We start from the raw sequence: 53,909 nt of genomic DNA, 5'->3' as shown, positions 1-53,909 counted from the left end.
CTCAATAATTTCCTTACTTTGCTTCAGCTTTTTCTCTATAAAACTCTCTCCCCAGCTCCTAACTACTTCTGGTTTGGCACTACCCAATTTGCATTGATTTTTGCTCAGATAAACTCAGAATTTTTAATATGGCTCAATTTATCTTTTTAATAGCAGATGGAAGAAACCCAGTCCATTCTAGTTTTAAATATGTTTCCTACCTCCATTCTACAGGATGACTCAGTCATCATATTTTCGTTTGAAAAACATGTAAACCTGAGACCACTCCAGTATGTTCTGCATATGTTTGTAGACACCTTTGGGATAAAGACTATACAATGTAGATCAAAGGTAAAGTCAATCACTCAGAGGAAGGACTACAAGACAGTTTCTAAAAAATGCCACTTTTTTTTTTTCTTCAACCTCTAGAACTGACTGGAGTTAAGAACTGTTTGTATGAGTCTTCCTGTTACCCTACTTGGTCTTTCCAGGCTGCCATGGCTAGGAGGCAGTTTGGTAAGCAGGCTCACGTAGGATTTAAGATTGGCTAGTTCTGGGCTCAAGTTTGCATTCTTCTACATACTTTTGTTTGGCCAAATAAGTTAACCTGTTTCAGTGTCTTCATCTTTAAAAATGGGGATTATAAGAATACCTTCCTCACAAGGTTATTATGCAGATTCAGTGAGATAATGTATGCAATTAAATTTTAGCATTTAAGAGTATAAGGTCCTGGGGTTGTCTAAGTGGTGAAGAAAATGACCCAAACTGGACTATAGTTCTGATTCTTCTTTTATAACCCTTATCTCCACTAATACATCTTTTAGATGCTTGTCAAGAACAGGTATTATTTCCTTCTCTGAGCTAGGTATAATTTTGGTTCTTTTAAAATAAGTAATGAGAAGAAAATTTCAGAGCAGCAATAATGGTAGAACATGTTACATAGGGATTAAATAAGTAAATGCGTGGAAAGTGTAAAATAAACTAATAGTAACAAAATAAATCTCTGCCTATTTCTAGATAATAGAAGCAGCCAGAACTCTTCTCTCTTTTGAACGAATTAAGTATCCAGTCATGTCCCAAGAGCTTGACCACAAATTGTGGGGAAAATTTCATGTCCTACTCCTCTTCCCTCAAAAAAAACAAAGCATGGTAAAACTGCCACCAGTAATAACTGCAAGAACAGCACCCCCAGCGGTGCCTTCGGCTCAGGTCATGATCCCTAGGGTCCTGGGATCAAGCCCTGCATGGGGCTTCCTGCTCAGCGGGGAGCCTGCTTCTCCCTCTCCCTCTGCTACTCCCCCTGCTTGTGTGCACTCTCTCTCTCTCTCTCTCTGTCAAATAAATAAAATCTTAAAAAAAAAAAAAACACCACCACCACCAGTAATACTAACACTAACTTCCATCTTTTGAGCACTCACTGCAGTGTGCCAGATACTACACGTGCTTTACTTGCTAAACTTGCACAGTCACTCTCTGAGCTATGTATTATGATCTGCATGTACCCTCAGAGATTAAGACACAGAGTAGAAAGAGGTTAATTTGGCCAATAGCTTCTAAATGGCAGAGTTTAGATTAGAATAGAGAGCCTGATTCCAGTGTTCCTAAAGAGAAATCAAAATCTGCATAGTTGGGATGCCCACAAACCAAATTAACTAGATGCATAGAAGCTGATAGACTTATTTTAAAATGTAAATCCAATCATGTTATTCTTTTGAATCACTTGAGATGCCAGTTAAAAGGGCAGATTACCAGGCCTATATCAAGGCCCTGAATCTGATCTCTAGGATTAAGACTAAGAATCTGAATTTTCAATAAATTTTCCTTAGGAATTTATGCACAATACAAGATTTGACTTTGGAAACTCCAGATCAAGAGGATCAAGTTCAAACTTTATTTTGGCACAAAAACCAGTATCTTGAGCAGTGTCTACTGCAAAACAGATGTTCAATAAATACTTGTGGAGGAAAAAAAAAAAAAAAACCAAGGAGTCAGGAAGGGGAAGGGGGGGAGTAAGGTAGGTCTTGCTGCTTAAATTTTAGATAAAATTAAGGCTTAAGACAGAAATAAGGAGAATAGACTAGATATCCTACAGAAATTCTGCACATATTAATTCCATTCCACTTTCTGCTTTGTTTTTCTTTCCCCAAAAGGTTACATAGCCCTTGAAAAACGAATGCATTGATTAACTGTCAATTTAACTATTTCACTTTTTATTTTTATATTTTAAAAGATTTTATTTATTTATTTGAAAGAAAGAGTGAGAGAGAAAGAACACAAGCAGGCAGGAGGGGTAGAGGGAGAAGCAGACTTCCGTGGAGCAGGGAGCCTGATGCCAGATTGGATCCCAGGACCCTGGGATCATGACCTGAGCCACCCAGGTGTCTGTTAACTATTTCACTTTTTAATGCCTTTCATTCTTTCTCTCTTTTTATTATACCTTTCTCTGTTTACATTGGCATGTGAACTGGTTGTTCTGGTCAATCAGTCTGGATGGAAGCATTAATTTACTTGCACTGAGGTCCTTCATAGCCATGCACAGCCACACATGAACAAAAGTAGTGGCTGCACATTCCAGTTAGCCCACAGCAGTTTTTAGATGTTTCTGAAAATTTGGCCTGAACGCTGCTTCAGAAAGACTGACACAATTTAAATCCAAACTTACCCAAGTAAAAAGTCTCCTAATGATGGTTTTGAAGAGCAGTTTTAGACTCACCGTAAAATTGTAAGGAGGGTACAGAGATTTCCCATGTACCCCCTGCCCCTACACATGCAGAGCCTTCCTCATCAGCATCCCCCACCAGAGTGGTACATTTGTTACAACTGATGAACTATGTTGACATTATCACACAGAGTCCATAGTTAAGATTAGGGTTCACTTTTGGTATCGTACATTCTATGGGTTTGGACAAATGTATTTATCATTATAGTATCATATGGAGTGGTTTCACTGCCTTAAAAATCCCGTGCCTTACCCATTCATCCTTCTCCCGCCTCTAACCCTTGGCAACCATGGACATCCAGATGGCTACCAGACCCATGAAAAGATGCTCAACATCACTCATCATCAGGGAAAAGCAAATCAAAACTACAATGAGCTAACACCTCACACCTGTCAGAATGGCTAAAATTAACCACACAGGAAACAACAGATGTTGGCAAGGATGTGGAGAAAGGGGAAGCCTCTTACACTATTGGTGGGGATGCAAATTGGTGCAACCACTCTGGAAGACAGTATGGAGGTTCCTCAAAAAGTTAACAATACAACTACCCTATGATCCAGCAATTATACTACTACATATTTATCCAAAGGATACAAAAACACTGATTCGAAGGGATGCATGCCCCCCGATGTTTATAGCAGCATTATCTACAATAGCTAAATTATGTAAAGAGCCCAAATGTCCATTGGCCAATGAATGGATAAAGAAGAGATGGTATATACATATTATGGAATATTACTCAGCCATAAAAAAGAATGAAATCTTGCCATTTGCAATGATGTGCTTCATCTATTCATCCTTCTCCCACCTGTAACCCCTGGCAACCATGGATCTTTTTACTGTCTTCATAGTTTTGCCTTTTCCAGATGTCTTCTTTGGAAAAATGTCTATTCATGTCTTCTGCCCATTTTTTAACCAGATTACTTGTTTTTTTGAGTGTTGAGTTTTAGTTCTTTGTAGATTTTGGATACCAACCCTTTCTCAGATACATCGTTTGCAAATCTCCCATTCCCAAAGTTGCCTTTTAGTTTTGTTGATTGTATCCTTCATTGTGCAGAAGATTTTTATCTTGATGAAGTCCCTATGGTTCATTTTTGCTTCTTTCCCTTGCCTCAGGAGATATATCTAGAAAGAAGTTGCTATGGCTGATGTCAAAGAGGTTACTGTCTATGGTCTCCTCCAGGATTTTGATGGTTTCCTTTCTCATATTTAGGTCTTTCATCCATTCTGAATTTATTTTTGTGTATAGTATAAGAAAGTGGTCCAATTTCATTCTTCTGCATGTGGCTGTCCAGTTTTCCCAACACCATTTGTTGAAGAGACTGTCTTTTTTCCCATTGGAAATTCCCTCCTGTTTTGTTGAAGATTAATTGACCATATAGTTATGGGTCCATTTCTGGGTTTTCTATTCTGTTCCTTTGATCTATGTGTCTGTTTTTGTGCCAGTACCATACTGTCTTGATGACCACAGTTTTGTAATATAACATGAAGTCCAGAATCATAATATCTCCAGCTTTGCTTTTCTTTTTCAGCATTGCTTTGGCTATTCAGGGTCTTTTGTGGTTCCATACAAATTTTAGGATCGTTTGTTCTAGCTCTGTGCAAAATGCTGGTGGTATTTTGATAGGGATTTCACTAAATATGTAGATTGCTTTGAGTAGTATAGATACTTCAACAATATTTGTTCTTCCAATCTATGAACATGGAATGTTTTTCCATTTCTTGTGTCTTCTTCAACTTCTTTCATCAGTGTTCTATAGTTTTCAGAGTACAGATTTTGACCTCTTTTTTAGGTTTATTCCTAGGTATCTTATTATTTTTGGTGCAATTGTAAATGGGATCAATTCCTTGATTTCTCTTTCTGCTGTTTCATTATTGGTATATAGAAATGCAACAGGGTGCCTGGGTGGCTCAGTCAGCTAAACGTCTGCCTTTGGCTCAGGTCATGATCTCAGGATCCTGGGATTGAGCCCCGCATTGGGGGGGGGGCTTCCTGCTCAGCAGGGAGTCTGCCTCTCCCTCTCCCTCCATGATCTCTCTCGCTCTCACTCAAATAACAAAAATAAAATCTTAAAACAAAAGAAATGCAACAGATTTCTGTACATTGATTTTGTATCCTGAGACTGCTGAATTCATGCATCAGTTCCAGCAATATTTTGGTGGAGCCTTTTGGATTTTCTTTTGGATTTTCTCCATTGAGTGTCAAATTGTCTGCAAAAAGTGGACTTCTTTTTTGCCAATTTGGATGCCTTTTATTTCCTTTTGTTGTCTGGTTGCTGAGGCAAGGACTTCCAGTTCTAGGTTAAGTAACAGTGGTGAGAGTGGACATCTCTGTCATGTTCTTGACCTTAGGGGAAATGTTCTCAGGTTTTCCTCATTGAGGATGATGGATCTTTTGTATATGGACTCTATGATGTCGAGGTATTTTCCCTCTATCCCAACTTTGTTGAGGGATTTTATCAAGGATGGATGCTGTATTTTGTCAAATGCTTTTTCTGCATCTATTGAGAGGATCATATGGTTCTTACCTTTTATTAATGTGACGTATCACGCTGATTGATTTGCAAATATTGAAACACCTCTTAAGCCCAGGAATAAATCCCACTTGATTGTGCTGAATGATTCTTTTAATGTACTGTTGGATTTGATTTGCTAGCATCTTGTTGAGAACTTTTACATCCAGGTTCATTGGGGATATTGGCCTGTAATTCTCTTTTTTAGTGGGTTCGTTGGTTTTGGAATCAAGGTAATGCTGGGAGTTTGGAAGTTTTCCTTCCATTTCTATTTTTGAGAAGAATAGTTTGAGAAGAATAAGTATTAACTATTTTTTTTAAGATTTTATTTATGTATGTATGTATGTATGTATGTATTTCAGAGGGAGAGAGAGAGCTTGTGAGCAGGGGGAGGAGCAGAGGGGGAAGGAAAGAATCTCAAGCAGACACCCCACTGAGCATGGAGCCCAACGAAGGGCTTGATCTCACAACCCTGAGATCATGACCTGAGCCAAAATCAAGAGCTGGAGGTTTAACCAACTGAGCTATACAGACTTCCCAGTATTAACTCTTTTTAAATGCTTGGTAGAATTCCCCTGTGAAGCCATCTGGCCCTGGACTTTTATTTCTTGGGAGATTTTTTTTTTTATTACTGATTAAATTTCTTTGCTGGTGATTGGTCTGTTCAAGTTTTCTATTTCTTTCCGTTTCAGTTTTGGTAGTTTATATGTTTCTAGGAATTTATCCATTTCTTTCAGATTGCCCAGTTTGTTGGCATATAATTTTTCATAGTATTCTCTTATAATTGTTTGCATTTCTGCAGTGTTTTTTGTGATCTCTCTTTTCATTCATGATTTATTTGGATCCTTTCTCTTTTCTTCTGGATAAGTCTGGCTAGGGGCTTATCAATTTTATTAATTTCTTCAAAGAACCAGCTCCTGGTTTCATTGATCTGTTCTACTGGGTTTTCTTTGGTTGTTGTTGTTGTTTCTATATCATTTATTTCTGTTCTGATCTCTATTATTTCCCTTCTTCGGCTGGCTTTAGGCTTCATTTGCTGCTCTTTTTCTAGCTCCTTTACGTGTAAGATTAGGTTGCATATTTGAGACTTTTCTTGCTTCTTGCGGTAGGCCTGTATTGCCATATACTTCACTCTTATGACTGCTTTTGCTCCATTCCAAAGGTTTTGGACCATCATGTTTTCATCTGATCTGCTGCTTGGTCCACTTTATGGCCAAAAAATTATTAGCTTTAAATATTCATTTGTTACTTATAGCTTCAGCCACACAGAGAAAATGATTCCCAGTCTGACTCCTGAATTCCAAGTTCTGGGGGAAGTGACTTGGAACTTATTCCTATTCCTACATCACTCACCTTAGTTGTAGTCAGAAGATAACTATAACATTATAGAAAAATAACTAACAATAGCTGTGTATCTGAGAGGCAGTTAAGGGCAATAGAGTGCTGGAGAAGTCATAATGACCTACAAGAGCCAATTGTTAGATTTTCAGAAATTCTGGAAGCTGGTTATTTAAACACAGGGATTATTAAAAATTAAATTTATGTAAAGTGATAGTTAAGTATATTATATTAAAAACAAAAGTAACAAATTTCAAAACTGATTGCTTCCTAATTTTTTCAACTAAAATTTAACATGTATGTTCTTGAGTTTATCTGCATTTATATCTATTACATCTGCAGAGTGGAAATAATATATATGTTACTGCATACTTCTCAACTCTGCATCCAGTAATGTGATGTCACATTCGTAGCTTGAAATAGGTCATGGTAGGAGTATTTACACCAGAGAAATTGGCAAACACTACAAAGAAGGTTTGTTTTTTTTTTCCTTCTGGAGAGCTGGTTGTTAAATATTTACCAGCTCATCATTGGTTAAAGGAGTCAAAATACCCTTTACTATTTCTTACTTCTACTGTACTAGAAGGTAAATTTCCTTCAAACTGGCTATAGCACAGTTGATTCTAATACAATAGTTTCTTCCATGATTTTTGATATTCTAAACAAGTTATAAGAAAACTGAGTATGTACCCCAGTTAGCATGATTTGAATTTGCTTATAAAGCTTCAAACACACCCACATCCAAATGTATTCTTTATGGTAGAATTTGTTCTTCAAATGATTGACTTACAACATTTTTCTAATCTTATCATCAGTGGCAGTAAAGGATAGAGGTTAAGGGCAGAGATCCTGGAATCAGAAAAGGCAGGTTCAGACTAGTTCTGCAATACACTAGCCATGAGCTTCTCTCTAGCAATCTGTAAAATAAAGGTTAAATGAGAGTGCACATGAAGCACTTTTTATAGTGCTTGACACCTAATCATTACTCAGTAAATTTTGAATTGTAATCTTAGGACATTATTGTTCATGTATCAACTGCCTTCATCTCTAGTTTCCCTAACTCTCCCAACACATGTGTACATGTATAAAACTCTCACCCATGTACTACCCATAGCCTCGGTATGTTGGACCTGTACTCAATTTAGATTTTCAAGTTAGAATCTCACTTATTGAAAAAAAGAGCACTTTTTAATTCATTTTCATATTTGCTTTCAACAAATAATGGTTGAACAACTTCTTGTTTAGTACTATGGGAGGGTAAACCTGTAGACAGCATAAGAATTATACATTTCTAATTTTTCAAAGGATTTTAAAAATTGTTTACCATTTATTTTCATAAACACTTTATAGAGAACTATACCATTCTGGCACTCAAATTATATGCATCCCAATTTTGGTTCAAAAAATAAGATGGTGGTTTTAAGACTAAATTACTGCTCCCTGAGAGGTGACAGTGCATTTGGAGAGCCAGGTGTACAAGTAGCCACGAGGAAGGCATCAAGTGTTATGGGACTACAGAGCAGGCAGTGGTCACTTGAGGCAAACTGGGTGACAGCTCAAAAAAAAATAATACTAAATAATTTTCATGGTATACATACTTAAAGAACACTGATTAAAATTAAATAAAAGTAGAAAGAATATGTCACAGTTAGAAAGCATGTTGGATTCCTGATACAGAGCACGGAGATACCCAATACACAGCCTTTTAGGCAAGTGCCACAAAAAATAAACAACTGGAACATAATTTAGGATACAAAAAATAGCTCCGATTGTTTCACAGGTTTTACTGACTTAATTACATTTCTAGCAAATACCTCTCAGAAGTGGGAATTACTTGTTTCCTTCTAGAATCAATCCATCATTATGGGGAGTTAGGGTTAAATTTGTTTCTTTACTTTGACTACTCTTTATGCCACAAACAGCACTTTAGTCTTCTGTTTTTGACCCTGTGGATTTTTTTTTTTTTTTAATTCACAGCCTCTGGCTTATCTATCTGTTTCTGCCTACTTTGCTGTTTTCTTTTAATTGAGGTATAATTGACATTATAACACTGTATTAGTTTTTTTTTTTTAAAGATTTTATTTATTTGACAGAGAGAGACACAGCAAGAGAGGGAACACAAGCAGGGGGAGTGGGAGAGGGAGAAGCAGGCCTCCCGCGGGGCAGGGAGCCCGATGCGGGGCTCGATTCCAGGACCCTGGGATCATGACCTGAGCCTAAGGCAGACGCTTAACGACTGAGCCACCCAGGCGCCCCAACACTGTATTAGTTTTAGGTATACAACATATGATTTGATATATCGATATATTATGAAATGATTACCACAATAAATTTAGTTAACATCCATTATCACACATAGTTACAATTTTTTTCCTTGTGATAAGAACTTTTAAGCTTTACTCTCTCAGTAATTTTTAAAAATGCAATACAATATTATTAAATATAGTCACCCGATGTATATTACATCCCCAGGATTTATCTTCCGACTGGAAGTTTGTACCTTTTAACCACCTATCCTTATTTTGCCCACCCTCCCACTCCTTGCCTTTGGCTACCATCAATCTGTTCTCTATATTTATAAATTCAGCTTTAAATTTTTAAATTTTTTATTTATTTTTTATTTTTTTAAGTAGGCCCCATTTCCAGTGTGGAGCCCAACACAGGGCTTGAATTCATGACCCTGAGATCAAGACCTGAACTGAGATCAAGAGTCAGATGCTTAACTTAATGAGCCCCCCAAGTGCCTGTGGTTTCTTTAGGTTCCATATATAAATGATATCATATAGTATTTGTCTTTCTCTCTCTGACTTATTTTATTTTAATTAGCATAATGTCCCAAAAGTCCAACCATGTTGTTGTAAACAGCAGGATTTTCTTTTTTACAACTGAATAATATTCCACTGTGTGTGTGTGCGCATGTGTGCACACACATACAAACACACACACACACCCCATATTTTCTTTATCCATTCATTGATCCATGGACACTTGGGATGTTTTTCTACCTTGGCTATTATGAATAATGCTGCAATGAACATGGAGGTGCAGATATCTTTTCAGAATAATGTTTTTTCATTTTCTTCAGATAGACACCTAGAAGTGGAATTGCTGGATCATATGGTAATATTAATTTAATTTTTTGAGGAACCTTCATACTGTTTTCCATGGTGGCTGCACCAGTTTGCATTCCCACCAACAGTGCACAGGGGTTCCCTTCTCTCCACATCTACCCAATACTTGTTATTTCTTTCTTTTGGTAATAGCCATTCTAACAGGTGTGAGGTGATACCTCATTGTAGTTTTGACTTCCTTTCCTAATGATCAGTGATGCTGAACACATTTTCATGTACCTGTTGGCTACTTTTACATCTTCTTTTGGAAAAATGTCTGTTCAGTTCCTCTGCCTATTTTTAATTGGACTGGGTTTTCTTTCTTTGTTTCTTTCTTTGTTTCTTTCTTTGTTTCTTTGTTTCTTTCTTTTTCTTTCTTTCTTTCTTTCTTTCTTTCTTTCTTTCTTTCTTTCTCTCTCTCTCTCTCTCTCTCTCTCTCCCTCCCTCCCTTCTTTCCTTCCCTCCTTCCTTCCTTTTCTGCTCTTGAGTTGTATGGGCTTTTTAAAAAATATTTTTTGAACATTAACTCCTTATCAGATATATGATTTCCCCATTCCATAGGTTACCTTTTCATTTTGTTGATAGTTTCCTTTACCGTATAGAAGCTTTTTTTAGTTTGATGTAGTCCCACTTGTTTTTTTGCTGCCAAATCCAAAAAGTCAATGAATGAATGAATGAATGAATGAATGAATGAATGTCAAGGAGTCTACCCCTATGTTTTCTTCTAGGAGTTTTATGGTTCAGATCTTACATTCGAGTCTTCAATCCATTTTGAGTTGATTTTTGTGTACGGTGTAAGATAGGTGCCCAGTTTCATTCTTTGGCATGTGGATATCCAGTTTCCCTAGCACCATATATTAAAGACAGTCTCCTTTCCCTTTTTGTTGTTGGTGTTGTTTTGTTTTGTTTTTGTTTCTTTTTTTAAGAGTAACAAATGTTTATTCAGAAATGGGTAAGTAACACAAAGTCTCCTTCCTTATTGCCTAACTCTCCTTTTGAGCAAAAGAGACACATATGGGGAATGTAGGAGAGTGAGAGATAGAGAGGGACACAAGAGAGACCACATTCTCTTCTGTTTCCCATGATGACATCCTATTGAGCAGAGGAGAAAAACAGGCTTCAGCCCTCAATGTATCATATGGCTATCCAGAGGACAATGTCCAGATGGCCAGGCAGCTGCAGCTGGGCTCAATGAAACTCTGTAATAACCAGAGCAGCCTGGCATGAGAATAGGGTGGGGAGGGGAGGGTAAACCATGCAGGCAATGTGTTCACTGTCCCCCCTTGAAACAGGATCCAAGCAGTGATCCAACTGCCCCCAACACCTGAGAGACCAGGTCCAACTGTTTTGTGGGTGTTCTCTTTGGCCAAGAGGGGGAAAGGGTAGGAGGAATGTCTTCCAGCTGCTGAACAGAACTAAATTTGTACCCATTCAAAGAGGAAGAAGGGAACAAAAGGGGCTTTTTTTTTTTTTTTTTTTTTAAATAACTAAAAGGTAGAGCATCATCAGGCACATTCCTTGGATTTTTGAGACCTGGGCAACTCAGAGCTGGAGGACTGAGCTGGGATGAAACCCTGGGTCTTTTCTGCTTCACAGAATTAATTCTAGATTTTTCTTCTTTGCTGGGCTAGCCCAAACAGGTCATGAGAGGCTCTTAGTACAAGTCCCTTTGACTTTTAGGCTTGTGTCTTTCACAGCACTTGCTACTGGTTTTGTAGAGCTCCCTGAATCCTGCTACCCAACTTGCTCCAGGTCTGCCAGCCTGGATTCCCATTAGAGCACCAACAAACAAGCAGGAGACTGAGAATGACACTGGAGCAAGGACACTGGTATTCAGGGGCTGTCCTTGGGTTCTATAGGCTCTATCTCCAAATACACTCATTGAAGCATTTGGGCTTCAACATAGGAATTTGGGTGAACACAGTTCTATCCATAGCACTACACTAGGCTAGAATGAGCAAATTAAGGGTGGGATTACCAGAATCCAGATAGGATAGCTGTATAGTGTTGACTGCTAGGAATTGGGCCATGGATAGAGGGACAGAGCCAACCTCTGGTAACCCTACAGAGAGGGAATCACGAAAATCAACAGTTAACACTCACTTTCCTCCTACTTTCAGATCTGCTTATGCCTCCCATTTTTTGAACTCAACCAAAGCCATGGAAGGGAACCAATTGGGCAGTCCACATGGATCAGCTTTCAAAAGTACAGAGCAGGGTGGAGAGTATGAAAAATGTGTCAAGGCAGCCAGAGATATATAGCACATTCATATACCAAGATGCTATCAAGAGAAGGAAAAGAGGGGGAAAAAATTAAAAAAAAAAAAACAACCCTAAAAGACTAAGCATTTACTTAAAAGAAACTTACCTACTCAGTAAAATAAAGATAACAATAATGCCTCATGGGCTTGTTAGATGGATTAAATGAGATAAAATATAGCCAGTATTCAGAGCATTCAGATGGATTAAGTGAGGTAAAATATAGCCAGCATTCAGAGTACTTGCACAGAGTTAGTACTCAGTAAATGCCAGCTACTGATATCATTGAGAAGTAAGTAGAACAACTTTGGAAGCCCAGAATTCTTTAAATATCCTAGGAGTAGATAACTATTTTTTAAGCTATGCAAAACTCTGGGTTTTTTTTAATACTTATATTTTGAAAATCTGTTTCTTATTTTGAGAAATAAACCAATATAATTTTTGTTAAAGTAGGCAAGGCTGCCTTCTGTGGTACACACAAAAACTAAAGGAAACTTGATGTTGGTATCTTGATGCAGAAGAAAAGGTTCAGGTACCTGGTTTCAAATCAGAAGATTAATACATTTCCAAATGTAAGGATACCTGGTAATATTTAAATAGTATTCTTATTTTTATTGACTTTTTTAATTTAAAAACTTACTTGTTGTTATAATAAATATTTAACTCACAAGCTGAGTGTGCAGTTTAAATGAGGTAATATATGTGAAAGAGAAGTTCTAAGTAAATGTGCCAGTCAAATGTTATTTTAAGATTAAGTAATATGCTAAATTGTGCAAGCAGGAACTCAGTGCTATACCAAGTACTCTGCTACATTACATTCAGTAGTTCAGCAATATTTACTGTGGTATAGTTAATGTGCTCCTTCCTCATTCTTTGGCAGTTCTGGAAAAGTTTCAAGCAATTTGTTACCAGAAAGGACCTAGTCTTACTAGGAACCAGACATGAATTCAGTCAGATTCCAGAAGGTGGTGCAGAATACATATTTAAATATGTTTAATGATTCCTATCAAGGTATTTTTAAATCTTTATAAACCTACTTCAGATGGGTTCAGGACATTCCTTCTCCAACCTCTTGATTGTGTTATTTTATAAAACGATCTCATCCTTAGGAGGCATGAGTGAAGATTATTTTCAGTTACTGCTTAGCTCTGATAGGATAATCATGGGTTAGGGAAAATGGCATTTTGATATCACCTCAATTTTTTTTTTGGCTGTTTCTCTTGCTCTTTCTTTAAAATTATTAAAGAAAATCTCGAATATATTTTTAAGAAAGTAGAGAGGAGAGTCTGTCTGTCCATGTAGGCATTACCCATTTTGAACACATAAGCAGGCGTGTTTCATAGCTAACCCCCACTATAACCCCGGCTCTTATCTAGTTTATTTTGAAGAAAACCTAGATACCATTTCATTTCATTTGCAAATATTTTAGTATGTGCCATGAAATTATAAGAATTCTTTTTTAAACATAACTTACAACTAAAAAAAGTCAACAGCAAGTTTTTTAAAATCATCATTCACTCAGTTTTTGAAGTTTGTTGATATGTATGAGTATGTGTTTGTGTGTGTACTCGTGTATTCAAAACAGTATCTAAATAAGGTCCAAGGTACTAGCTTCATAGAGCTGCTGTAACAAAGTACAGCAGCTGACTTAAAGCAATGGAAATTTATTCTCATTGTTCTGGAGGCTAGAAGTCTGAAATCAAGGGGTGGACAGGGTCATGCTCCTTTTGAAATCTGTAGGGAAGAATCTTTCTTTGGCTCTCTTAGCTTCTGGTTTTTGCCTATTATCCTTGAAGTTCCTTGGCTACATCAACAACCCCCGTCTTTGTTGTCACAACTTTCCTTTTGTGCCTCTATCACTATGTCTCTTTTCCTCTCATAAGAACATCAAGTCATATTGGGTTAAGGGCACACCCTACTTCACTATTACCTCATCTTAATGAATTACGTATGAAACAACCCTATATCCAAATAAGATTACATTCTGAGGTACTTCGGGTTAGGTCTTCAACATATTATTTTGGGGGACACAATTCAACCTATAACATCCACAGCTTATATTTTTTTACATTTCTCATGCGTTACTTTAATGTATAGATTACTTACTCCTGTAAAGTTTCCTATTGCCTGAATTTTGCTAATGGTATTTGTATGGATTGCTTAAAGTATTCACTGTGCTTTTCCTATTCCCTAGAGGGATTTTTCAGCATGAGCACTATTGGCATTTGGGTAGGACAGTTCTTTGTTAGTGGATAGGGGTGTGTGTGTGTGTTGGGGGGGTAGTTTTACAGGTTTGTGTGCCTTATAGGATGTTTAACAGCATCCCTAGCCTCTACCCACTATGAGGTACTAGTTCTTCTGTTGGGCCAACTATAAATTTCTCCAAAAATTGCCAAATGTTCCCTGGGCGCAGAATTAGCCCTGGTTGATAACCACTGACAAATGTTTTCCTGGGTTTAGTGTTTTGGTAAGATTATTTCATAGATAATGTTATGATTTCCATCAAGAGGCACATAAAATCTGATTGTCTTTCAGCCTTTAATAATCATTGCCTTGATCTGTATTTCATTAATAGCTGTAAAATGGCAATGTCCTAGTTTTATCATTGCTTCACCCTGGCCATGTATTAGCTGGAATACTTCCATAGAGAAACTTTCCTTCATTGACTATTTGCTTGGTAACCCTGAGATACAGTTCTAATTGGAAACACAAGATCAATGATGATTTCTGTTTACCAGTTTCAAAATAACTTGTTCCCTAGAATCATCCAAAGAGGACTGAGGCTTTTTTATTTTTTGAATTATTATGGAATTTGTGAATTGAAACATAATCCAATGCAGTTTTATCTTTACAGATGCTCAAAATGTCTCATATTTGGCTAGTGGGAGCCACTTTAGTTAGCAACTCTTCTGAGTCATTTTGACAGGATCCTAGCATTCTTTTATCATAGCTTTCTGGTATGACAAGATGTCCTAGGTTCAAATTGTATCTTAGCCTTCCCTATATCAATATTCTTTAAGATTTGGGACTGAGTCTCCTTTACTCCTCACTCTATATAACCTTTCCAGGAAAAGATTCCAACTACCTTCCTCCCACACCTCCCAGAATCCATACTCTAGATACATAGACACTTCAGTCAGTAATATCGGCCAGGGTAAGGCACCTGAGAGGGATGATGGAGGCCACGTCTCATCGAAAAATGTTTGATTAAAAGCATTACATTTCAACAAAAGCACACAAACACTGTGTTGGTTCAAGATCAGCAGGCACCAATTTGCAACCTGTTGTTATATAACCTAGCCTTGGCTTGATTTAATGCTGAATATTGTGAAAAATATGTTTCAGAGACTGTAGATTTTATTGTCTTCCTCTGAGGAGTGCTGATCACTTTGCACTTGTGTATACTTGGTTTTACATTTTACAGGCATGAATCTTTACAGAGCCCAAGGTGTTTTCCATTCCTGCCTTCCAGTGGGCTCAACCTCAAATTTCTGTCTTTTCTCAAATCTTGTACTGCTTTTGTTTTAGTCTAGGTCCTGAATAGGCCCTTACTTCTAAGATATGGCCTCTCCATCAAACACTATTTCAGTCAGTTGTCCTCTCGTTATCTAGGCTCCATCTCATTGGCGCTCTCCTTACATCCTTGACCATACCATGGCCTCTTTCTCCCTCAGAGCCTTTGTATGTGCTGTTCTCTTTCTGGAAGACTCTTACCTCCACCTTTTATTAGGTATCAGTCTCAACTTCACCTCCTCAACAAGGCCTTTATTAGTTTTTCCACATAAAAAGCTGCCCTCCCCAACTCTGCTTCACCATAATAGCCTCTTACTTGTTTCTTTCATAGAATTCATCATGATTTTTGTTTACTTACGCCTTGTCTCCCTAACTAGAATGTAGAGTTGAACTCTTTGAAGAAACTAGATCATATACTAAATGAATTTTTTAATCCGAGCCTATAATAATATTTGGACTGAATAAGAATTTAACAAATACTATCTGATTGAATTAATAAATGAGTAGAACATTATATAATGCTTTTCTTGATTCGGTCTTTTCGTACCTAACCATTGAGTATCAATCTGAATTGAACCATGGGCAGCTTTGCCACCTAGGGCCATTTTTTTTTTCCCCTGAAAAATATCCTTCTACCCACCATCTTTGCCCTTTCTCCCTTTCACCTAGACTAATAAGTCTTTTTAGTTCTCAAGTAGGCTTAATTTTCCCTTCTCCAGAAAGCTTTTCTTGACTCTATTCTGTGCTCCTCCACCCCGAGTCTGAGTATTGTGCCCCTGAAAGTTCCAATTACATTCTAAGTTTACTTGAGGCATTATTTTCAATTGGGTGAGGGCCAGAGGTAAATTGCATGGACTTGAGTCATGTTACTACTACTCGTGACATTGGGCACTTTAATTTCATATTACTTCACTTTCCTTTTATGTAAAATAAAGCTAGTAATATAATCTAATTGGGCTTTTGGAAGATGAAATCAGATTGTATAGGTCAAATCCTCAGAACAGTACCTGGCACACAGTAAAAACACAATTTTCAGCTGTTACCATTACACACGAATTTTCTGTTAACTTGTTTCTTCCATATATTATACTGGAAAATTCCTTAAAGGCAGAAATACTGTTCTGTTTACTCTTCATTCCTAAGCATCTGATACATAGCTGGGTTTTATATTACCTGTTTTTCCTTCCTCTTTTTCCTGCAGGCCCTCCTTAAACTCTTTCCACAGATTTTAGCTTGGTCTCAATTTGTTACAATGGCCAGCACACTCTATACTATTTGTCTTTCTTTGAACATGCTGTTAGTTTGTTTTTATATAACAATGTTACTTTTTCTTCCCTTCAAAATTTCCTTCCCTTTTAAACTCCGTTATGGAACAGTGAAGCAAAATGACATTTTCATTCCTTTGTTGGACAATGAACTTTCTTAAAGTTTCCTTGCAGATTTTACCATATTATGTAGTTAGGTAATTTTTGGTCACTTCTGTAGTTTCAATTTCTCAATAGTCTGTTTAAATCAACTATGTACCCCAGCACCTCGATAAATGTTTAAATCAAATTTGCTATTATATGAATTACAAAGCTACACTAAAACCCAATAGAACTAATTTCTCCAATTAACAACAAAACTAGTAGACTTTTGTGACGAGCGGGGTGCATCCAGCGCTGCCTTTGGCTAAGCCTAGGGCACCAACTAAGAAAGTGTATCCGGCAACCAAAGTGGCGGCTGCAAAGGGACCGGCCCATACTTATTCTAAATCTCTGGTTTCCAGAATTGGATCAGGAGTTCCGCGGAACAACCGGAAGCATTTTTGCGCTAAGTAAGGTCCGTCAGCAGGCTTTTCAGGTGAGAAAACGGCGACACCTGGGTATACGGACCGCTGCGCACAGCCCAATAAACTACAACTTCGGCGACCCAATCACTGAGAAAGAGACTCAAGCCGGGAACATCCGGGCTGCGGGAGACGGAGCGACGTGCAAACGTTATCACGTTTCCCGCTTCCCCGCCCCTCTCCGCACTGTGACGCTCCCAGGGAGGAACGAAGCGTAAACAGCGCAGGGCATTTTGGGAGCGGGATTGTTTCGCGCAGGAAGCAGGCTCCATTTTAGCGCCGCCCGCCGTCGCCATCTGTTTCCCTTCCCTCCCCCTTACCCCCTCCCGTACCCAAACCCCAACGAGAAGGCTGGGCCTAGGGCGCCAGAGGTTGGAGTGAAAGGAGAAAAGGGAGAAAGGGAAGAAGCGGGAAGAAAAAGGGTGAGTCGAGAACGGTGAGCGGTAGAGGCCAAGGTGCGAAGCGCGCAGCCCAGCGGCCGGACTGACGGACGTGCCCGTTCTACGGCTGCCGCGGCTGCGGCGCCCGCGCGAGTCGCGTCGAAGCGGCGGCGGCGGCGGCAGCAGCAGCGGAAACAGGAGGGGAGCAATGGCGGCCGACAGCCGGGAGGAGAAAGGTTAGTGCGGAGAAAGGTAACGGGTGGAGGCGACGCTCTGTAGTGGGTCGATGGAGCCGTGGTCGTCGTTGCGGAGTGGGGGTTGGGGAGGTTAGCTTGTCCCGCGCGGAGCCGATCCTTCCCACCTGAGACACTTGGACTCACTGGAAGAAACCAGGCCTGCCCTTGTGTCCTCGATCTCCGTTTGACCTAGCACTTCATCTCGCCTAGGGTTGGTTTTCGTGTGTGTGTTTTTGTTTTTTTAATCCTATTTGCCTCTTTACTTTCCGTTTAGCAGTTCTGGGCGCGGTTTAGAGGGCCTCTGCTGAGTGGCAGGCCCTTAGGTTTATTTCCTGGTAGGATTATGCGGATGTAATGCGTATTTTCGGAACGACTCTTTCTTTCAGGCAAAATTTCGAAAATCCTTAATGCCACGATCGAAACGATGGCAGTCTAGTAAGTGACCATATTTAAGAAGTTGTACAGGTGGATTAGTGGTCTTGAGAAATATCTACAAGTAATTTATGGCCCTTCTGTTAAATAGGCAGAGTGGCAAAATTGTCCATTTAGTACCTCGAATACTTACTTTTGGAAAACATGATGTTTGAAGAGATATTTACATGATTTAGGGTTGGCAAAAATAATCCTGGCCACTATTCTGATAGAAACACATTGTGCTAGCACCCAAAGGGTACAACCGGGAGCAAACGGATGTAATTTATAGAGAGCTGGGGGAATAAGATTACAGTGAAATACGGGAAGAACTGATGTTGGCAGAATGGAATGTCATGTCTTTTGAAATACCGACCTCCCAGGCCCTGCAGATCTTAATATCCTGGATCAATACCCTTCTGGAGAGTAATCTAGATTAGATGCTGCCTTTAGGGTTTTTTTCTAACTTTAAGGATTACCGTGATAGTTTTGGAAAGGTTATAGTTGATAAAAATATGGCACAGCTGCTGCCCTGTATCTCATAGATCTACTTTTTTGTGTGGCTAATTAACTTGGGGGTGGGATTTGTTAAACGGATTCTAAGGTCAAGTTGCATTAGGCCTATGATCTCTTTAATTTTTCTCCTTAAAAGAGAGAAGAGTCTTCATGCTTCAGTAAACTGCGCTAGGATAGGGACAAGCTTGGGAAGTGGTGTGTTTGGGAATATGTTTAAGATATTGCTGCTATGTTAAAGCAATTCAGCGATTAGGTTGTAGTAGTTTAATTTACCTTCCTTAAATCTTAAACCCACCTCACCCCGCATTTTGAGAAGTGTGAAAGGGATGTGAACTTCACGTTGCATGGTGTTGGTGACAAAAAGAAACTGCTTTTAAATTAGTAAAGTCAGTTATTAATATAGATGATTTTAATCAAAAATTAATTCAGTCAACATTTGATTGTATCAGAGTGTAATCTGTGAGCTGTGTGTATGGGAGTGGGTGGTGGTTGTGGTGGGGGAGGTAAACCAAATACAAAATGAGTAAAAGTCCAGTACTTCCCAAGAATTCATTGTTAAAATGAACATAGTTGTTAAGTCAGTAATAGACATAGTAACGTACACTGGAAGAAAAGTAGGTTATGTTTTAAAAATTGTTTTAGAAATGGATGTAGTGATGAAAGTGCAGTCCAAATACATAAACTTTATAACTATTCCTAGGGACTTTATAATGCCACCTATTAGCAATACTTAGGATAAGTCCAACTTTTGCAAGATCTCACATTTGTATAGTTTTAAAAAATTAACTTAATTTCTGTAGTTGAACTTATATCTATTTTAAAACCTCTGATGTAAGTGCTTATTTTTATAGTTTAGATCAAAGATTGTCTCTAGTTTACTGGGAAAGCTGGCGAATACAAACCTACTGGAATTGCTTATAGTGTAATGAGAAGATTTCTAGAATAATTCATTTTGCAAATAAGGAAACTGAGGTCCAAGGTGTCTCACTTACTTGATCATTGTCACTCAGCTAGAATAATAACCAGAATTAGAATACCTAATTCCCTCTTCCTTCTCATACTTCAACAAGGAAAAGTGGGAAGTACTTATTACTTATCTTATATGAAACATTTTGAAATTTTAAAGTTAAGCCCTATAAGAATCTTAGACTTGTCACAGGCCTTAAATGATTTCATGAATGATATAGAATCTTGTTAAGAAATGAGTTTAAATTGCAGAAATCTGCTGTTAGTCACAGAACAGTTAAAAGAGTTGGTTATAGAGTCCTTGGATTTTTGGGCTTTGCACATTAACTGTATAATAAGCAAACATTAACTTCTGTAATGCTTCTATAATACCCATACTTAAAAGCTGAAGTCTATGTAAATTGCCAACTCCCTCTCATTCCTATGGTGATGATATGTCCAAAAAGTGGATTTGAAAGATACTGCACTGTTGGTGGTGTTAACTTAGTTTTTCTATATGAGGAATACATATCTTTTCTATTTTAAACACCTTGTATTCATTTTATTTCTTAAGCTTTTATGAAGTCCTCTCCGAAAAACAGTGTGAAAGTTTAATATATCCAAAATGAGGGTAATGAGTTAACCACTTTCATAAGTAATATGTTTTCTGCATTTCCAGACTGAAAGCTCCATCAGGGCCAGGAGTGTGTCTCTTGTTCACCAGGTTCTTGGTGAGCAGTTAGTCATGACTCAGAGCCTTGAATAAATGACTTCAAGGTTGGGACTCATTGGTAACTCACTAGGAGACATTTGCTATTGCTGTCAAAGCTAAGGGTTTTCTCAGTTTAAATTGTATGTGTACACACACAATCATATAGGCAGGTACATATAAATATGTTAACACAGTTATATATACATAAACACGTATTATATGTACATAGTATAGCCCTCACTATAGTAAGTCCTTAGAAAAAGGTTGACTTCCTTGGTCCACTTTAATTAGGACTTTAGAAAGCATAGAGTATGTATTTGATATTCCAGTGTATTTATTTTACCCATAATAGAAATAGGATAAAAAATTTAAAATGCTCTCCTTAGACTTCAAATTGTATACTTATTGGAGAGCAGCAAATTTGTGTGGGATGGGATATTCAGGTCTCTACGCTTCATTTAGTGGAATGACAGTTTTGAATGACAAACAGTAACTGAGACTGGTCTAATGTAAAATGTAGCAGAAGGGGAGGTTCCAGGAATTCTTGCTTCTTGTCAAAGTCCATTAAGACTATATTAAATGAATTAAAAGATAGAATGTACTTTGGTGTTCTGTGTTGTAAAACAGAATGTGTAGTATATTTAACTGCCCGATTTTCTTTGTTTAAATATTCTAGGTCTTAGTTTGTCACTGGACCCTCAGTACTTTGTATCTCCTGACCCAGAACTTTTTGGGTCCTAAACAATGGACTGTGTTGCAGAGAAAGGTTAATTTTCTACACTGATACCTGGGAGTGGCCTTCCTGGGCCAGGAGTTTCAAGATTAAAGCATAATTCTGGTGTGGTACAAAGAGTATTAAATTTGGATTCATAGTTGGGAGATTTTAGTGAAGTCACTTCAATTCTGTAGGCTTCATTCTGGAATTCTTGAACCTGGTGGTTCAAGTACTTTGAAAGCTAGTTAGATTTCCATTTTCCCATGATTATCTAAAACAAACAAAAATCCCCCAGTAGAACAATAAAAACCAGCCTTGTTACTCCTAACATCTTGACAGTTTTTGAACAGACTCTAAAGACAGTGATTCTTTTTATTTTCTTGTTTTGCTTCCTGTACCCCTGGATCTGTACCTTTATTTCAAAACTCAGTTGCTAATAGTTTGGGATAAATAAGATTTTGGCTAGCTTGCATCAGTGATGATAGTGACGTCCATCTACATCATGTATTGTGAAAACAAAATATTCACAGATTGCACTTCCACAGAGTAGTCAAGCTGGCAACAACCTGCATTTTTGTTCTGTTCTTGAGGCAGTGTTTAATAAGTCAATTCCAAATGAAAATCTGAATTTGGGAATCAATTTTGAAACTTTGGAAGATTGGACAACATGGTGCTTGAATTTTGTTAAGGCAGTTAATCCACTAGAGGTGTGTAGGATTGTCCTCCTTACCATTTCTACTCTTGCACAGAGTATCATGCATACCAAATTTATTTGCAGTTATTTAACATTGTTATTCAGGAGTTACAGGCTTACATGCATACTAGGGTCAGACAGATAAAGTACTTGTTTAATAGTTAATAGCTATTAGGTTAAAAAAAAGTAAAAGAGCAAGCATGGTCTGTGTGCAGGCAGTATTTGTAAATACACATGTTTACCAGCCATAAACCCAGATTGTCTCTTGCAAAACCATGACATACATTACCTTTTCTGTCTCAGGACTGCTCCTTTTGGTTGCTTTCAGGTGAGAATCTGGTTCCTTAATGACCAACTAGTCCTTTTAAAAAATGCAAGGTGTGCATTTTTGTATTAAATCCTTGGAGTTTTAATAACTTTTGGATGAATTTGAATTTTAGCTGTAAATAGAAACACTGTTTAATGAATAATTTTGTGTTTCATTTGAGCTAATTCATTGTGACAAAATTCATTTTGTTGTGGCATCTTAAACAGTTTTTTGAGTCTTCAAAATTTTCAAAAAATACTGTATTTTTTTTTTTTTTAAGATTTTGAGAGAGAGAGAGAGATCATGAACAGGGGACAGAGGAGAGTAAGAGAAGCAGACTCCCCGCTGAGCAGGGAGCCTGATGTAGGACTTGATCCCAGGACCCTGGGATCATGACCTGAGCTGCAGGCAGACACTTAACCGACTTACTGAGCCACCCAGGTGCCCCAATATTGGATCCGTTGTAAAGACTTATCCAAAAACTATGTGAAGTTCTCTATCTTATAGAAGTATTACACTAGAGTTATTTTTGTAGTACATGAATTCTATGTTCATAGAATTCTTCTTAATCTGGCATTTGTTAACCTTTGTTTTACTGTTTAACATTGTTAGGTTGGGGTGCTGCTGTCAAGCTGCTATGAAGGAATTGAATACTTAAAATATACAGAATAATAATAAATAATAAAATATACATTGTATATTTTTAGGACAAAGAGTGATTTAAAACCCTTAAAAATTAAGTTTATTTAAAAAATAAAATAAAAATTAAATTTATTAAGGTGTTTTAAAGAAGATCACTCTAGAAAACTAGTGGGTGTTATTTTATCTCTTAAAGACAATTATTTTTTTTTTCCCAAAAGGGATATGCCAATGATGTTTAGTCTTCAGCAGCAGTAGCTTCTGAGAATATTAAAATAATATATTTTATTTTATATAAATAAATAAATTATAAATAAATTATAAATAAAGAAAGTAAATAATATTTACTTTATAATTCGTTCTGGGTTGGAAAAGTGGATTGAAATATGTACAAAGTGTACTTTTTCTAGCCAATGAAAGAAGTGGTCAGAGAAAGAGCTTAACTCAGCTTTATAACCAGTACTGTAAACTTTCTCATTTTAAAACCGTATTTTGGTTTTTAAAAATACACCTTACGTTTGTAATTAAAATCCTTAAGTTTAAACAAAACTAAGTAGATGGTGATAGCTTTGAAAACACCAAGTATTTGACACTTCTCCATCAATTAGGTAGAGTCTGTGTCTCCTCTCTTTGAACCTGAGTAGACTTTTGTGATTGCCTCTGAATTAAATACTGAACCGAGCTTCTGCCTGGCCTTTTCTCTTTTGGGATGTACGTATTTAGAGCCCTAAACCACCATGTAAAAAGTCTGCCTAACCTGAAGCTGCCATGGTAGAGCGTGACCACAGAAAGAAATGCCCTAGAAGCCTCAGCTGTTTTGAGTCTTTCTGGTGTAGATGTCAGGCAGACGTGAATGAACAAGCTTTCAGGTGATTCTAGCCCTACCCACCATCTGACGGCAGCCACATGAGAGACCTTAGTTGAGCCCCAGAACCTTAAGCAATAATAATAAATGATTGTATTCTTTTAGCCACTGAGTTTTGGGATGGTATGTTATATAGCAATAGATAATTAGAACATGTATATATTTGTTTATTAAAAAAAAGTATTTTTGTGTTCTGGACCAGATTTTGTGTATAATGTATCCTGGTCATTAACACAAGGTTTGTGGCAGGCAGGGTTTATTAGAATTTGATAGTGATAAAGGAAAGGTTAAAAACTCAAGAGATTCAAATAACTGCACTCCTGTTCCTTTCTCCAAACACTGATCTTTTTATTCTAAATGCCTCTTATCAGAAGTGAAGAAACTGGAGCTCAGACTGAGACCTTCCTGAAGATAACTTAGCTCTTAAATGATAACCTGGATTTTCTTCCAAATCCAGATCTTCTGTATATTATATTACAGTAAATATATAAGGGGTTTCAGTAATGGAGAAAAGTAATTTAAAATGTCACTTATATTAAGGGTTGGAAAAACCCACAAGGGTTTGTCACATGTTCTTTACATCCACCCCCCCCCCCCCAAACACAACCTTTAAGAGGCAGAAGCCATTCTTATCTTGCTGGTCAAATAAACCATAGGCTGAATTTATTCTGCAGGCCTTCATTTGTCAGTATGTGATAAAAACACAGGTATTGATGTCATGAAATATAATATGGATAAAAATGTAGACCATCAAGTGAGGACGTAGTGTTTGATCTTAAATGTCAGACTGCTATAATGTCAGTTATATAGAGCTTTCTGGTGCATTAATTTGAAATTAATCTAGTGCTAGTGCACATGACTTTTTAATAATTTGCATTTTTGTTGTTTCCTTGTACTTTGTTTAAAGGTTTTTCTAATGTTCCCCATCTAATTTAACTCTAGATTTAGAAAACCTGAACTGTAGGCTTGTACCCTTCTGTTTCTAGACACATGAATTTGGTCACCTTGTACTTTTGAGCTCCTGTTTCTTTATCTGTGAAGTAATAGATGATAAAACATAGTTTAGGTGTTTCATGTATGTATATATATGATATGCATGAAAGTGGTAAAATGTTTAAAAAAAGTAAGCGTTGGTTAATATTTATTGTCTTAAAAATTTATGGCTGCTTTTTAAAACTACAGCCAGTCTCTGCATTTGACGAATACAATTATTTGTTAAGGCTTTTTTTAAACGATAACCTTTTTTTTTCAATAGGGAAACCAGGATTTAAAACCTGCACAAATCCTTCATTCTGTGTTAGATTTAGCACATATAAAGTGTGTAATTTCATGTAAATGTTCAGGATTTTGGATTGATATTTCTAATATAGAGCTAGTGATTTCATGAAAAGATTTGTGTAGCACTATGTTTACTTAATTGCCTATTTCATTCTGATAGTTTTTTTTTGGTTGTTTTTGGTTCAGAAATGTAGTTGATTCTTGTGAAGATCTGTTGGATACACTTTTTTTTTTTAAGATTTTATTTATTTGACAGAGACACAGTGAGAGAGGGAACACAAGCAGGGGGAATGGGAGAGGGAGAAGCAGGCTTCCCGCTGGGCAGGGAGCCCGATGTGGGGCTCGAACCCAGGACCCTGGGATCATGACCTGAGCCGAAGACAGACGCTTAACGACTGAGCCACCCAGGTGCCCCTGTTGGATACACCTTTTTACTGACTAGAGAGCTATAAGTAAAAATAAAAACAATCCATATAGTATATATATTCATTTTAGAAAAACAGTAAAGTGCGCTGTTAACCACCTAAAGAAATCAATTGTTATGCCATTCCAGCATATGTAGTTTTTGATTTTTTTTTTCTAAGATTTGTTTATTTATTTGAGACAGAGATAGTGTGCATGCTTTGTGGGGGAGGAGGAGAGGGAGAGAATCTTCAAGCACACTCCCCGCTTAGCTCAGAGCCCAACACAGGGCTCAGTTCCATGACCCATGAGATCATGACCTGAGCTGAAACCAAGTGGGACTCTCAAAGGACTGAGCCACTCAGGTGCCCCTAGATGTTTAAGCCGCAACTGTCTAACTCCAGACACTGAGGAAGATGGGTTCTTAAATAGCAATTTTCTGTATCCTATCTGATCTTTCTTATACCTACATTAAGTATTTTAGTTTTCTTCAGTCACTGATTTCTGTCACCCTTTGGAGATATTTTAGTTTCATTTATCTTGTTTATAGACCTCAGGTCAGGTTAATTACTACCCTTGCTGTAATTTTTAATGGGCTTTGCTTTTTGGTTGGAGCCATAAATAAAATTGTCCTATCTCATCAGTGTTCATGACTTTATATTTCTCTTTACCACACTTTAAATTTGGAAAGATATTTTTGGCACCAGAATACTTAGTATTCAAAGCATTTATCATTAGCTTTAGTGTATTATTTAAAAAAATCTATTTTTAAAAATTTTTTAGAAAAGATTTTATTTATCTGAGAGAGAGTGAGCAAGAGAACGTGAGCAGGGGCATAGGGAGAAGGGAGAAGCAGACTCCCTGCTGAACAGAGAGCCCAACATGGGGCTGTATTCCAGGACCCTGGAATCATGACCTGAGCCAAAGGCAGATGCCCAACTGACTGAGCCACACAGGCGCTCGTATTAAAAGAAATCAGCTTTTAAAGTAGTAAATATTTGCGTGTATTTCTAGGGTTTATTTTGTCCTGTTGGAAATGTCGAGGGTAGGGATGCAGTGAGAAAACTGAATTACATAAGGTTTTCACGATCATTCAGTATGTCAATTATAGTCAACAGTTCTTGCCTGAACAAGTTAACGTTTCCTAGTTTATACCAGTAGTCTGAAATGTTTTTGATTGTGTAGCACAGAAGTACTTTTTTTTCTTTTAATGTTATTTTTGACATTTTTTGGACAGAATAGCTATAAGAATAGTACAAAAAATTTTTTACCTTTCAACCACAGTCCACAAATGTTAACTTTTTACCACATTGTTTTTCTTGAGGACATATGCATGTGCAGGCACACTTTTTTTCCTGAACCATTTGTCAATTGCAGACATACTTCTTTGTCCTTAAATACTTAAGTATGTATATCTTAAGAATTAGGACTTTTACTTAACGATAGTACTATCAAAATTCAGGAAATTAACAGTGATATTTAATCTACAGACCTTTTTATAATTTTACTAGCTTCCCAGTTGTATGCCTTATTCAGTTATCATGTCTTTTTATTCTCCTTTAATCTGGAGTGATTTCTTACTGTTTGTAGTTCATGACCCTTCATTTTGGTTTATTTGATGTTTTCTCACATACAGGTTCAGAGTTTGAATTTTGCATAAGAGAATCACAGAATTGTTGTGCATCATTGCCAGGGAGTCTTTGATATTGATTTGACTCACTGTGGTTAAGTTGGAATCTGTCATGTTTCTCCACTGTAAAATTTTTTTTTCTTGGTAATCAGTATCTTGAGGAGTACGCAATCCTTGTTAAGTGTGTGTTTATGTTAACACACATGTATTTCTGTACCTTTATTTTGTGCACATTTTAAAGCAGTTAGAAAAATTAGAAATTAGAAAATGAGCTACAGATACAGAAATTCTTAACATTTTCTTTTTGCACTCCAGGATATCCTTTCATACCCTATGGGGTGGGTATATACTACTCCTGGCTTTGTAGACCAGAGGTCTGTGTCATGTTCTTTACTTTGTATGGTTTTATAGAATTAGTCTTGTGTCTTGATCCTGAAATAAAATGTCTTTGAGGGTTATGTTTTCATATTTATGTAGACCCAATATAGTAGTCCAAGATAAATGCTTAATGGTAATGATTTTTCCCTATTTTTAATTTTCTGGCTTTCAGATGGAGAACTAAATGTTCTAGATGATATTTTGACTGAAGTACCAGAACAGGATGATGAACTGTATAATCCAGAGAGTGAACAAGATAAAAACGAGAAAAAGGGTATGTAATATTTTTAATTTTCTAAAAAATAATTTTAGAGATTTATTAAGAAAGTGACTTTCCTTTTGTTCTTATTCCTTGAGTCCATTAACACCAAAAGTACGATCATAACAAACTGTGGTACCCAATTCTATGTGATTAAAAGTGATCTATTTTTTTTTCAGATGTGTGAAATGTCTCATACATGAATTTATTCCAAAATTTGCAGGCTTTGTTTTTTTATGATTAACATTTCAGAAGATATTTTAAAGAAATGAGCCTTTTTTTTCTCTTTGATACATATTATTTGTTAATCTTTGCTGAAACAAATAGAATGCCTAAAATACATTTATATGCTTTATTTAAATTGTATTTTTAAGGATCAAAAAGAAAAAGTGACCGAATGGAATCTACTGACATCAAGCGACAAAAGCCTTCTGTTCATTCAAGACAGTTGATTTCTAAGCCACTGAGCTCATCTGCTAGCAATAACAAAAGAATAGTTAGTACTAAAGGAAAGTCAGTTGCAGAGTATAAAAATGAGGAATATCAAAGATCTGAAAGAAGCAAGCGTCTAGAAGCTGATCGGAAGATTCGTTTGTCAAGCAGTGCTTCTAGAGAACCTTATAAGAGTCAACCTGAAAAAACTTGTCTCCGAAAAAGGGACCCTGAAAGGAGGACCAAATCCCCTACGCCAGATGGTTCTGAGGTAGTAAATGTTATTGCAGATGTAAAACAAAGCAATTCTTTTTGAGGCTTTAGAACTATTTATTCACTCTGACCTTGTCTGTTATATGACTGCTGATTCCCTTTTTCTTTAAACATCAGAGAATTGGGCTTGAAGTGGATAGACGTGCAAGCAGATCCAGCCAATCTTCTAAGGAAGAAGTGAACTCTGAAGAATATGGCTCTGACCATGAGACTGGCAGCAGTGGTTCTTCTGATGAGCAAGGCAACAATACTGAGAATGAGGAGGAAGGGGTGGAAGATGTGGAGGAAGATGAAGAGGTAGAAGAAGATGCAGAGGAAGATGAAGAAGTGGATGAAGATGGAGAAGAGGAGGAGGAGGAAGAGGAGGAAGAGGAGGAAGAGGAGGAGGAAGAGGAGGAGGAGGAGGAAGAAGAATATGAACAGGATGAGAGAGACCAGAAGGAAGAGGGAAATGATTATGATACTCGAAGTGAAGCTAGCGACTCTGATTCTGAATCCGTTTCTTTCACAGATGGATCTGTCAGATCTGGTTCAGGCACAGATGGATCAGGTACTACTTTTTGTATTTATAAGTTTGTTTTTTTTTTAAAAAAACAACTGGGGTGATTTTATTTCTGAACATGTTTAAATTGAATTATAAAATATTTTGAGTTGAGGATGTTAATAAGGTTGTCTTGTGTTGTTTTTTTTATAATTATGTACTTTTGAGTAATAGTAAATGTGTTTCCCAGATTCAAATTGATTGTGTTCTAAATGAATACAAGTCTGATTATTTCTCTATATGGAAATGTATTTCAGGTCATAGTTATAAATTCTTAGGTTTTCATACGAGTCAACAGCTTATTTAAACACTGATGTCTGATGTAATTGAAGTATATTGATATGGAACCTGTCTAGTTACTACAGTAATTCCATGTTAAATGCCTCTAGATTTCTATCATATGGTAATAGAAATCTTAACTTTTTTTTGGGAGTACACAGTGTTTTTTCAATTCTGTACTTGTGGGTTGACTGACTTGGGCGGGATCTCCCAAAGGCTGGGTGTAAAAGTACAAGAGGTGGAAAATAAGAGTTAAGATTTTTGTGGGGAGATTGGTTAAGAGCTGTCTTGGTCATTCCTTCAATACTACATGTCCTACCACTTTATCCCTATCTGATCTACGAGATGTAAATATAGGAATGGTAGGCAGTTGCAGTCACTAGGCTAAGGGTGGGGGGACCCTCTTTTGAGGGGAAATTCAGAGCGTACAACAAGGAGAGAGGTCAGGGTACTTAAGAGATCCCTTGCCATTTTATGATGGTTATGCATACTGTCATGGCTGTCTTATGTCCGGATGCAGCCAGATCTGCTGTGTATTCTAAATGAACTAAAAGTTGGAATAGTAAGAAAAATTCTATTGTTTTGTTATATAGGATCGTTACAATTTCATTATTATAAAATTTTATCATTTTATAGTACATTGTTGGTATATCATTTTAAAAGTACATTGTTAGTAAATCATATTCTTAAAATTGTATAGGTGATAAAGCAAATGGCCAGCTATTTTCTGTTTTTTAGAGATTGGTAACTGAAGTGCTTTCAACCTTTTGTTCACTGGAGTTCTAGGTTTGGGAGTTTAGAGAGGATTTTAAAGGGGGATAAAGAGTTAAATTGAGTAGATGAGTAGTTGAGTTTGATATAAAACTTGGTGGAATATTTTTTAAGATTTTATTTGAGAGAGAGAGAAATCAAGAGAAAGCACAAGCAAGGGGTGGGGGCAGAGGGAGAGGGAGAAGCAGACTCGCTCTGAACAGGGAGCCTGATGTGGGGCTCAGTCCCAGGACTCTGGGATCCTGACCCAATCCGAAGGCAGAGGCTTAACCAACTGAGCTACCCAGGCACCCCAAACTTTGTGGAATCTTGAATTGTACTTTCCCATTGTACTTTTTGCAAACTGATGGGATTATGTATCTTTTATAATTTAGTAATGGATAGAGAACAAAAAGTGCATTGACAATATGAATGAATGTTCACTTACTGTGATGAATGTGTGAAATATCCATGGGGTAGGGGATATTTTATTTTAGGAATCTTTTTGGTATCTATGTTAGGAACAATATTTATTTGTCCTATTTAAGTCAAACAAGGGAGACTTATTTAAATGGATAGTACTTAAAATAATCTGCATTTTTAACAAGCTCCTAGATGATGCTGTAGCAAGGTACTTGATAATACTTCATATCTTTGTGGGTAAGACATTTCAGATTAAATGGTAGTCAGTAGTCTCATGAACCTTGATATCAGCTGTTTATTGAAGAATTTATTGTTTTTTTAAGAGATACCTGGAATTCTTACTTTGCTTATTAAAAGAAACTGGATTTTCCTTGGCAGATCCTTTATGTGGAACATGTTTTAGAGACTGTTTAGTGTGCAGGAAGTTATTATTTTTAATCATGGAGTAGTTTTCCATAAAAATGTTTGAAAGAAAAATGGGAGTGGATTTGGAACTCCTGAATTAGGAGATGTCTTTTTTTTTTTTTAAAGATTTGTTTAGAGAGAGAGTGCGCAAGTGCGTGAGGGTTGTGGGGGTAGAGGGAGAGTCTCCAGCGGACTCCCTGCTGAGTGTGGAGCTCGATGTGTAGGGCTAGATCTCATGACCCTGAGATCATGACCTGAGCTGCAGTCAGGAGTTGGACGCCTAACCAAATGAGCCACCCAGTCGCTCCAGGAGATGTCTATTTTTAAACAGAAGGGATCACAGTTCAGTTTCTGTGTTACGAATTTTCTAGCTTCTAGTTTATCTTTTTTTTTTTTTTTCCAGAATTTTCAGTAACTTATTTGTAAAAGTGGCACTTTGGTGGTCATTAAAAGTTTATATGTTAGATGACTTTTCATTGTTCTTTCAACCTGAGACTAATCGTTGGGAGAGGAGATCATAAACTTAAGAGCAGTGGGAGTTGTTTGTTTAAAAAAAAAAAGATGAAAAATCCTTGGAGATTTCTAATGGTATTTATTTTAAAAGTTGAGGAAGTTTTCTCTTAAAAAAAAAAAAACGGGCAGGATCTTAACTTTGCTTTTTTTTTCCTGTATCATGTTAGTGAGAGATCCTTTTAGTACTTTATAAAATACTGTTTTTAATTATCAACAAAAGGTGTATTATTAGTGTTCAGTTTGTAATGCTTAGACTCCTACATGTTCAGAGAGAAAAAATGATAAACGTGCTAGAATTTTATGTATAATTTATAAATAAAATAAATTTAACAAGGTTTCATTTTTAATCTCTATGAATGTCATATTCATTGATTTACTGAATTGGGTTTCTGTTCAGTGCTAGGCACTATATAGGAATGTGTAGTCAGTGAACAAAACAGATGTATGAGAAAGATTTAGGATTTTACAAAACCTCCTGTTTCTCATCTGTTTGGGTGAGGTTTTTCAGTCATTTAATACTAAAAGGCTTCAGTCTATTCACTTGAAGTCTTACAGTTGGCCCTGAGGGAAAGGATTCTTGAATCTTTTGAAAGTTCGTGGGTGCCTGGGTGGCTAGTTGGTTAAGTGTCTTCCTTCAGCTCAGGTCATGATCTCAGGGTCCTGGGATTGAGGCCTGTGTGCCGAGCAGGGAGTCTGCTTCTTCCTCTTCCTCTGTGATCTCTCTTGCTCTTGCTCTCTCAAAGAAAGAAAATCTTAAAAACAACAACAACAACAACAACCTTTTTAAAGTTCAGGTATCATTCAAAGCAAGTGAGCCTGGAAATAAATGCTTTTCTGTAAATAAATATATAGCTGGTTATTTGAGATATCATCCCCATGGTTGCTTGCTTTAAATGGGCTTGGCTTTGTAATTGTGCCAATATGTGTTTCCCTGCTCTTTCAGCCCTGTGTTAGGAAAATCATTGTCACTTATAAGCTTCTTGTTACATCTATTTGGAGAGACAGCAGTACATAATAAAGGGAAAGATGCTTAAATAAAGGAACTTTAGAATGTCCTTGGAATTTACCATCTTCAAACTAGTTAGACCTGGAATCCCCATTCAGGAATAGTAATAAAATATCTTTTCTATTTGCTCAATAAGAAGAGAACTCAGGGCTTGCACTTTCAAGTTAGAGGACTTGGATTTGATACGAAGTTCTGCCATCCAGGAACTGTGGGACATTGGCCAAGTTGCCTAACCTCTCCTCTTTTCTGTAAAAGAGAATAACAGCTTTAAGTATTTCATGAGCTTGTTATGAGGATTAGGGAGATAATTTAGCTAAATCTTTTTAAATAGGTAACTGTTTATAGTCATATAATGGAAAAATATGCAGGACCATTTTTTTTTTTTTTTAGCCTTCTGCTATCTTTATAAAAGTAAATGTGTGCATTTTCTTTCCGTATTTATTCCTCCTTCTAGCTGATAAGTAAAGGAACTTATAATGGTATAATTAAAATACCAATAAACAGAGACAGGAGAGCCTAATACATAATTTTAGGTGTTTGTTTATATGCTTATAAAGTTCCAAATTAAGCTTGAAATTGTTCTTAAGTAACAGGTAATGCAAAACCTCTTCTGTCCACTGAAGAGTCTCAGCTTTTTAGTAGAAATACATAGGCTGTTGATAACATTTTAGGAATTTTAAATTGAATTTGAAAACAACAGCAGTAATCCAAGAGGGAAATGGTCATGAAGAATGGAATTGAAGACACAAAAGTAAGCAGGGGCAACCAGAAGAGGAATCACTAACTTGCTGTAGTGTATTATTATTACTATTTTTTACAGTTGAAAAGCTTTGGGTTCTGGGGTTTGTCAGACATCTGAGAATCAGAGTTGGAATTGTAATGAAGAATGATAGTATACTTTCTAGAGAGTGGACTTACTAGAACCAGTGGTACCTGGTACATAGAAAGAAACAGTATATTTGACTGAAATAAAAGTTGTGTTTGCTTTGCAGATTTTTCCCCCTCTTTGAAAATTTTATTTAAGACTACCTTTATGTAGAGGATAAGTAGTTCTCAGTTATATGGTCATGTGTTTTTATTTATTTATTTATTTTTTTTTTTGGTCATGTGTTTTTAATTTGAAGTTGGTGGGAGAAGCAATATGTTTCTGTTTTTTGAACAGTGCCTTTGAAATGGAACACCTTCTGAGGAAATTGAGGGGTTAGGGGAGAGATTAGCAATGACTAATACTTAAGGATTGTGCAAAAACCAGGCACATGATATATTCTTGTTCGAGTACCTGTACCTATATTGTAATGTTTTTAAAAATCTTGTTTGAATTCTTTTTAGATGAGAAAAAGAAGGAAAGGAAGAGAGCTAGAGGCATCTCTCCAATTGTTTTTGATAGAAGTGGAAGCTCTGCATCAGAGTCATATGCAGGTATCCTCATTTTACTTTTATTTGTGATCATATCTGACTGATTCTAATGTAATTTGCTGTAGAAAGTGTGGAGGCTGTAGTTTAGTGTGAACTTGTTGATGTTCATTAGTATTGATTTTTGGCATGTTCAGTGTAATAATTCTAGAGGAAACTGAGCTTTTTCTTATTATTTTAATCCTGTTCTGTTACTGCTTAAGTGGAATTTCACTTTTTTTTTCTTGGAAGATGATGATTCAGTGACTAGTTTTCTGAGTGGGAAACTGTTCAAATATACATATTTTTTAAAAAATCCAAACAACCCAAAAAACAAAAACACTCGTACACATTGAGAAGTATTTTTTTTTTGTGTGTGTGGGTGCGCCAGGAAGAATAATTTGTCTTGAATGAGAACTTTATGTGACAAGACTGTAGAAATTTTGTCTTATCTCTATTAAAGCTCAATCTGAACAAATGTACTTTGGCTAAATACAGGTTCAGAAAAGAAGCATGAGAAATTATCATCTTCCGTTCGTGCTGTCCGAAAAGGTATCATTTAAATTTGAAATTGTTTTCATTGCATGCTGCATAAAGTCATTATTTTGCCTTATTGTTCTCCATTAATGGTTGGTTTTAATGTAGTAATGTTCTGATATATTACATTAAAGAATTAATGTAGTCTTACAAAGAGCTCCACATTTATTTCTTAACTGCATATCTTTTAGAACAATAGCAAACATCTTAGGATATTCTATAGTTTTGGACACAGTGGATGGTGTGTGTGTGTATATATATATACACACACACACATATATATTTAATAGCATAATGGTATATTTAAATGAATAATCTGATAAAAGAAATCTATAAAATTTATAGCTATTTTCATACTTAAATATGAATCTGATATATCGGAACATCACTAGATTAGGTTTAACTTCTTGCAGAATGCTGGTGTCTTTTCTTAGCTTTGCTCTATTATATGTTGTGGCTTAGCTTTCCAGATCGAATGGGTGATGATGAATTTTAAAAGTTTAGCTGGGTTGTGGAGGGCTAATTTCAGTACAGCTTACACCTCTGTGATAATGGCCTCTGGTTAATTGGTTTGGATTTTTTTTTTTTTTTTTCAGATCAAACCAGTAAACTCAAATATGTCCTACAGGATGCAAGATTTTTTCTCATAAAGAGTAACAACCATGAGAATGTGTCTCTTGCCAAAGCTAAGGTATTAGCATCAGTTCTGTTGAAACTATCCCAGTCTTGAAAATTTTAAATGGGAAGGTGGACTTGAGTATCTTAGTAGTATGCTGTGATTTTCATTAAAGCTTTAAAGATCCGTAGCCCAGTTGCCGTTGAGGGTCTGCTTTGTGGCTGGTTAAGCAACCTAGTAGTAATTTGAGTTAGAGTCTTCTAAAGGTGATTTTAGAAGTCAAAATATTTGATATTGAAGAATATGTATGTTTTATACTTTGTACCATAGGAGATTATTTTTTTTGTCTGTATTCAGTTGCTAACTTCCTGTACTACCACTTCTTTAAATGTTTCTGTAATTAACCGTTTTTTTGTTTTATATTGATGATGGTTTTACACCTTGAGATCTTCTTGAGAAGAAATCATTCTTTTATGGAGAATTTCTTTTATTTTTAGAAGTAACATCACTTGAATTTAGAAGAAAAGGGAAAGAGTTAACTTAAAGGCCCACCCCAACGCTTTACAAAAATGATATGTCCAGTTGCTGTAGGATGTTGTAAGATACTAATTTTATGTTTGTTTTTGCTGCAAAAATACATCTGTCACACCATTATAAAATTTTTCTTTTCTTGGCTTAAAATGAGTCATTACAGCTTCTACTGATTTTTAGAAAGTTAATTTTTCTAACCATATTTTTGTCAGTGTTAATATCTTAATATTTCTCACAATAATAATTACCCATCAGACTTTATAAATGCAAGCTATATACCAAATAACTACATAGTAGAAGTTTATTCTGTTCCTCCGCTAGAGTGAATTTTAGGCAGAAGTAACTAAGCACTTAGTATGAATGAGATCTAGTTTGTATGAGCAGATTGAACTGAATTAGAGCCTCTGCCTTACTTTACCATACTATTCTAATCTTTTCACGAACAAGTAATAGATTAAAATTCTTTAGAGATTAATAACTTTGTCTGGCTCTGTGTACAACACAGGTCTCTAGTCACACTAATAATGCATAAACATTTGAACTTAAATAGAAAAAATGAGAAATGCTGGGAACTGGAGAAAATCTTCACTGATGGATTTACTAATACAGTATTTTTTAATTATTTTGGTTAGGCAGTTTTTTAAGGAGAAAAATGTACTTACTGTGATTCACCTGTAAACAACATGTTTTTACCACAGTAAATGGTTGTGATATTAAAATAATTGTAGGTGATTGTTTCTATTATGTAGAATTCTAGGCCATAAGATTTGACATCCCCTCACCCCAAGGTGTTTTCTAGTTGCTTTAATGATTTCTTTTAAGGTTCGGAATTTTCTCCGTATTTTTCCTGAGTTTTTAATAAATTAGTACATTATTTTGACACTTGTTAAATAAGACCTTTCTTTATTATAGCTGACTTGAATTTAAAGTACAACAGTATCAGCTTTGGTCTTTTGCAAATATAATTGCAAAGATGAAAGATTTGCATTAATTTCTGTCTGTGATCCTTTTATCATTTGTGTAGGGTGTTTGGTCCACGCTGCCTGTAAATGAGAAGAAATTAAATGCTGCATTCAGATCTGCAAGGAGTGTTATACTAATATTTTCTGTCAGAGAAAGTGGAAAATTTCAAGGTAAGAATAAAAATAATTTGGATATATAAAAACATCATTTATATTAGCATCTATATTTTATATTGTGATTTGATTCCCTTAGGATTTGCAAGACTTTCTTCAGAATCACATCATGGAGGATCTCCTATACATTGGGTGCTGCCGGCAGGAATGAATGCTAAAATGTTGGGAGGAGTTTTTAAAATTGACTGGATTTGCAGGTAAATTTTACATTAGTGGAGATAATAAAATTTGCCCTTGTTTTGAATGGGCTACCAGTTGGGAGTAATGTTAAAACTCCACAGTTGTTTAGTTTTAATTTATTCTTTCTGATTATCTTCTCTTTTTGTTTGTTTCATTCCTAGGCTGATTTGGATGCAAAAAAATTTAGCAGTGTTAAAGTAAACATATATCAGTATGTTTTGCTTGTCTTGTTCACTGTCTTCATAAATACATGACGTAAAGGGCAAAGGTTTATTTAGTCGAGAGCTTTATTTCATTTGTTCTCTGTATTAGTTATACAGTAGTAAGTTTGTCATGAATTAGACAATTGCTTGAAACGTTACCTGGTTAGATCTGTATTATTTTAGTGAATTATGTCATTTAGTAACTGGAATAGGAAATTAGTAGTCACTCTTTAACTTGGTTAACAATGTGGAAGTGACTAATTTAGTTGTGAACAACTATTTTTTTTTTTTAAATATTTATTTATTTGACAGAACGCAAGAGAGGGCACACAAGCAGGGGGAGTGGGAGAGGGAGAAGCAGACCTCCCGCCGAGCAGGGAGCCTGATGAGGGGCTCGATCCCAGCACTCTGGGATCCTGAGCTGAAGGCAGACACTCAGCAACTGAGCCACCCAGGCACCCCAACAGCTATTACTTTAAGAAAGTTAGCAAATCATGTTTAGTTGGCATTATGATGTTTTGAAACTGATGTGATCAAGATTTAAATTTGTTTATTAGAAAAATAGACTCATTTTGAGCACCGAGTTATTAGCACTATTTTTGTGTTCTTACTGAATGTGCAACGTTAAAAAATGATTAAAGAAGTAAATTTAGGTGATACAGACTTTATTTAACACTTCATGAAATGGTCAGTGTCCTGTGGAGAACTGCAGAATGGGGCAGAAGGCAGAAAGCTTTTACAGGATAAAGAATAAAGAACAAGGAAGAGACAAAATAGAAAATGGTTGGATAGGGCTAAGTTGTCAGCCTTGTTTGGGATGAAAAAGCCCATACTGGGGTGGCTTGGTGTTTGGGGATTGGCTGATTGGATATACTGCATTTCTGGTCGAGCCAAGCACATACAGGGATACAAAAGTTAAATCTAAGCTTCAGTTTGCTGGCATGGCTCCTTGGGCATGAGCAGTTACATCCTGGACCTAGAAAGTTATTTTAACATAAAAAGCTAATTATTTGAGTGAACTTTATAATGACATGCACACATCTATTGCCTATAAAATTAATTTCAGTAAAAAATTACCTGAAACAGAACATATGTAGTTTTTGTAAGTTAAAGTTAGCTTGGGTGTTAGATTTTGATGGAGATGTAGAATGAAAAATATTATTCATGTTCTGGAAGGCAAACTAGCAGAAGGAAGAGCATGGAAACACAAACCATTGGGCTGAGGAGGTGGGAGGGTGGGGGGGGTATGTGAGTGGGATAGGGAGCCACCTTTTTTTATGAAGCAGATGATAAAACAAAAGACAAAGATGAACAATAATATGGGCCAGCCTAAGGAGTTTAAACTTTTATTTAGGGGACAGTGAAAGACTATGAAGATACATGGGCAACTATATAGTTAAAAATAGTGCATTAGGTTGATTGGTGATACTGTTGCAAAAAGCTGTCTGCATGAAAATACATCATTATTCCTCACACCATCATTGCTTTCTATAGGGAAGAATTAGAAGCAAACTAAATTCTTCCATATAGGAAATTGGTTAAATTATGGTTTGTCACTTAAATGCAGTATGCAGAATTATCCATGTAACAACATGGAAAAACATAACAAATAAAAAAATTACATAATTATAATGTGGGAATGCAGTGTTAAGACTGTAGGTGATATTCCCCTACTCCATTGCACCCAGGGTTTTAAAATATAAATTTACGGCTGTTCAGAAATTAAGGTTGTAATAACTTACACTTAAATTACAATCAAATTAAAATTATAAAATTTAAAAATCTGGTGGCACTTTATAGGGAAAACAAGGTGCTTACTATTTTTTAGCAGAGATAGACTGACTGACTTATTTGGATGACTATAACTGTAAAGGCCCAAGAAGTTTGTTAGTCTATGGTTTTATGATTAGAAACATTGGTGTTACTGGAAAATATTTGGAGATGATGTTGTCCTAGGATTAGGAGACAAAATAATTGCCCAGTTTCAGACTTGTTGCTGCAAATTTTGTTTTGAATGTTACTTGTTCTATTAATCTTCATTTCCAAATTCTTGATAAGGAAATTTATTTCAGAAGGTGAGCTTAATTTGTTCATATATTACTGCTTTCCTATTCCTTTTCATTGACTTACTGGCTATTTTATTAACTTGTTTAAAATGCATACACCAACAGAAGAGGTACAAACCCAAAAGTTGATCCTACTAACATTTTGTACAAAATTTTGGGTAGTAAAGTTTCTTTAAGTTTAGGTTTATCTGGAAAGAATATCCTTTTTTTTTTTTAAAGATTGATTTATTTGAGAGAGAGAGCACACGCACAAGTGGGAGGGGGATGGGGGGGAGAGACTCTCAAGGAGATTCTGCGCTGAGCATAGAGGCCGACAAGGGGCTTGATTTCACTACTCTGAGGTCATGACTTGAGCCGAAAGCAAGAGTTGGGTGCTTAACTGACTGTTGTGCCATCCTGTGCTCCGAACGAATTTTTTTTTTTTTTTTTTAAAGATTATTTATTTGAGAGAGGGAGCACACACACATAAGCAGGGGGCGGGGGAGAGGGAGAAGCAGACTCCCTGCTGAGCAGGGAGCCCAGACACCAGACTTGATCCCAGGACCCTGAGCCAAAGTCAGATGCTTAACTGCCTAGGCGCCCTCTGAAAAAATATTCTTAAATAAAATTATAACTTTAATTTTTTTATATATAACTTTAATTTTGAAAATACTCATCACTTACATTCAAGAGTAGTTTTATAATACTTAAGAGTTCTGAGGGGCTTGTAATATTTATTACATTGGTATTTTCCTTGGGGTAAATCTCTTGTACTCTTAAATTTTCATTATAAAATGAGAATTATATTTGACTCAGAGTTAAAAGTATCAAACTTTATAAACAACTAAGGCTTTAATTGCTGTAACTGCTATTAGTATTTTTCTTTTCAGATACAATAGTTATGATAGACTTGTTTAAGCACCCTTTGGATTTAATAATCATTAGATAAAAGTATCTTTGGGTGTGGTGTCTAGATTACTTGCATCAGTAGTATCTGATTGTTAAAATGTAGAATCTTGAGACACACCCCAAACTGACGAATTTCTGATGGCTCAGGTATTTTGTTAGACACACTGAAGTTCACGACCACATGGTGCATGTTAGCAGATAGGAGAGGAGCCACAAAAAGTGACTTAAGTTGTCACTGGGAGTTAGTTTAAAATAAGGCTATATTCTATGAAATGTCATTCATCCAGAATGAAATAAACTGATGGTATTTTATGGTCACCCCTTTAATGTCCATTCTAGATAACCCATTTTCTCTTTTCTTCTAGAATTTTTTCATTACTCCTTTTACCTTTTAAGAATCTAACACTATCCAGTACATAAGAACCTTTGTACAGTTGTATGTTCTTTTGTTAAATTTGCCCCCACTTAACCAGGCTCCTTAAATGAGTGAGTTACTTTCATGTTCTCTAGAGTACTCACAGTAAAGCTAGGGCTTCATCATTACATATGTCTGTTCAAAAGGTAATTTTTAGGATGCTTATTCTCTAGTTGTGATGACCATAGTCCTGCAGTTTCTCTTAACGTATTCTGAGTCCTGTTTTGCCTAGGGCCTCAGAATTCTTGGTTGATATCTTGGTAGAGCTTAATTTGTCAACACAGAAAAATACCTCTAGAATCCAGCTAGTTAGAACCACTGCCACCAAAGAAGATTAACCCCAACTGACTCAACCAGCTCAACGTATGGTTTTATTTTGGACCTTCAGTATTCCATTGCTAATATTTAAATAACAGTGATAACTTTGCAGTAATAATCTGTAATTTTCCTATATTTTGGTGGATTGTAGGTTATTCCTTTCCTGTAACTGTTTTTTAACTGGCAGTTAAGAGGGATAATCTAAGGAAGTATTAAAGTACGAAGAATTGTTAACTAGAGATTTCCCTCTAGATACTCTATAGACTTTGGTATAGGCTTGTTAGTATAGTCTTTTTTTCTTTTAACTTCTGATAGCCTGAAAAGTTTAAAAAAAAAAAAGCGTGTGTATATATTTTGTATACGTGTATGTATACATTCTTGAACCACTCTTGATTTGTGAAGTAAGATCAATATTACACTAAGAATTCAAGCTTTTTAAAAAGTAATACCTAGTAGGCATTTCCATTCCTCATAGGCCACTTCCCCTGTATGTTTACATCACCATCACCACAGAGCATGCCACCTGTTACTTTGACTTTAGATATACATTTCTTTTTTTCCAAGGTTTAAGGAAGTTAAAAATTTGAGCATTCTATATTCATCTTTAAGAAAATTCGTGTAAGATTAGAATAAATGGTTATGTCGCTTATCCACTGGATCAAGTTACTTGTTTGTGTTTTTCTTCTCCATTATACCTTTGCACAAGCTCTCTCATTGCTTCAAATGTGACTCTTCCTTAACTCCTAACATTTGGCTTTTCTTGGGTCACTTTTCTTTGAGCATATGGGATATGCTACTTCCAGGAAGCATTTTTTGATTATTTTCTTTCTCTAAAATAGATATGGCCATCCATATTAAAAACAACAAAACTTGTCTATTTGTGGTACCCATTCTTTTACCAAAATAATTGTGTGTGCTCATTTGTTCTTTTTTGATAGCTGTGGAAGAAAATTTATGTCTTTGGGCTGAGCAGTTTCATGTATCGTAGATAACAGTGAATAGTTCCTTAAAGCATTTATTTAGTTTGGCATTACTTTATGCACACATAGGTAAAACCTTATCAAATGCTGTTAATTTCATTATTCCTTGACAATTAACATGTTATGTTTACATTCAGCATTGTGCTAGGTTGATAAAGAATATAAAAATATAGGATATCTTTTTTATGTTGGTGAGACCAAATTGCCCAGTAGCTCAGAGTTTAGAGCCAGGGTTTAAGTTATATAGGTACTGCACTATAATGTAAGTGAAGGGCATAATTAATGTGTGAGATAGATGAATTTCTAAGTTAAATACTCATATTGTCAAGAGCCATTCCATGGGTGGTAGGGAATATTGCCTTATTGAAAGGGGGAGAACTGGGGCGCCTGGGTGGCTCAGTCAGTTAAGCGTCTGCCTTCGGCACAGGTCATGGTCCCAGGGTCGTTTGCTCAAGCCTGAGTCAGGCTCCCTGCTTATCCCACTGTTCCCCCCACCCCCCATGCTCGAACTGTCTCTCTCTCTCTCAAATAAAAGATTTATTTAGAAAAAGGGGGCAGTGACATTTGAATCTGGGAGAGCAGCCCTGAACCAAGGATAGAGAACACTTACTCTAATTTGGTATCAACTGTCCGATTAAAGTTCAGCTCTTTTGATTAGTTAATAAACACAATTTTTTGAGTACACAGAGCAAGAGATGCCTAAACATTTTATATATCGTTTTGCACACTATTTAGAACAGGTATGAAGTGTAGGTAGTGATACCCTTGTTTATAAGCTGAAGAAACTCGGGCTCAGAGAGAGGTTAAGAGAGAGCTGGGATTTAAACCCAAACTGTCTTGGTTTCTAAGCTCATGTTCTTAAGCATTATATTATTTAGCTTTTTTTTTGAGAACACTGGAGAATGTGGAAAGAACACATGTCTAAAGGGGCTCCTTCCCTGGGGAATAAATGCTACTAGTCTAAGTGATTCTTTAAATTTTAGTCACATTTAAATCAAGCTTAATTGCTGAAGCATAGTTTAAGGTCCCTAAAGGATTCTGCAAAAGAATATAATTGACATTACTTTGTATTTAGGCGTGAATTACCCTTCACTAAGTCAGCTCATCTCACCAATCCTTGGAATGAACATAAACCAGTAAAGATTGGACGTGATGGACAGGTTTGTTGTTTTAATTGATTATTTAAAATACACACATTTAATCAGTCCTTTTAGATATTTTTATCGAAGGGCATTTCTAAACCATTTTTGAAAGAATTCATGTGATAGATTAAGGGAAAATACTCTTATTTGGAATTCATGATTACTGTGATTTTGACCGTTTAGTAAGACCTCCATAAATGTTGAAAAACAGGCATCTTTATATGGTGTTTTCATTAATACAATTGAAAGAAGACTTTCTGAAGAGAAATTCTGGTCCTGATTTTAAATGGTTTTTCATTGTATTATTATTGCACTTTGTATAATTTTCGAAGTGCCATTATAACATTTTCATTCAAGTTTTCTGAATAGAAGGAAGCTGTATGAAAAGTATATGTACCCAGGTTTTCAAGTCTGCAAATGAAATCAAAAGTGTGGTGGTTTAAAATAAACCCAAATCTTTGACCCCCATAGTTTCTACACATAACTTTGAACCACAGGTGGTGTGCTTTGATTGCTCATAAATGAAACTGTTGGTAGTTGAAAATAAAAACTCATTTTAAAAAGTCCATACATCAGTATCTCTTTGTAGTTAATCTAATATATTTTAGTGTATGTTGCAGTTCCTGGTTATCATAAAGCTGTTGGCACACACTAACCTGTTTTTCCTCCGCTGAGTTAAGGTAGATACCCTGTTCTGGTATTTTTATATTTTGCACAAAGAAATATTCCTTTGTTTGTAGAGGACCATTGTCACAGTTTTAAGCAACTGCATTGGTGTGTTAAACTTTGGAGATTCTACACTTTCAGTTTTTACCCTTTATATAAGGATAAAAAATATCAAGGAAGTTTTTGGAATCCCATATGATCATCAGCCTTGAGAAGGAAGTCTCCAAGTCAGTTTTTGTTCTTGTACTTCAGGAAAATACAACAAGTCTATTGAAAGTTTCTCCTGTTTTCATCTTGTAAATTGCTACTTTCCTATTCTAGGAAATTGAACTTGAATGTGGAACCCAGCTTTGTCTTCTATTTCCCCCTGATGAAAGTATTGACTTGTATCAGGTCATTCATAAAATGCGTCACAAGAGAAGAATGCATTCTCAGCCCCGATCAAGAGGACGTCCATCCCGTCGAGAACCAGTCCGGGATGTGGGAAGGTTAGAAACGTTCTTTGGACTGATAATAGGCACATGTATCAGAATAACATGATGGAGGAATGTGATTCGTCAAAAGTTTGTCCTGCGGTAAAGAAGAAAGAGAAAATCCTCAAATCAAGCTGCATGGACTAGTTTGTGGCTTCATTGAGGATTTCACATGGTCACCTTGGTCTCAGTCATTTTTCAAGAGGAAAATGGGGATCTTTCCTTATGCAGAAAAAAAGTATTTGCTAAAGAGTGATAACCAGTTTAAATTAGATAATATTCTGATTATACAATGTATACAATTTGAAATGAGGTAGGCCTTTGTTGCTAAGAACAGGCTAGAAAGGAGGAAGAGGAGGAAGTCTTTATTTGCAAAAATTGTTAATATTTTGTAAAAAGCCTTTTCTTTCAGGTGTGTCTCTGGATAAGCCTTATCAGATATGGGACTTTTATAAAGGATCACTAATGGTTTTTCTGAAGATGACGCCTCATTTAGAGGATAAAATATTTTAAGTTATTTTGATATTCAAGAGGAGCATTATTGGGACTGTTTCAAATTTTACCACCGTGATGTGTTAACCCCATTGCCAAATATTCTCTAACATGTACCCAGTGAATTCACACATCTTGCTGAGCTTCTGAAAACAATAGGTTCTTTCCAAAGGGGATCAAGTGGCCCTGGGAGACCCGGCAACAAACCGAAAAGAAGGGCTGTTGCTGTGTCTATTTACAACTTTTCCAGATGCTGGCAGTACCTGTGGACTTAAAGTGTTTTTTTAGAGGATCGCCATGGTTATTGATCACTACTTTATGAACTAAGCAGCATTTTCCAGGAAAAGGGGGTTTAACTTGTTACAGAATTGGAGAAGTCTTTGCAAAGGACTGATTTAAGCCCTTCTACCCAACACCTTTCCCTGTGTAGATTTGCATACAGCTAAACCTAAAATATTCTGCTAAAGACTGTTGGATGTATGGTTGATGGGATGAAACCTTTGGTTAAGTTTCCTTTTGATGGAAACATCCTGTGGTAGGTACAGATAATCCAACAAGAGTCCCCATTTCTTTGAGCTTAAAAAGGACACTGTCGAGTAGGTAGGAGGAAACCTGGCAGAGCCCCCTTATTTTTGGCCTTAAAGGACTGAACACCAAGATGTCTTTTGAAGTTTTAAGCTAAGAGGTTTCCAGTGCAATACAATATATACAAGTGAAGTTTTTACCTCAGTTTTGCAATGGACTGCAAACTATACTTATTACACCACTACACCTTCTCTCAAGCCTGCCAGGGCCTCCATATATGTATGTGGCTTACAGCTTAAAGTCAGTAGTTGGACTACTATATGAACTGTTACTATCATGTTTTATACCGGTCGTAAATGCACTCCCCAAACTACAAGAAAGCGGTATGTTTATTTTTTAAACCAGCTTTTCATTTTCTTAGTCTTATTTATTGTAGATGCAACTGTTTTTATTTTGTTGGGGGGCTTGGGGTTATTGCACTTTGCAGTTTGAGTGAACTTGTGTTGGAAAAGTTAATGAAAGCAGTTGATAAAGAAATAGCTGGAAAACTAGTGATGCCAGGTTATTATAGAATTTTTATTTGACATAAAAGGTAAAAAGATACTTATTACCAAAAAAACTTGGAATTTTTGTTTTTGTGTAGTTCTTTATCAAATGCTAAATAAAATGAAGTGTACTTATGATGTATTACATTAACCATTGAGATTTATGGGAGACCGTAAAGAGCAGCCCTCTGTAGACAGTAAAATTTCACCTTCTAAACAATATATTTTGAAATTGTTTTATGAACTCTGTTAAAACTGCCCCGTTACGTTCTAGTTTTATTTTAAGGCATTGTCTCTAGAAAAAAATTCCCTTAACTCTAAATGTTATTAACTATAGAAATTAGTTTTTCAAAGTATCAAGAGTTTCAAAACTTTCCTGTAAAGTCACTTAGTACGTATCAAATTTTCTGTATGATCATGTGAAAAGCATAATTTTGTGCAAAGCAAAAAGAAATAAGACATTCTTAATTTTGTTTAGACTTCTAATAACTTTGAATATATAGATTTTAGAGTTAATGTATTGTGTGTAATGATGATAGTTATTTTTTATTTCCTTGCTTTTTCACCTGAATGGAGACTTTATTTGGGAAAGTGTTTTGTTAAACCTGATATTTACATTAGTTTGAGGGCCGCTCATTTACTTTTGTTTAAAATACTAAAATTTGATTTACGTATTTTGAGCAGACTACTCTTTCCAAGTTTTTCGTCATAGTATGAGGATTTTAGAGAATATCTATTTCCAGCAATACATTCAAGGATTGATTTATAATAATTAGAGGGATTAAAATTTAGAAATTTTAAGATTTGTTCACCAGAAATTAGGATGTTATTTTAAAGGAAATAATGGGCTATTCTTTGTACTTACTTCTGTCAGAAACTCTTGCATTGCTGTTTGTTCTACCAGCAGTTTTTGGTTTAATTTCTAATGTGTCTAATTTGTGTAGGCGTCGACCAGAAGATTATGATATTCATAACAGCAGAAAGAAACCAAGGATTGACTATGCCCCTGAGTTTCACCAGAGACCAGGTTAATATTTTATAATCCTGCAGATATTTGACTTAAAATTATGAAACAACAACAACAACAACAACAACACAGAAACATTATTATAATCCTATAGTTCTAAAAGTGAGAAAACTTTAGGATGTGACTCCTTAAACCATAGGAAATTATCAGTAGTTGTCACTTAAATTCTTCTACTTTGTGAAGGCTATTTTAGTGTGACTCATTATCATAATCTGTTAATTACCCGATGTTGCTAATTTATAATTATTTCACCCTGGAAACTGCACAAATGTTTTGAGATTAAAAAGTGGTTAGGGAAAGCAGTGATCTTACACTTTATTATGTTTTTTATTTCCTGTTATACTTAATATCTTATGTGGTATATAACTTTGATTAGACACTGAAGTTACACGATATTTTCTAAATAAAAATCTTTAACATCATGTTTTTAGAGAGAAATGAGAAATACTTGGTTTTAATCTCCATAGCATCTTTTCAGCTAGTCTTTCCCTTAACAATTAAAAAAGGCAAACTATTTAAGAGAAGATACTTATTTAAAACAGTAATACTTATAAAAATTAGGCAATTTGAAAATTGGTGTTAGTGAGCATTACAGCATTTTTACATAACAAGTGGCTTGATAAACCTCATTCTTTTCCAAAATGGGATATTCCAGAGAGTGAAATTAGTTTTTCCTCAGTAACATGGCCACACAAATGTTTTTACATTTTAATTTGCTAAGTCCCTACTAAAGAAGGGGAGAAAGAATATTTCTTTTTTCACCATGGTTCTTTCACTTAAAATGTATAATCTTCATTTTTGTGACCTTTACAGTTTTTTTTCTCCCTCTTAAGTTTGCATTTTTTAAAACTATCCGGTTGACTTAGCAAAGCTTGTGTATACCTAAGATGGAAGGTAAACATTTGTTTTAAGGAAGTCCTGTTACCAGTGTCCTCAAGATAATTCCTCTGCCCTTACTTTCCTTATGGTGCAGAATGAAGAAATTTTCTATCTAGCGAGAATTGGGGTGTGGATTTTAGAAGATTCATATGAAAACCTCTCTAGCAGTTTATAATTCTGTGATATCAGTAAGTTATTTAGTTACTTCCTAGATTATCATGTAATCTGAGAAGAAAATCTGAAAATGGAGTAATACAATAATAGCATCACTTAATAGCATCACTATATTTCATGGGAAGAATTGAAATGAGTGGTAAGGAAGATTTAATTATAATGCCATAATAAAAAAATATAAATTTGATTTACTAAAATGCTTGATGTTTGAACAGGGTATTTAAAGGATCCACGATACCAGGAAGTAGACAGGTAAGTTGGGTTCACTCTTGCTTAGCTTTAAATTACATTCTTGGAACTAGCTTATGAATTACCTGAATTTAGTTTCACAAATCTTATTCCCAACAGACGATTTTCAGGAGTTCGCCGAGATGTGTTTTTAAATGGGGTAAGTATTTTATTTTATATATTTAATGTTCATAAAACCAGGATCTGATTTACTTTATAGTTTGGGTTTGATTTTTATTATTGACATTAATATTTTTCATTTTAGTCCTACAATGATTATGTGAGGGAATTTCATAACATGGGACCACCACCACCTTGGCAAGGAATGGTTTGTATTCTTTTTTTGCAAATTATTTAATTTTATTCGCAGTTCCATATATTTTGAATGCTTATTTGGAATGTGATTGTTGCAGTTACCCATTAAGAGACTTAAAATATAAATCTAAGTAGTTGGGGGGCTATTTTTAAAACTAAAGACTAATGAATAATTTGATTTGTGTTAATGCAAGTTTAAGTGTTATGGTTTATTACTGTAGTGGCTAGTATTGTAAACTGCCTGGGTTCAAATGCGTTCCCTTCTCAACTCTGTGACCTTGGACAAGTTTCTTAGTTTTCCTTATCTGTAAAACTCAATGGGCATTTGTTCATTCTTTGGCTCATCAAATTAATATTTAGTACCCATTCTGTGCAAGGCACTCCGCTTTACGCTGGGTTGGTGAATGAAATGGACGTTGTGTCTGTCTTTGTATGGTTTGAAATTTAATGAATATCAATGTTGACCTAATGGGAGTGTGGAGAAGATAATTTACAAAATATATGTAAAGTTTAGCATAGTGCTTGATCCCAATACTCAGTAAATTCTTTCTAAAATAAGGTTAGGGCGGGGCGCCTGGGTGGCTCAGTTGGTTAAGCGACTGCCTTCGGCTCAGGTCATGATCCTGGAGTCCCGGGATCGAGTCCCACATCGGGCTCCCTGCTCAGCAGGAAGTCTGCTTCTCCCTCTGACCCTTTCCCCTCTCATGCTCTCTCTCTATCTCATTCTCTCTAATAAATAAATAAAATCTTTAAAAAAAAAATAAAATAAAATAAGGTTAGGGGCCCCTGGGTGGTACAGTCGGTTAGGCATCTGATTCTTTTTTTCTGCTCAGGTCATGGGATCGAGCCACACATCAGGCTCCATGCTCCAGCATGGAGTTTGCTTGAGATTCTCTCCCCTTCTCCCCCTCCTGCTTGTGCTCTCTATCTCTAAAATAAATAAATAAAATCTTTTAAAAAATTAAGGTAATTAAATCCTGTGTATAATTTTTTTTCTTGTGCATGATTTTTAGTTTTTTTTTCTTTCTGTAAGAAAACTGAATATTCTTAGAGTATCTTTTAAGGTATTGAGGATAGCCGAAGCATTAATTCCTGAGAAATAAAAAACTTGGAAGTTTAAGTAGTTCTTATTATCTTTTTTTTTTTTTTTTTTAAATGCTGCCTGTAATGTGGCCTCTTCATCTGACTTATTTCACTTAAGGTACTGTATACAGATAGATGAATTATAAGATTGCTTTCCTTTAGACTCTGTGAAATTTTTAAAAAGTCAGAATATTATCTTGGCGCTAACTAGGAAAGTAATCTTTAATTTGCCCTTAACTCATTTTATAATGGCATTTAAAAATTCAGTAGGTCCTGGAGGTCTTTTTATTTTTTAAGGGTAGATGTTTGCATAGTGGTTAATGATTGATCCTAGAGCCAGGATGCCTGATGCTATGTCCCAGATCCACCTTTTTACTAGCAGTGATTTTAAGCAAGTTACTTAACCAGTTGGTGGCTCAGTTTCCTCTTTTGTATACTAGGAATACCAGTACCTATTTCATTGGGTTGCTGTGAGAAATAAGATGTGTAAAGTGCTTAGGACAGTGCCTCGTTCATTGTAAGCACTGTGTAATGGTTTGTTGTGTTCTGTTAGTATTTAAAATCTTAAAGGATATATAATTACTTAATTACGCACATATTTTCAACAAGCACATAAAGGGTATTTTGAAGAACCTTAATGTCAAAGTAAATGGATCGTACAGATTATTAAATTAATTGTTTGGGATAGGTGGTTTGTATAGGGAAATTCTAAGAATGGTTTATTTACACGGATATTTGGTAGATATTTATGGAAGTGGTTTTCTTTTTTTAGGCTCCTTACCCTGGAATGGAACAACCTCCACACCATCCTTACTATCAGCACCATGCTCCACCTCCTCAAGCTCATCCCCCTTACTCAGGACATCACCCAGTACCACATGAAGCAAGATACAGAGATAAACGAGTAGTAAGTGCACGAGATGGCTCAAGTGTGAGGGAACTACTTTGAATTCTGTTGATAATTAAATGTGGGAATACTAGATTATGTTGAGTGATGGACTGTTTCATATTCTTACTGAATGCTGTTTTGAAGTAATTCACAACTTGTTTTAATTAAAAATGGCTAATCCCTTTGGATTATTTAAATAGACAGTATTTCTTTTCACTGATCAAGCAGACTGCTCAAGTTGAGGCAAGTTCTACTTGTAACTCTTAGGTAATGTCATAGGGATATCGTAATTAGGATATTTTCTTTCTGTACAGGGGTCTTCAATTATAACTAATTATTATTGCAAATAGGTGTTTCTAAGCTTTCTGTATATTCGGACTTAGTTTTCATAGTATAGATGGTGTGTATTACGTTACTTAACAGGTCATTTGTAGTCTCATTTAGTTATTTGTTTCTCTGCCAGATTTTGTCAATTCACCTCCGCTGTCTGATTCTTAAGATGATGCTAACAAATGACAAACAGATGTTAAGAAAGGCAGATGAGTAATTGTCCTTTAGTAATTATTGGTTCTAATAATTTGATAATGGTTGATATGGGAAGCTTTTTTTGATAACTTCAAAACAGAATGAATGAAAGGCAATCTCTAGTTGGAGATTTCTGGGTTTTCATTACACTAGTTAGAGATTGTTTATTAAATGGTTGATATTCTTTTTTTCCCCCTAATACTTTTATTTTTTTAAACTGAAATTGTCTCCTTGTACTTGTTATTATAATTACTTTGTGTATAAATTTGATAGTCTTAGAAAGATAGTTTGGTTGTTGAAGTAGGATGTACAGTTTGGACATCCCCGACCTCCTTCCCGCCCCTGTACTTGACATGAGTTTTTTGGCTGGGCCAAATGAATAAGAGCATTTATATTTGAGAGGGCCAGTCAAGAGTAGCCCAGCCTATCTTTGAGATACTTTTATGTTAATTATTTTCTTATTCTCATAAAGATACTAATTCTTCAAAATCAAATCATTTTAGGATCTTTAATATTCCATGAAACAATTTGAGAATCCTAATTGACTAATAGACTTTTTTTTTTTTCAGTCACACAGGAAGAAATACACAGCCTATGTATGATGAAATCTTAGTTGGCTAAGATGAGTTGTGGTGTTTTTTTGTTTTGTTTTGTTTTTTTAAAGATTTATTTATTTCTCGGAGAGAGAGAATGAGTACACAAGCAGGGGGAGAGGCAGGCTCCCTGCTGAGCAAGGAGCCTGATGTGGGACTTGATCCCAGGACCCTGGGATCATGATCTGCACTGAAGGCAGATGCTTAACCAGCTGAGCCACCCAGGCATCCTGAGTTGTGGTGTTATAAATGATTACATAATTTTCAAAATAGGAATTCTAAGATTCTTTTACTAAAGGGTACTTGTCCTTTTTATGTAATTTTTTGGTTAGTGTATATATTTTATGCTAATATATTCATGTATTCATTGTATGTGAGAGGTAGGGTGGAACTGTGGTTTTGAACCTTATGTTCTGAATATTTGAGCTGACTTGAAGAAAGACCAAGTTCAGTAAGTAAAGAGTTGAGAATCAAGAGTAGAAAGCTAGAGCAGGGAGCAAGCTTATAAGTAGCCACAGTGACAACTTGGACAGTTGCTCATCTTACCCTCTCTCATCCTCCTCAGCCTTTTATGTATTATTAGATCTGTGTGGAGTAGACTTAACAATCTTACTGAAGTATTTTCTTAAAATCACGTCCTATTTCGTAAGTTGTCATTAACTGGTTTAGTTTGAAAGGAAATTTGGAATGTAAGAATTCCTCATTTTACCATAAGAGGGCAGACTTGGTTCAGGTTAGTTTGTAGAATCAAGGAAAAAAATAGGGTTCACCTATTGCAGAAAAACATTGATGATACTTAGCATAGTTGGCATCAGGCTTGTATCTATGATCATTGATAATCATCACTAGGTGATTACTTTGGCCTGAATCTTATCAGAAAGATTAGATGGAAAAGTCATTGAAGTTATATAGCAAGCTGCACAAAATGACTTTCAACAGGATTTGAATAATTTCTGTTGTAGGTGTCTAGTAAGACATTAAAATCCTTTTTCTAAGCAGTATCAAAATTGCATTTTGTGAATTAATCCATTAATGCATTTCTCTAGATTTTTTTCTCTACCGTACAGTAATTACAATATAGGGACCATAAGTTCCTCTTTTTTTTTTTTTTTGACATACCTAACCCATTTCTTACCTTTTCTAGCATGATTATGACATGAGGGTGGATGATTTCCTTCGTCGCACACAAGCTGTTGTCAGTGGTCGGAGAAGTAGACCCCGTGAAAGAGATCGGGAGCGAGAGCGAGACCGCCCTAGAGATAACAGAAGAGACAGAGAACGAGATAGAGGACGTGATAGAGAAAGAGAAAGAGAGCGATTATGTGACCGGGACAGAGACCGAGGGGAGAGAGGTCGATATAGAAGATAATGCGCTTTTGGAAGCACTGATTGTTTAAAGATAAAAAAATCTTGTATTTTTTTTGTGTGTGTGTGTGTGTTTACAAGTAGTAAATTTATTTTCAGCGGTCTACTTAAAGTTCATTGTGTAGAAGGGTTAATTAAATCCCTCTTTGTTCCAAGCATGCAGTATAATAAGAACTGGAAAAACTCAAATCCTCCAAAAATGCACAGTTGACAATTTGAGTTGACACTTTTATTGGAGCAGAATGGAACAGTCCAAGAATGTAGATATTGATTCATTCTCCATAAATGTTCATCTACTTATAGTGTGTTCATCCTAGAGTTATTTTTTGTTTGTTTTCTTTTTTTTGGATCTTGATTGATGACTGCCATATTTTGCTTTGATGTGTTTCTAAATGTAGTTGCACACGGTTCAGTAAAAATAATGCTGCTATCAAGTATGCAAATATTGAAGTATGATGGTTTGACAGTATGGCAGTGTTGTAGCAGCCTCTTTGTTTCTCCCTTTCCCTCTTTTTTTAATCTTAAAAAGTCACTTTTTATTTTTCTTCAGTCTTCAATGATGAGAGCAATATTAAGAAGACATTGCTATCTAATTTTTAATCTTTTTAAATAAAAAATTCCTATGTTCAGTAGCATGGTTGATGCTGTCATTTAGCCTTCCCCTCCAAACTGTATACATTGGCTTGGAATGTTCACAACTTGCGTGTGTGGCAGCGGAAGATAATTCCCATATTCTACATTGCTACTGTTTTGTATAAAATAAATTGGTAAAGATTGACACTTAACCTGTTGTACTTCTTTCTTGTCTGGATGCAAGTTTGTTTTCTTATGCATTAGTGGACATAAAATAACTTTTTATTATTTTTGTGTTTAGGAATTGTAGGATCCCTGGTTCCCCCACCCCTTTCTTGCATAGTTTAGCAGAAATGATTGTCCTAGGCCAATTATGTTAAAAGCCTAGTTCTATTTCAAATATAAGAGCTAATGGTACTTGATGGAATTATGTTGATATTTGGTTAAATATTTATTTTGATAATATTTTTGGATTTACTCTGGTCACAGGATTGTTTTATTTCAGGTTTTTTGATGTTTTCATCTTCAATAAGTGGACTACTTTAAAGATGTTTTTCTATTTTACTTTTAAAATATACTTTTAAATCTCTTACAGGTACATAGTTTAAGTTATCCATCAATCCTTCCCAGTAGTAACAAGCTATATAAAATAAAGGGCCACACAAGAATATAGTTTATGAAAGACTTTTTTGCATTTCAGTTTCTTGAGTTATACCTGAATTTTGGCTTTTATTAAGTTGAATATTTAAACATTTGGGGTATTTTAAGTATATGACCACTTTTTTCATAGTGTCCTATTTACCTTGCAGTCTGTACCAAATCATGATCACAATTTTATATTTAATCTGTATTGGTCTGAAAAGGGGAATGCAGGAACTTCACTCTTGAAAGATACTTAAAACTA

The 53,909-nt window shown here is 35.8% G+C and overlaps 1 protein-coding gene across 2 annotated transcripts; it reads left to right on the top strand.

Annotated features, from left to right (window-relative positions):
* Positions 1 to 17,504: 17,504 nt before the first annotated feature.
* Positions 17,505 to 53,217, top strand: YTHDC1 (YTH N6-methyladenosine RNA binding protein C1). 2 transcript variants are annotated; one of them, XM_028100623.2, is made up of 17 exons: positions 17,505 to 17,876; positions 27,541 to 27,642; positions 28,002 to 28,330; positions 28,450 to 28,882; positions 33,579 to 33,668; positions 34,140 to 34,193; positions 34,775 to 34,869; positions 36,350 to 36,458; positions 36,541 to 36,658; positions 42,587 to 42,671; positions 43,641 to 43,807; positions 46,299 to 46,381; positions 47,650 to 47,686; positions 47,783 to 47,822; positions 47,928 to 47,990; positions 49,833 to 49,967; positions 52,212 to 53,217. In XM_028100623.2, the coding sequence occupies exons 1-17, from the start codon at positions 17,849 to 17,851 to the stop codon at positions 52,434 to 52,436; spliced, it is 2,193 nt and encodes a 730-aa protein (XP_027956424.1). In that variant the 5' UTR covers positions 17,505 to 17,848; the 3' UTR covers positions 52,437 to 53,217. The 2 variants fall into 2 exon arrangements, with proteins under 2 accessions (XP_027956424.1, XP_027956422.1); XM_028100621.2 differs by having other exon boundaries at positions 47,759 to 47,822.
* The last annotated feature ends 692 nt before the right edge of the window (positions 53,218 to 53,909 follow it).

The sequence above is a fragment of the Eumetopias jubatus genome, unplaced genomic scaffold (assembly GCF_037043125.1).
Source record: "Eumetopias jubatus isolate StellerSeaLion01/CBP00866 unplaced genomic scaffold, mEumJub1_p1.0 scaffold_2, whole genome shotgun sequence".
Taxonomy (NCBI): domain Eukaryota; kingdom Metazoa; phylum Chordata; class Mammalia; order Carnivora; family Otariidae; genus Eumetopias; species Eumetopias jubatus.
The sequence above is the reverse complement of the archived record's forward strand: the minus strand, read 5'-3'. Positions and strand labels throughout refer to the sequence as shown.

Coding starts and splice junctions, on each gene's coding strand:
- YTHDC1 (XM_028100621.2), top strand. CDS start 17,849: ATGGCGGCCGACAGCCGGGAGGAGAAAG. Junction 34,194..34,774: donor CGTTCGTGCTGTCCGAAAAG/GTATCATTTAAA, acceptor TTTTTTTTTCAG/ATCAAACCAGTAAACTCAAA. Junction 36,659..42,586: donor AAAATTGACTGGATTTGCAG/GTAAATTTTACA, acceptor CTTTGTATTTAG/GCGTGAATTACCCTTCACTA.